Source organism: Rosa chinensis, chromosome 2 (genome assembly GCF_002994745.2).
Source record: "Rosa chinensis cultivar Old Blush chromosome 2, RchiOBHm-V2, whole genome shotgun sequence".
Classification (NCBI taxonomy): domain Eukaryota; kingdom Viridiplantae; phylum Streptophyta; class Magnoliopsida; order Rosales; family Rosaceae; genus Rosa; species Rosa chinensis.
This window is the reverse complement of record NC_037089.1, coordinates 36633183-36705271: the sequence shown is the minus strand read 5'-3', so window position 1 is coordinate 36705271 and position 72089 is coordinate 36633183. Positions and strand designations below refer to the sequence as shown.

At 37.5% G+C, this 72089-nt stretch overlaps 3 protein-coding genes and 1 pseudogene across 3 annotated transcripts; 3 read left to right on the top strand and 1 right to left on the bottom strand.

Moving 5' to 3' along the window:
• Positions 1-1074: 1074 nt before the first annotated feature.
• On the bottom strand, positions 1075-1886 carry LOC112184232 (annotated as a pseudogene).
• A 40297-nt stretch (positions 1887-42183) lies between these two features.
• LOC112189239 (DDT domain-containing protein DDB_G0282237) lies at positions 42184-48874 on the top strand. The gene is made up of 11 exons (XM_024328536.2): positions 42184-42304; positions 43301-43456; positions 43706-43878; positions 45473-45894; positions 45973-46024; positions 46189-46529; positions 46636-47072; positions 47341-47488; positions 47570-47731; positions 47818-47906; positions 48386-48874. Exons 2-11 carry the CDS (start codon positions 43344-43346, stop codon positions 48537-48539), a joined length of 2091 nt encoding a protein of 696 aa, XP_024184304.1. The 5' UTR covers positions 42184-42304; positions 43301-43343; the 3' UTR covers positions 48540-48874.
• A 1452-nt stretch (positions 48875-50326) lies between these two features.
• LOC112189208 (DNA replication complex GINS protein PSF1) lies at positions 50327-53792 on the top strand. The gene is made up of 7 exons (XM_024328485.2): positions 50327-50514; positions 50601-50690; positions 50780-50847; positions 51691-51804; positions 51912-52074; positions 53073-53225; positions 53300-53792. Exons 2-7 carry the CDS (start codon positions 50616-50618, stop codon positions 53324-53326), a joined length of 600 nt encoding a protein of 199 aa, XP_024184253.1. The 5' UTR covers positions 50327-50514; positions 50601-50615; the 3' UTR covers positions 53327-53792.
• Positions 53793-56412: 2620 nt separating this feature from the next.
• LOC112187166 (probable glycosyltransferase At3g07620) lies at positions 56413-60508 on the top strand. The gene is made up of 4 exons (XM_024325840.2): positions 56413-56832; positions 56923-57161; positions 57818-58166; positions 58782-60508. The coding sequence occupies exons 1-4, from the start codon at positions 56452-56454 to the stop codon at positions 59451-59453; spliced, it is 1641 nt and encodes a 546-aa protein (XP_024181608.1). The 5' UTR covers positions 56413-56451; the 3' UTR covers positions 59454-60508.
• Positions 60509-72089: the final 11581 nt, after the last annotated feature.

The window sequence follows — 72089 nt, the reverse complement described above, 5'->3', positions numbered from 1 at the left end:
ACTACGCATGAGAAAATCCAGAAAAAGTTTCAATCAGCAAAGCCAAGCAAACCAATCAAAGAAAAATTTAGTAGAAGCATTCAAACTTGAGAAATTGACACAAAATGGAAGTGGACAAAATGTTTTGGTGTAATATTATCGCCATTACAAGATCTGTCTGTGGACTTTAATGCCTTGAAGATGAAGAATGTGCTTACCAAGAATTGCACAGTGAACTAAGTTAAGGCTCTTTAAGCAACTTTTTAAAAGCAGAGGTCCATACATCATCCTAATTGAGTCATATGACATTCAACTTGAAAAATATAGCATACTTGCGGAAGCAGTACTGTGAACTTTGTTTTGCTAGAACTCCAATCAGTGGCTATAATTGCTAACCTGGGAAAAAAATCTTTCATACTAGATCCCCATTTCTTCAAGATGTACATAATTACCTTGACGTTCTGCTTCAATCTGAGTATATGAATTTCATCTAAATCAATAAGAGACTGTAGAGCTCTGTTACTTGTTGCATTTTTCTGTTACTTTCTGTGCAATATTGAGCTCCATTACATATACCTGTTAAGGCAAATACAGAGCTCCATGCATCACCATTTTTAATAAACCTGCAATTCCTCTTCAAAAATCTTTTGTTCATTAGCAGGGTAGCTATGAAATAATGGATGTCAATGTGCATTTAAGTATTAATTATTTGGATTCCTACTAGGGTTGCAACATTTTTCTTTTGTCCGTTAATTGGTGGTGAACATTAAGATGTCATGTCCCAATTCATGATAACAAGAATAAGCAATAGATAGGTCAATAACAGCCCAATGGAATCAAACTACTGTGGTTAAAGCTGAGAGAAGTATTTCTTCTATTAATACATGCAGCTTCTCTAGCTTTTGTTTCTATGGTAACTCTAAAATATTAACGGTACCGAAACCATTGCCACTAGCAGTATGCAGGAGGCAGAGAGGTAATGGCTCATGTTATTCATGATATGGACTTCTTCAGGCTTCACTGAACTAAAGATTCACATGAATACCCATTTCAATACAAGTAATTCAAACAGATTCATAGAAGTATTGCATAACTTTCTGTTTTCTGCTGCATGAAAAGCCCTAATTAGGATGGAGGCAGACCATATATACCTAAAGATCAAGCACAGGTGAACCCATCACAAACAAGCTGATTAATTGCATCTCTGAACTTATAATAGTCATCAACTTTGTTGTAGACTTGATGAGAACCTCGACCATACCCTGTTGTTGTTGCCACCTCTTCATGTTTTGGCATATGGTAATATATGTGTCCTTAACTTCAAAGCATCATCATCACTTGAAACCTCCAAACAAGCCGATATTCCCACCATGATCATGCTTGCACACATATCTGGCGGAGACCCAAGATTGGTTCCCCAAGCCTTTGCTAACATCTTACCCATCACAACAACAGCATCATGATTCCTCCTTTTGATTCCCTCAATTCCTCCTTCAAACCTATTTGTGAACTCCACAACTGAAGGAACCACTAAAGAAGGACTTTAATCCCTAGTCCCTATCCAACTACTTTCAATAGCCAACCCTTTACCACAGTCATGAGACACCATAGGATGATGCAATTCTAAATGTGTGACTGACTTCCTACAATATAAAAATGCAACCGAAGCAGGGCAGAAGAACCACTTGTGCAAATTACTAGTGTAAAAATCTGCCCCAATTTCTTGCATGTCAACATCTACACACCCAACCATCTATGAAAACTTGATCAATACCTTCTTCCCTGCAAAGTTTAACCAATTTCCTAACTGGAAGTACAACAGATGGCATGGATGTAACATGATCAATCATAGCTAATCTAATTCTTCTACCACTAGCCTTTTTGTAAGTACATTGGCCTATTACCATTCAACAAATGATTTCCCACTACGACAAGAAAACCGGAGCTTCAAGGAAGCAAAGAGAAAGATCACAAGATCGGATCTTGAAGACAAGATCAAGCCAAATCGAGTCACTGATCTTGAGTTTAATGTGTATTCATTCCATATTGGTTGGTACAACTCTAAATTGATATGCATATCGGTTGTATTGAGTCAATAATCTCTTATGCATTAAAATGGTTTTTAACATGCATATCAATTTGAGACCTTGTTAGGAAAGTGTCGATTGCACAATCAAAAACTGTTTTAAACCTTTCTATATTTATCTTAATCAATTATTAAGAAAAGATTTGATTGAGGGGGAGTTTTTCTCCCTTATAAAAAGGTTTCAAAACTAAAGTTTTTGTTAGGGTTTTTGACGGCTTAAATTGGTTTTCTTTGAACTTCTTGTGTTGTTCAAATCGTTTTCGAAAAACCCTCTTTAATTGTTTCATGTGTTACTTTGCTTAATCATTCATATTCACTCTCAAGATCAGTGATTCATTTGAGTGAAAGGAAGGTTGAAGATTGATTGCCTGGAATGTTGAATCTAGAGTTAGAATGGTTGTAAAACAAGTTAGCATTTGTTGCTAAGAGAAAGTGTTTGTTATGAACAACACTACTTGTATTCTGTAAACTCTAGTGTTTAATATTGGATTGATTTTTCGTGTTGGCTACGTTAAAAGCCACGCAGTGAAGTTTCCTCAGTGGAGAGGTTTACACTGCGTTAGCAAATCTTCGTGTCGTGTATCATACTTTCGTTGGTTAAACTCTTGAGATAAAATATTTTATCAACACTGGTTCCATCTAGTATTTACAATTGGCATCAGAGCGGGTTCTAGAACCTTCTAGAGATCCCAGGAAAGATGGAACATTCACGTGATAGGGCTGCTGGGGGATCTATAAATAGTCCTCCATGGTTCGAGGGTGGATGTGAAAAATATACTCAATGGAAGATTTACATGAAGTCATACCTCTATGCTCAAGATGAACACGTGTGGAACATCGTAGAAAATGGCTGGAGTGTACCTATGATAAAAGCAAAAGAAGAAGGCTCTTCCACTACCACTCCCAAACCAAGGAAGGACTGGACTGAGGAAGAAGTTCGTAACTTGCAAGCAGATTTCAAGGCTAAGAACAGCATCTTCACAGCCCTATCGGAGCGGGAAAAACTGAGGATAAGTCATTGTGAGACTGCCAAGCAGGCATGGGATCTCCTACAGATTACATACGAAGGAAATAAAAAGGTACGTGCACAGAAACTGCAAGCACTGATTTTTGAATTCGAAACCATGACTATGGCAGATGATGAAACCGTGGATGACTTCCATGGTAGAATTCTTAAGATTTCCGGTCAGTGTCGCAGTCTAGGAGCACCTTTTGATGAAGATAAAATAGTAAAAAAGATACTCAGGGCTCTGCCGGAAAAATTTCACTCAAAAGTTATGAGTATAGAGGACTCTTTTGATATAGATGATTATCCACTTGATGAGCTCATCGGAAATTTGAAAACCTATGAGATGAGGTTAAAACCTGAGAAGAAAAACAAGGGCGTAGCCTTCAAAGCTGTGAAAGAAATTGAAGAGGAAGAAGGATCACTAGACCTTGCTCTACTGACGAAGGAATTCAAAAAATTTCTCAAAAGCAAGAACTCCTCTAAAAACACGAATGCTCCCAGAAGGAATAACTACATTGGCAGTGGTAACAACAGTGACTACAATAGTAAGAATGGAAGAAACTTCAAAGGAAATCACTCAGGGAAACCAAAATCCTATGAATGTGGTGGTTTCGGTCACATTTCTACTGACTGTGGAAATAGGAAGCTTGGAAACAGCAACAACAAGTCTCTCCTTTCAACTTGGAGTGATGATGAATCTCAAGAAATTGAAAATGTGGCTCTTGTATCATCATTGTTGCCTGATTCTGAAAGTGATGAGTATTTCTCTGATGATGATGAAACAAATGTTCGCTGCAAACAACTCTACAAAGCTTCAAAGGCTACTCTGATTAGAAACTTGAGCTTGGAAAAAGAAGTAGATTTCCTGAGGACTGAAAAAGAAAAGGTGGAGCAACTATTCGAATCCTCACAATCTGCATGGAAGCTGGAGAAAAGCAAACTCGTGAGTGAATCAGCAGATCTACAAGGTGACCAAAAGATACTGACGTGGAAGACTGAAAAGAATGAGTATCTCAACAAGATCAAACTTCTAGAACTGGATGTTAAAGGACAAAGAGCCTTGAACTTGGAACTGTTAGCAAAAAATGAGTCTCTACAACATGAGTTAAAATTAACTCAAGAAAGATTCATGAAGTTTGATATCAGCTCCACTTCCATGTCCAAGTTACTTGGATCAGGAAAAGCTCCTCATGATACATGTGGGCTAGGATACACTGGAGAAGATTCCAAAAGCACCAAATTCGTACGAGCCTCAAAACCATCTGTAGAGCAGAAAGATGTCTCCCTTGATGATCATGTCAAAAGTGTAAGGGAAGGTAATTCCAACCAACATCATCAGGTAAAACTTGACCAAGAATCCCCCACTGGTCAACACAGGTACGCAAACCCTAGAACCTTTGTTCCTACTTGTCATCACTGTGGTAAGATTGGCCATATCAGACCTAGATGTAATGAACGGTTTTTAAACTTACAATTTTCTCAAGAAAAATGTACTGTTGAAACCTTACAGGTTGAGCTTAAAGAACAAAAGGAACTCATTAACAAATTAACTGAAATTGTTTCTCAAAAGAATCCTCAAACTGAAAGAAGAAAAGATGTCTGGACCAGAAAAATTAAAAGCAAAAATCATGAGTCCCCTGTTGGTGAAACTGATGATACATGTCTTTTTGTTTGTGCTAGCAAAATTCATCAACGCTCTCACATTGAGGCAACTTGTTTGGTAGCTTTAACTGCATTAGCTGACAAGCGACGAGATTTTTGGTATGTTGACAGTGGTTGTTCTAGACACATGACTGGAGACAAAACCTGGTTTACTTCGTTTGAGGATGAAAATACCACTGGATCAGTCACGTTTGGAGATGGGAGGAAAGCTAACATTCTAGCTCGAGGTACAGTAAACACTCCAGGTATACCTAACCTTAAAAATGTGTTATTTGTTGAAGGATTAACTGCAAATCTGATTAGCGTCAGCCATTTGGCTGATGACTATGAAGATGTGTGGTTTAACAAACAGAGATGTTTGGTCCTAAATCAGAAAGGTGAAGGTATCATGGGAGGTAAGAGATCTGTTGATAACTGTTATCATATTCAAGCGAATGAATCTTCTAGTTTGCAGTCATGTTTGTCTGTTAAATCCACAGAGGAAACCTTTGAACTTTGGCACAGAAAGATGGGACATATCAACTATCAGGACTTGCTGAAATTATCTTCCAAACAATGTGTCCGAGGCTTGCCAAATTTAAAAGGTAAAATTGACAAGATGTGTGGAGACTGCAAGGTTGGAAAGCAAACTAAGGCACCTCACAGAATGGTAAATTCTGCGACAACCTCACAAGTATTGGAGCTATTACACATGGATCTCATGGGACCAGCTCAATCTGAAAGTCTTGGAGGTAAGAGCTACATACTAGTAGTTGTAGATGATTTCTCAAGATACACCTGGGTAAACTTCTTGAAAGACAAAACTGAAACGTTTGAGTCCTTTAAGAACTTGAGTCAAAAATTAATCATTGAGAAACAATCATCTAATAACTGCTTAGTGAGAATAAGATCAGATAATGGAACTGAATTTAAAAATGCCTCTTTTTCTAACTACTGTCATGAGCTTGGTGTGTCACATGAGTTCTCAGCTCCAATAACCCCTCAACAAAATGGGATAGTGGAAAGGAAAAATAGGGTACTGCTAGACATGGCTCGAGTATTGCTACACGCTGCAGGTTTAAGCAAAAACTTTTGGGCTGAGGCGATCAGCACTGCTTGCTACACAATAAATAGAGTATTCCTTAGACCAGGTAATGATCAAACTGCTTACGAGCTGTGGAAAGGTAAGAAGCCAAATGTTGAACACTTTCATGTTTTTGGCAGTCCTTGCTACATTCTACGAGATAGAGAACACCTTGGTAAGTTTGATGCTAGAAGTGATGATGGTGTGTTCTTGGGGTATTCTCTGAACAATAGAGCGTATAGGGTTTACAATAAAAGAACTCGTGTTGTTATGGAATCCATTAATGTTTCTATTGATGATCAATGTGTGAAACAGGAAGTAACATTTGCAGATACCTCACCCTTCTCGGTCACACCTTCACAGAATACTGAAACATCATCTGAGGAAGAGGAAGAGGAAATCCATGACAACATTTTTGAACCAGCTCCCACCCAAAGAAGAGGGTTCAAGCAAGTTCAAAAAGACCATTCCACTCAAGATATCATCGGCAATCTAACAGATGGTCCGATGACAAGGAGAAAGGCTGCAGTTCAGGTAAGTCCCTCTGAGGTAAGTGAAGAGAATGTATTACTGTGTTTCATTACCGAAAATTTGGTAAGCATGAACATTATCTCTCATTTTGGTTTTGTGTCCATTATTGAACCAAAAAATATTAAGGCAGCCTTGTTGGATGATAACTGGATTAGCGCCATGCAGGATGAACTGAATCAGTTTACTAGGAATGATGTATGGTACTTAGTACCACGACCTAGTAAGTGCAATGTTATAGGAACTAAGTGGATTTTCAGAAATAAAAGTGATGAAAAAGGAAACGTGATTAGGAATAAAGCCAGACTAGTTGCTCAGGGATATTCACAGGTCGAAGGACTTGACTTTGACGAGACATTTGCTCCTGTAGCTAGGTTGGAATCTGTTAGATTACTCCTATCCATTGCTTGTCATCTCCGGTTCAAATTGTTTCAAATGGATGTCAAAACTGCCTTTCTGAATGGATTTCTTCAGGAGGAAGTTTATGTAGAACAGTCTCCCGGTTTCCAAGATCCACACAACTTAGATCATGTCTACCGGCTCAAGAAAGCCCTGTATGGGCTAAAGCAGGCTCCTCGAGCCTGGTATGAGAGGCTATCCACTCATCTTGTGGGAAAAGGGTATACTAGAGGATCCATAGATAAAACATTGTTTGTGAAACGAACAAAAAATGACATTATCATTGCCCAAGTGTATGTTGATGATATTGTATTTGGTTCCACTTCTAAATACCTTGTCAAAGAATTTCAATCTGTCATGGAAAGTGAATTTGAAATGAGCATGTGTGGTGAACTAACGGATTTTCTTGGACTGCAAGTAAAGCAGATAGACACAGGTTTGTTTCTCTCTCAATCAAAATACGCTGAGAACCTGATCAAGAAATTCGATCTTGCTTCCAAGAAGACAGTGACCAATCCCATGAGTACAACTACTAAGTTGAGCGAAGATCATGAAGGAAAATCAGTTGATCCGACTCTCTATCGAAGTATGATCGGGAGTTTGCTCTATCTCACTGCCAGCAGACCTGACATCTCTTACAGTGTGGGTGTGTGTGCTCGATTTCAAGCAAACCCCAAAGAATCTCACCTGGACGCTGTCAAAAGAATAATCCGCTATGTAGCAGGTACAGTTAATTGTGGCATTTTCTATACCTTCGACACTAATGTAGAAATTGCAGGATACTCTGATGCTGACTGGGGAGGAAATTTAAAGGATCGGAAAAGCACTTCAGGGGGATGCTTTTTCATTGGCAACAATCTGGTTGCCTGGCATAGCAAGAAACAAAACTGCATCTCCTTGTCTACTGCAGAAGCTGAATATGTTGCAGCTGGAAGTTGCTGCACACAAATACTTTGGATGAAGCAAATGCTTCATGATTATGGCATCTCTCAAGGTAAGTTGTCTATTTTCTGTGACAACACTAGTGCTATTAACATCACTAAGAATCCTGTTCAACATTCTCGAACAAAGCACATTGATCTCCGATATCATTTTATTAGGGATTTGGTTGAACAAAACATACTTGAGTTAAGCTTTGTGCCCACTGAAAATCAACTTGCTGATTTGTTCACTAAGCCTCTTGACACTGCTAGGTTTGAAATGTTGAGGAATGCCCTAGGGATATGTTCTAAGCATTAAGGCAAAATGATGACTGTCCACTATTGATTGAGAAAATTGTGATCCTAGTATCCCTTGACCACAGTCACTAGTGAAATGTACATATTTTCAGTCATGTATCTTTTGTTATCATGCCTTATTCTGGACAAATAAAATTGTGTACTCATGTTTAGTCACTGAATCAAGTAACCCTACTATGCACCTTCACCTATAGCCTATGTGGTGGCATGTTCCTTTTTGTTTCCTGTCAAATGAGATTCAGTGAAGTAGACGAACTGCTTAATTTGCTCACATAGCTAATTCCCTCTTCTCAAAGTAATCAGGTCCTAGTTGTGGTGAACTTTCTAGGATTTGTAAGAAACGAGAACGGATGATTGTATCCCATCTCTCAAAGTAATCAGGCCTTAGTTGTGGTGAACTTTCTAAGGTTTGCAAGAAACGAGTTGGTGAGTGATCTTTGCACGTAACATAAAATCATGCAGACAACTACTCGAGACTCTCTCCATGGAGCATCCTTGTTATGCTTAGTACCCTAAGAACATCTGTTCTGGGAGTTGCTGAGAAGAGTCTTGTTACATGGGTTCTAATTGTCACTAAATAAAGAAGGTCTTTGACTCCACTAAAACATGTGTTTGGGAACAATGATTCCTACTCCTTCTTAGGAGATTTCATGAGCTTAAGTTTAGTTCTCTTACTTCACTCCTTCTCTATGCCACTAAACTCATTTCTAAGCCCCACATCATGGTTATATTCACTTCTATCACAGGTTTACTCCTTAAGGTCTAACTATGAGTACCAATTCTTATTGTTGAGAGAATACATCATGCTTCGTACTCTGAACTATGTGCCTTCAACTACGTGATATGTGCTCTCTGTGATTAAACTACGCTATTTTTTCTCTCCTCGATATGACCTATGCATTCATTGCCTTGATACTTAGCAAAGGAAACGATCCTCTGATATACTTGCAGATTCCCTGAATATTTTTTTTTGGCTCTTCGTTTCCTTCTTTGATGGTAATCTGACTACACTTAATTTCCATAATGATTATGCCTAAGTTGAGGGGGAGAAGTTCTCTGCATGCGTATATCTAGGGAAAATAAATTGTCATAACTTCTCTCTTCAATTGAGACGCTATCCAAATCGGTGTGTTCCTTGGTCTTCCTTAAACCTAACTGTTCAATACATATAGCCTCTCTTGTCTCCCTCGGATTTTACTCTTGGTTGTCTCTGTGTGCAGGTTCTTTCACCAACTGCTCTCTCACCATGGTTCGCACACAGCAAACAACTCGCCTTGGAGGACATCGCCGCCTGCCTCCTCCAGAAGAAGGTCGTCAGGCCGCTGCCAGAGCCGGGATTCTCCATCCCGGCATGCACCGTGCACGCAGTCGGAGCCCTCCTCCTCGCCCATCTACTTCCAGTTTATCTCCTGCTGCTCCTCCTCCTGTCTCTCTGGAGAGTCTCTGTGACCAGATTATGGTGGCTGACTGGCGAATTGCTTGCCTCACGACTGACATGGACGACATGCATTCTCTTCTGGTTCGAACTCGTCATGCCCTGACCACTCTCACACAGGAGATCCGGAACATGCAGCGCCACCCTCCCGGGTTTGACGCTCCCGGTCCATCCCATGCCATGCAGGAGCCTGTCGCACCAGAGGAAAGCTCGGATTCCATGGATGAAGAGGAATTTCTGGACACCGTCACCAAGCTTTGTGAGGAATTTGACGTGCCCTCCCATTCAAAGGGGGAGAAGTAACTTGATTTTTCTTGCTTATTTCTGTTTCTGCATTTTTAATTTTTTATGGACAAAAGTTTTTTTTGGTGTAAGTGCATAAGCACAGATACTCTTGGGATGCTTGCTATTATTATTATTAAGTAATCGTATTTTGGCTACTTGGATCCGGAAAAGGATGGAAACTGATTCCTTAGTCCAAGTAGCACCCTTTGTTTTGTGATTAGTGTTTATCTGTGAAACCTAACATGCAGGACAAAAGATGGAAAAATCATGTGTTGAATGGGAATGCCCAAAGGGGGAGATTGTAAGTACATTGGCCTATTACCATTCAACAAATGATTTCCCACTACGACAAGAAAACCGGAGCTTCAAGGAAGCAAAGAGAAAGATCACAAGATCGGATCTTGAAGACAAGATCAAGCCAAATCGAGTCACTGATCTTGAGTTTAATGTGTATTCATTCCATATTGGTTGGTACAACTCTAAATTGATATGCATATCGGTTGTATTGAGTCAATAATCTCTTATGCATTAAAATGGTTTTTAACATGCATATCAATTAGAGACCTTGTTAGGAAAGTGTCGATTGCACAATCAAAAACTGTTTTAAACCTTTCTATATTTATCTTAATCAATTATTAAGAAAAGATTTGATTGAGGGGGAGTTTTTCTCCCTTATAAAAAGGTTTCAAAACTAAAGTTTTTGTTAGGGTTTTTGACGGCTTAAATTGGTTTTCTTTGAACTTCTTGTGTTGTTCAAATCGTTTTCGAAAAACCCTCTTTAATTGTTTCATGTGTTACTTTGCTTAATCATTCATATTCACTCTCAAGATCAGTGATTCATTTGAGTGAAAGGAAGGTTGAAGATTGATTGCCTGGAATGTTGAATCTAGAGTTAGAATGGTTGTAAAACAAGTTAGCATTTGTTGCTAAGAGAAAGTGTTTGTTATGAACAACACTACTTGTATTCTGTAAACTCTAGTGTTTAATATTGGATTGATTTTTCGTGTTGGCTACGTTAAAAGCCACGCAGTGAAGTTTCCTCAGTGGAGAGGTTTACACTGCGTTAGCAAATCTTCGTGTCGTGTATCATACTTTCGTTGGTTAAACTCTTGAGATAAAATATTTTATCAACACTGGTTCCATCTAGTATTTACACTTTTCCTTCACCAAAGCCTTCTCCAGGGCTGGCCCTGAGGGTTGCTGTCTGAGGCGGCCGTCTCAGGCCACCGGTTCCAGGGGGTCTCGAAGGATTCAGTTATGACATGTATATATGGTATATATCGTATTTTCACATTCTCATATATTGTATATATATCATTTTGCTTTCACATTCGCGTATTTGAATGTTACTCCAGCGGAAGTGCAGTTTGTCTGCACCTTAGCCAACCAGAGTTCGACTCCCAGCGGCCTCTTTTACTTCTTTTTTCCTTTTTAATTAGTTAAATCAATTTTGCCCAGTGGCCTAATTCACCTTTTCCCTTTCCTTCTCCATATAAAAAAGTGAGAGAATTTCACAAATTGTCACTCAACTATGACTCATTCGACACTTTGGTTACTGAAGTTTCAAATATATCACTTTGGTCACTCAACTATTACACTGTCAATCACTTAAGTCACCCAAAGAGTATTTTTTATAATTGTTTTTAATGAAAAAAATTAACAAAGTGACTGACAGTGTAATAGTTGAGTGACCAAAGTGATATATTTGAAACTTCAGTGACCAAAGTGTCGAATGAGTCATAGTTGAGTGACTATTTGTGAAATTTTCCCTAAAAAAGTAGAACTGATCCCCTTGCTTCTCCATATGAAAAGTGACCCAAATTAAACCCCATATAAAAAATTTATTTTAACTATTTTTGTATTTCAGAAATTCTTCAAGTATGAATAAAAGAAAAAATTCTAGTATACGTTGATGTATGCCATACATCAACTCTTTCAAATATTTTAGGCCGTTGGATATAATTAAAATATGAATATATCTAACGTTCTAGAATATTCAATAGTGGTGAATGAACTACATGTATCCTTACTCATATAGGGTTTTCTCCCTCTCCAAAAAACTCAGACTCGGCGCCTCAGTTTTGCAATTTTATTCTCGTCCGGTGGCGCTCAAGATCGGCGTTGGCTCGCCATGCCAGTATTGGGTGGCTGCCGGGCGGGTATTTGAAGGCTATGCCCGTAGTCTCATGAGTACGGTGCCTGTGGCTTGAGGTTTTGAGCAAAATGGGTTATGATGAAGTCTAGGTCAGCCGGATTTGTGCAGGTACGGTGGATGTTGGCAGCTTCCAGGATGCAGCGGTAGGCTTCCTCGGCATGGAATTTCCAGGATCTGTGGTGGCGTGGCTATGGCGGTTTCTGGCGGTTTGATGTAGCGACAGGGCTTTGGTGTTCTGGGACGACTGGGGCGGCGTGGCTATGGTGAATCTGTTTGGATCGTGGTGGCGGCGTGGCTGGGGGTATCTGCGGGTTCCGTGTGGGTGGTCATGGCGGTTGTGGATTGGGCGGCGTGGTCGACGGCTAGAGGTTGGAGATGGTGTGGCGGGCTTGGGTCATCCCTTTGCTGCTGGGCCTTGAGCCCCATGTTCTTGGGGCTACTCTCTTGGGCTCTAATTTTGGGTTGGGGTGTTTTTGCCCTAGGCCCTTCCTATGTTTTTAGTTTATCTATTTACAATAATTTCCTTGTATTAGGAAGCTATGCATTTCTATGCATTCTATGTACCTCTAGCGCCTGTGGAGTAGTACCAAAGGAGGATTCCACTATCTCTACGTTTTTGACTGTATAATGAGTAGGTCTATTTCTATGTACCACTGTGGGTACTACCACTATCTTCTTGTCTGCCTATGCCCTTAAATGACAGCGGAAGGGTATGTAACGACCTGTTCTGGCTTGTGATGAATATTACAATCATTGATCGATTGATTCAAAAAAAAAAATCAACTCTTTCAAATATTTTAGGCCATTGGATGTAATTAAAATATGAATATATCTAACGGTCTAGAATATTCAATAGTGGTGACCTGACCCGATATAAACTCTTTTTTTTTTTTTTCAAAATTCTGAATCACATATCTACAAGGAAATTTAAAAAAATAAATAAATAAATAAAACCTAAATTGAAAAAGAGGAGAAGACGAGGAAAAGATGAAGAAATTGTCCAGTTTTGTTCTTGTACAAAACGAGAAAACAAAACCCTTTCTGTTTCATATAAATTGGATGATGTGGTTCAAGGATTGTGTGATTTGAATTGGATGATTATGTGCAATATTGACTAGAATTGAATAGGCGCCGCAGGGAACAAAGTGAAGAGGAGAAAAGGAGAAGGAGGAAGAGCGTTCGTAAGTTTTTCAATTTTTTTTTGGTACTTCATCTTCAAATTGACTTTGAGGTTGAGCGTTGCACACAAAATTGACAGGAGTTGCATACCACACGAAATTGAGCTTTCCGTCACAGGTTCTCCCATCATTGAAGTTGAGAATTTGTGTTGTACACCACACGGATCAAACACGGATTGACGTGAGTTGTATTCTTGAAATCTCAAGTAATCTTCTCTTCCGTCCCATTAACGAATGGCTATAAAGTTTATCATTGTGACACTACCAGACAGGAATGGAACCAGAAAATTAAATTGAGGGGGGCTAAATCTTAGGTTGCCAAATTCTTCCTCAAGTTTTTTTTATTTCATGCTAAGCAGTTTTATGTCAGAAATATCAATCGAATTTGGTGACCTATATTTCTGACCTCAGGAGAGTATAAGCTCTGAAATTTTGTGGGATTGTATTTCTCTATGTCTAGTATTTTCCTCTAAAAGGATTTTTCATTTGGAATCATGAATCTTATGGAATATTGATTGGAATACTGGAGAGTCAGAACAGAAAAAATTACTGTAGATTGACTTTGGAAGGCTATAGTTCCTAAACCAGCTGTAATATGGAGCTTAAAATTTGGAGGAACTTAGACCTGCATATCTTACATATGCCTGAGAAACAGTTTTTAATTTTGTTCCCTTTAGCTTACACAATAGCCAACCAAGTACACCAATATCAGAGTCAGCTTACAGCAGAATCTGCATAATAGAATAGTGAATTTGCAGGCCTATAGTTTTCAACTGAGATTTAATTGGATTGTGAAATTTTATGGCAAGAAGAGAAAATGTGTCTAGTTTCTGTTCCAGGTGATTTCATCCTTTTCAATCTTCTGGATTTGGAGAAATAGCAGTTTGAGTGACTATAGGTCTGCAACAATTTGCAGAACAATTTATCAACTTTGACAAGCTACCATTTTCATTGAAGTGGAAATTGGGTGACCTACTTTATATGGATGGAAAGCTCTATGAGTGTACTTTCTAGTTTAAGTGGAATCACTCCATTCGGACTTTTTTTTTTTATCTCGGGTTGTGAGCATTTGAAAAAGGAATGGTCAATGCTGAAAATTTCTGATCTCCTTATTTCTTGTCTAGCTTGAAATTCTTTTCCAAAAAAACTGGGGTGGGCTGCCAGCACAACCCAGCCCCTCTCTAGTTCCATACTTGCTACCAGATTGCTTCTTCTCATCATTGTCAGTTTTGAGTGAACTTTGTGTTTTAGTGTCTGGCAGCAATAACCGTACTACTTATGGTTTTGGTCCAAGTCAAGTAAAAAATTCTGCTTTTGGGTTCTGCATAAAAAAAAAAAGAATAGCTAAGCACATGTTATTAATAATTTATGTATGACAATCTAGCATCTAGCTAACTCGATCATAAATAATGAGTATTATCTCTTTTAGTTCTGCTGCCTTCTTAGTTTTACTTGTAATGTTGGGTTAAGTTTGCCTTGTTCTGTTCTATAATCTCCAATGGCAAAAATGGTGAAGAATGATGAGTAGGATAATTAATCATGGTTTTACTTAATTTAGTCCCAGACACAGATATGAGTAGGCCATCAATCTTGTAGGTGCACCCAGATTCATGATTATTAGCATATTTTGGGTCTCTATCTAGGTGGAATTTTATAGAGTTTACTGGTTAATGGTTTTAAATATCGTAATATTCATTTGAGTTCCATTCTTATTTGTTGGCTTTCAAGGTGGAAATTGAGGCATCTTATCTGTTATTCTCAAGTGCATCTCATCCCACTTGAGTTGAACTAATGTAAACATTATTGAGAAAAAAAAAACTAGCTACAAATCCATTTATCGTCTTCCTTAAACTGGTCTACTATATACGTACATATTTTTCTCAGTACTGTAATTTGTTTGAATAAAGAATCCTACAGGTTTCAATTTGATATAGATAATCCATCTACAAATACCTTGAACTATATGTTGCATATTAGTTTGTTTAATTTTTTCTTCATTTCAGGCATAGATGGATCATATGAATGTCTAATGGAACTGACAGTAATGAAATGCAATACAAGGGAGTTTGGTATGATAAGCTACATAAGACCTTAAACTGCTATGGATGATGACAAACTCTAAGCCTTGTTTATCCTTCTTTGGATGCTGATGCTAATTTTTTTTAATATATATGCCTATTGTTACCATTTAATCTTTAGGGATTTTTCATTATAATGAGTCTAATGTCATGTGTGGTTGTCAATGTGTATAAGCATACAAGTAGAATGAGTCTATTCAAATTCTAACTTGCTTTCTTTGCACACAAAGTGGAGAAACTCTTGCAATAAATCTCTGCTACCATGTATAATCACTAGCTCCAAATACTTGGGCTATCAAGAAATGTGTCGCTGATGCGGCTGAAATAGCCTCACAATTTAACCCTGCAAAATGTAGTTGTCAGTATAGGATAAGCAGGGATCGTTCAGTCCGGGGATTGTAGGGTACACCTACACAAAAAGGTCAATTAACAAATAAAAGAATAAAATGGGGGTTTTTGAATTTGGTTCCTAATCTACTTAAAATAAAAACAAAACAAATAAACCTATATACAATGATCGACTTCCCTAACCTAGACCAATACCACTCGGAAATTACTAAGTGTAAAAACAGAAAATCCATTTCAACATGCTACAAAAATGTGCCCATCTTAAATGCCTAGATAAGAGCTCAAATGAAAAGCCTCAGCGGATCAATCCATTTATCTGATTCGTTCTAATGTAGGCATGGATCGGAAAAGTCCTTACCAAGCACTACTAATTTTCAAAAACACTCAGCGTGATTCTCTTAACTAGTAGTATTATCCAACCCTCGAATCAACTCACACGTGCAAATTAACCATTACACATAGAATTTAACACGTAATTTCCAGAATCATTTAATCATTAAAGCATGATTTTTACCACCCGTTAGAACTAATTGCTACTTGTTTAACTCAGCGCCTTAACAAATAACAATTACTCTTGGCAAATTAAGAAAACACACAAGAACTCTCACCGTTATTCTAGCATGCAAACTTATGAACCTAACTCTGAAAATTACCTAAACACGTAAAAGGGCACAATATTGTAACATGCATCATAAAAGAATTCTCGAAATTAACTCAATAATAAACTGAAAATCTCAAAAATATTAATAAAAATATTCTGAAAATTCCGTGTCTCCAATTACACAACTCGCAAATTGAAACAAACAAAACCGAAACAAAAATTATAAGTAGAGTCATAGTTACACTTTGAAGCTTTCCTCAGCGGCTTAGCAACAAGGTGATGAACTCGTCTCTGCTATGGTGGTGGAGCGTCCTTGACTCAGCGCCTAAGAGCTTCGTAGATTGATGGATGGATGGTGGTCACGGCCTTGTAGGAGATGGAGGTTTGAGGAGTGAATTGGGCAGTCTTGGAATGGTTTTTTTTTGCCAGGAAGAGATAGGCAATGAATTATCTTGGCTGGGAAGTGATGCAAATTATGTTCTGGATGTTGCCTATTTATAGGGGAGCATTGGTTGGCTTTCCCAACTGAAACGTCTCCTTTATGGCCTTAACTCCTCTCATAATGGGGCAATTCCTTTAATTTCCAACTGAAACGTCTTTCTCTTATTTATTTTTCAGCTGAAACATCTTTCTCTTTTATTCCTCAACTGAAAACGTCTTTCTCCTTTATTCCCCAACTGAAAACGTCTTTCTCCTTTATTTCCCTTCTTCATTGCTTGGTCAAATGTTTTAAATACTTTATTTTATGACTCCATCATTGTTGTTTCCAAGAGTTCCACCAGGCAACGTTTCCTACAACAAGCAGGAGAGTATCAGAATTTTCTAGAGAAAATAAAGGGGAATTAAAATGTAAAGACCGCAAAAATAGTTGACAGTTAGGAATCCTGATCCAGCTAGGATTTTTCATGAATTTTACTTTTTTTTCTGCCTATTTCACTCCGAACACTCAACAAGACTCTCAAAATGACTTACTGACTCAAAACACTAAACTTAAGGGAGAAACAAGGCTAAAATGGGGCACATATTCAATAATATCGTCACACTTTTTGGTCCTATCAGCCGCTGATACATATTGAGCTGATAAATACTTTGCTATGGACAATTTGACATATTATATAGTTTGCCACATAATATGTTAAATATAAACTCAAAGGTATGAATGCATGGAGTAGCCATAAACTATCACCCAAACATATATAGACGGTCCTGCATAAGGCACTTTTCCTCTAATAGACAAATACATTGCTTCTAAAAAACTGCTCAGGCTTGACAAAGCCATCCTCGAGTCTCAGTTTTGATGGTGCTTTGTTCTTTTTGTCTTATCTTAGATTCAAAGGTGCAGTTTGGGAGGACCCTATGAATCCCAGTCCCCTAGCTCATTACTAGTGTCCTAATTTATCTTCATTATCTTATCTACCATTACCGAGTCTTGACAAAGCCATCCTCGAGTCTGAAATCCTGTAGCCACCTAGCTTTCAGTTTCGGCATCCAGGGCTGCTCCTCCTTTGTAAACATGAAGTTGAAATACAGAATGCTTGACTACCTCAATAACAAGGGTGTCTCCAAATGAAATTTGGTTCTCTTTACAAACATTGCACCAACCTTCCATACGCAATCGACCCCTTGTTGTTTCGTTGACTTTATAGACCATGGCCTCCCTACTACCTATATTTGACTTGGGCATTCTTGCAAGCACCGTCTCTGCACTCCAAAGAACCAACAATCTAACAAAATAAGTTTCTGAAACTTTCTTTTCTCTGTTCTGTAAGTATTTCACTAATGATACAGCAACTCATATTAACATAAAGAGGGTCTTCGGAAGGTCTTCTCATCGACTCAACAAAATAGTAGAACAATTGGAGGAGTTTGAGTCAGCCACACCCACCCAATTTCTCAATGTTGCTTTTACAATCTCCAATTGCATAACTTGTGAAGAAAAGAAAAGAAAAAACAACAGAACAACTCAGTACAGCAACTAAAGTAAACTTACCCAGTTTCAACTTTCAAGTGTGAATGGCTGCAAAAGCTCCCACGGTAACGGAATCCTCGCCCCCTTGACTCCTCCACATGACTCACACCACTGCTGCTACCATTTTGCACAATTGTGATCAGTTGACCCATTTCTTCCACCACATCACCCTCAATCTCAATTTCACTCTCATTACCACTCCCATTCCAATTGCTGGCCTCCAAGAACCCAGCAATCTCTGACTCACTGTGGTTATCACCAGATTCGAATTGCTGTTCACACGAGCAATCCTGGCCGGCCCAAGAAGCTATGAACCTGCAAAAATTGATCTTAGACTGATAAGCTAGAATTTCAACTACGGACCAAGAAGGAAGAAGGAAGAAAAAGGAAAAGAAAGGCAGATAGAGAAGAACCGTCCTCACTTAGAAAAAAAAAAAAAAAACTTAATTAACCATATTCACTTTTGATTTTACGATAATAGAGGACAAAAGTAGTAATTAAGGTTGTAATTTTGATAACGCTTCGATATTTTACCAATAAAACAATAAATTGTGGTAAAAACTGGTAATCTAGTTGTAATAAGTGTTAGTACTTCACTATTACAAGTTTTCAGAACTACTTTACTAATAAAACAACGAATGTGTTGCTATAATGGTAAAACTTCATATATTTAAGTAAATTTGCGGTGAGTCCTTTATCGTGTAATAAAGTTATCTATTTTGTAACTACTGTCCTTTAAGAGTTATTTACTTATTTGACAATGTATTTTCCAGATTTTATGGCAATTAAGGTCCAAAGTAGTAACCAAAGTTGTATTTGTGGTAATTCTTCAATATTAGAAGTCTGAGAACCATTTGACAGATGAGACAACAAATTGTTGTAGAAGTAGTAATCAAGCTCTTATTTGTGGTAATTTTTTATATTACAAGTCTGAGAACCATTTTACTAATATGACAATGAATTGCTGTCAAAGTGGTAAAACTTTATGTATATATTGTAAATGAGGCGCGAGTCCTTAATTGTCTATTAAGGTTCTCTATTTTGTAACTAATACTTTTCTTGTGTAAATCTCATCATCCATGAGAGAATTACTCGTTTGACAATGCATTTTACTATAAATTACAACAATTGAGGTATAAAGCAGTAATTATGGTTGTTTTGATGATAATTACTTGAAATATGATTCCATTTACAAAACAAAATGATCACTTTACCAATGTTACAACAAATGTTTTGTTTATATGGTAAACAATCATATTAGACGTAAAACTTTTCAAGTCCTTATTTTTGTAATCTAGTTGTTCTTTTTGTAACTAGAATCCTTTGTTTTGTAAATTATATTATTGATTACACATTTTAGAACAAACGACCACATTGGACGTATTTAGTGATAATTATAGTTGTAATCAAAGTAATTGCTATATTTACGATATTCATTACAAGTTTTTGAACGATGTACGTATAAAACAGTAAATGAGTACTTAATATGGTATTTTTTTTTTTGAAGTACATATGTCAAATTATAAGTGGATAACAAACGACCACATTGGACATATTTAGTGATAATTATAGTTGTAATCAAAGTAATTGCTATATTTACGATATTCATTACAAGTTTTTGAACGATGTAAGTATAAAACAGTAAATGAGTACTTAATATGGTATTTTTTTTTTTAAGTACATATGTCAAATTATAAGTGGATAACATGTTGACCTATACAACAGGTTTCACCAACTAATTTAATTTAATATATATTTATTAAAAAGTTGATGTATGACAAACATAACACACCTTAGACTTCCCCATATATATATAACATATTTAAAATTTAAAAATATATTTTAGGGCTATAATTTAGCATTGACCAGTTGGAGACGGTTGATGTCACATTGATGAATAGTAAAGAAATCATGGTTAAAATTTAGCCCCAGGGCTATTTTTAGCCTTGTGGGTTGGAGATGGCCTAAATTGGTTAATCTTGAAAGCTTAGAGTAGCAAATTTGTTGAAAAGGTAGTGGAGCTAGAATTTGATCTCAAATATGGCACTCTCAATTTTATTTAGAAAAAAAAAAAAACTCGGAATTTAAACTATAAACTTTGGTTGTCATTTGGTTTCCTAATTATCGAATCGACCGAATACCAATTGATGCTTTAGGTTCGGTAAATCGACTTTTTTGTAATCAAAATCAATAAAATTGAAATAAAAAATTACCGAAAAAGTTGGTTTGGTTTTGGTAAATGTTGAATTAACGGAGTATCTAAATATTAGCTATATATCTTCTAGTTTTCAATACACACATGTATATTAAGAATTATAAGCATGAATACTTTTACAATAGTATTAACATTATTCTTGCTATTAGATTAATAGTATATGTATTAATGAACTTAGAAAAAATAGGTCATATATTGTTATGTAATCCAATAAAATGTCAATAGATATGTCACGTCCCAAATTTCGAATAAAGGAATTCGAATCCGAAACGCGATAAATTAACAAGCCTAAAAAGAACACTCAGAAAAATTTTCATTTAACTAAGCAACAAAAAAAACCGAGCTCACAAATGTCAATACCGACTCATTCTTTAGAGTCACTTATTACATGGCAAAGAGTTTACAAATTAAACTGAATAATAATTCAATAAGTGAACACACCCACCACACTCACTACACAGCGGAAAACTAAAACCAAAGTACACTTCTACATCAACGCTATGACAACAACAAGGCCTCAGCTTCGATGAAGGTTACTTGTTACTCTAACCTACACAATAACCCCTACACCATGGAATAGTGCACCGGGTTGAAACAACAAACTCAATAAGATTTTGCAAGCTCGTGTGAGTAAACCCTAATAACCACAAAACACCTTTTCGACTCAAGGACAACAAATCAACACAATGATTATTTCCAAAATCAAAATCCTTTTCTTTTTAAAGAAAACGCAAGTTACCACTGTGACAAACCAAATCATTTAAGATCTCAATAACAAACCAAGAATTCACTCACTCTTCTTTCCTCTCGACAAGAAGCATTTATCACTATAATGACATGATAAAACATATCTCAACTCATTACTAGTCTCATCCACAACTGCACTCACAAAAAATAAAACTAGTAATCCTTGCTAAGAAAATTAGTTCAGGAGATCACCAAAAAGCACACAATCCAAAATCATAGTAATCCTTGCATATAGTTTAGTTCAGGAGATTACATTAAAACCAAACAATTTAAACAAAATAAGAAATCAATAAGACAATCAAACAACTTACGCCTTGATTCCTTTCAAAACTCAACATCCTTTTCTCATAAGGACAAATCACGTCACCACAATGACAAAGTCATACTATTTGTTCACGCAACAAAATAAATATGAAAACATGTCCCTCCTTGGACTATTAGAAGAAAGGATACACTCGAAACTCTCTTTTAAAAACATGTACTCATGAGTTGCAATAAACAGACTAGAGCTCTAATTGATTCGTAACCTGTCACCCGGCCAAAGGCATGGTATCCGATATATTTGCCTCTGTCACTACTGTTATACTAGATCCGTAGACTGAAAACATTTAAAAAGTCTCACATGACTCAAAATGTTACGCTCAACTTAATCACCACTGTGACAATAGGTCCTCAGACCGAAAACATTTAAAAGGTCTCACATGACTCAAAATGTTACAATTAACTCAAGGTACTCTTCAACACAATAAAAATCAACAATTGCATGATATATTGCATTCCCAAAAAGAGTAAATGCATGCTTTAAACAATAACCCAAATAAAATCACAATTATTACACTTCTCACAATGCCACAGCATCAAGATATATATTTCATGTATATATATGTATATATATATATATAGATATATATACACGTAGTCATTCATTCAGGAATGCTACTAATACCAACTATATCCAAAATCGCAAGACTCGAGAAAAATTATTTTTATAATAAAACCTCATTTTAACTTACCTATTTTTTTTTTAACCAAGTAATCATTCATTCATCTTAAGCCAGAATGGCACGGATACATACCTTCTCTTGCCAACTCTAGGGCAAGTTTAAGACGTGGTATGCTAGCACCACTCATTAGACAACCAGTGCTCACTTATTAAGAGCGAGCCTATAAAACTATGACAATAAATATAGTACATTGACACACCCCAAAGTATAAAGAACAATATGACGAATAGCTGAGACAATCCTCCTGGATCCTAGATGCAAAAACCGTTAGAGTTATAGCTCAACACTTTGGTCTAAGAAGCCCAAGTCCAGAAAACATTTGTAATTGTTATGGACACCCAAAGCACATTGGACTTCAGCATGCCCATCGATTTGGGCCTCCAAAATGTTCTTTTCACCCCGCCATAGCCAACCCCTAACTCTTCTTTGGACACCCAAAGCATGCAAATTGAATTGGGCCACAGAAAAGATCTAGGCAACCTGTACTTGGAGTTGGGCTTCCCACCTGATTTGGGCACCCCATACCTGGGCTCCCCTCCCCTTCAACAACTCCGGCCACCACCAATACCGTCGTCGCCGCTTGTATCACGGCAGCTTGCACTCAAACCTCCACATGTGCACCTGCCACCATCGCCGCCGCATTATTTCTCGCCCTAGCCACAATACTAGTGCCGATCCAGATTGAGAGTTCTCTCCAAACAACCATCTCAGCAAGATGGAGTCGAAACCCTTGTGATGCCTTGCTCGGAGTATAGAGGAGTTACCTCTGCCATGCCTGAAACAAACCACCATAACTGGACAACCCTAGCTCCTGCAGCCAATCATGCTTTAGCCTTGCTCGACTAGGTCGAATCCTACCCGATGCATCAAGCCCTGCAAGTCGACGTCGGAAGGCCCCAACGCCCAAACATCGGAGGCCGATTCTCCTTTGAAAATCCCCATGAGAAGATCCGGGTTCATGGTTAAGCGATCCAGTCTAACAGAGTGGTTGATTTGGTTGAGTGTTTGCCGAAAACAAACGGCGTTGCAGGGCCGAAGAGAGACCACAGAGTGTGGAGAGGAAGGCTCCACTTAGGGGCGAGGCCGAAGTCGGCCGCCATGATAGAACCCCAAAACCGGGGTGATTAGGGTTTAGGGCCACCGTATGGTGTATTGTTCGTAAAATTGGCCGGCCGAGTTTGATTTCATTTTTTTTTTAATAATCGCCAAATGGTATGTGTAAAATTGGCCGAGTTTAACTTACCTACGAACCATAGTCGATCAAGTTTATATAATTTAAAATAAATATTTATTTTTGAAAACGATTTCACATTTTAACAAATAATTCAGAATAATAAGTAACTCCGTTCATAAATGAACCTCGTGAGATTTACTCACTTCTAAATCCAGCTGCGTCTTCACACACCCCACGAGATAAAGCTCAACTCATCATACTCCTCTCAACAACCTCGACACACCTAGTCACAATGAGTCACACTCAATACAACATAACGTATACAAGCATTTAAAATTCGAAACACTTGAACTAAAAACGAAAGACTATGTCAACAAGACGAAACTTCCTTTGAGACCTCCCAAGGTCTTCGTAACACTCTTAGGATCAATATGTCAAAACGATAAGTTGATCCAACAGTCGGATCCTCACGGATCAGAAATTGAGATGATTGAAATTATGGAAAAAACTTAACAGTTCAAATGATCTCCAAATGCTACACTCGTATCGACGAGTAGATAATAAAATGACAAACAACTGCCCCAAAGGAGGCCAGATGCGCCACCATTAGTGTCCACGTCTGGGCTCCACGCGCCGTCGGATCAACCTCCAAACCAGGTTAATCTAACAGGTCAAAATGAAGAGCTTGATGAGAGTAACAACTTTCAAAGCTGGAGCTAAGACCGAATTGGCCTAGATCAAGCTAGAATAAGCTTGAAAAATCTCAGCTGTTGAACTTCAACTTGTGATTCCGGCTACCACACTTCGAATCGGGTTTCAAGGCTGATATGGTTGTGATCTAAAGGAGGAGAGCTCCAAAACTTGATAAGTTTTAAGCCCCGCTGCGCCACTTTGCTTCACGAGCTTCGATCTGTCGTTTCCGACGAGAACTGGCTGAAACCGGACTGACAAGGGGAGAAAATCTCTCCAAAATCAGAAAGATGGAAATTATGGGAAAAATTTGGAAAAATCCAATTTATAGGAAAATTTCTGAAAAAGGAAACTTTTTCCGTCAGCCATAACTTTCTCATACGAATTCCGATTTCCGCATTCCACATATTCACGAATTACATTTATAAAATAGCTACTTTCATTACATTAACTTATTATATGAAATATAAAAAAATTACCACAAATATTAATAAGGATGTTTATGTATCTGGCCAATCGTATAGCTTTAATAGACATATTTTCCTAAGGAACTGTGGAGTGAACTTCATATTTTGCTTGCTTTGTCCACCACTTCAATACTAAGGACAAATGTATCTCCCTCATGCGATTGTGCTTCATTACATTAAATAAATGAGAAAATGGGATGTCTTCACATTCATAAAGTTTGCAAGAGCATATTACTCGAAGATCATTTTCCCGATGGTAGTAAGTAGTCGTGCACTCTTTCTCTTCATTATTGTTATAACCAAGGTTCTAAAAAACGCTAGGCGCTAATCGGGCGGAAGGCCGGGGACTAGAGCCTAGGCAGGGACTAGGCGATTTTTTTTTTAATTTTAATTTTATTTTTATAACATATGATTATATAAATAGCACATAGTATTAGACTGATATGTCAATAGAATCAACTTCTGGTACTCATTATCTGTCTATCACAGTATGAGAGGGTGTCCAGATAGTATCACTTCTGTTATCCAAATTCTGTTAATCAAACAGCAGCACAACATCATGGATTCATGGATGATACAACATACATAGCATTCATGAATGACAAACACAGTCACTGGGATAGACATTATCACAGTACATATTTCAACTTCAAATCTTCAAGTCGAAAACTGCAGATTGAAAAGTCGGGTTCGCATCCCGGGCAGTTCAAGTGTTTCATATATGCTTGTGTGATGTATGGAGGGTTACAGAAAATATGTACAGTGGACAAGTATGCTTTATGCAGATAGGATTCTATTAGTAAAATTTTGTTTTCTGGGCAGACAATTATCAGTTGAAATAAGTGTATCAACTCACAGAAGCATCAAACATATTTAGAATCAATATCAATATTCATTCAATCCAACATTCCAACCAAAAACAATATTCCATAATCATTATTCAAACCAAAAGTAACTAAGCAAGGCAGCAACTTACCCAAAAATTGAAGATTTCTGAATCGATTCAATCGAACCAAGAAGGCAAGAAGGCGACCAGTTGAAGGCGAGGCTGGCGAGCTCGATACTTGAAATGAAAACCCAGAAATTCATGAAAGAGTGAGAAACAAATCGATCTAAAACCCACAACAGATCGATTCAAAACCCAAAAATTGAACTTACCAATTCTGCACAGACGGAGAGATGAGTCTTGCGACCTTGCCGGAGAGAGGGAGAGAGGTCGTGCAGCCATGCCTGAGAGAGAGAGAGAGAGAGAGAGAGAGAGAGAGAGAGAGAGAGAGAGAGAGAGAGAGCAAAGACGGCGAGTCGATGACAGTGAGAGTGTGAGACAGAGGTTAGGTTTCGACTTTGATTTCATTAAAAAAAAAAAAAGGAAGCAGCGCCTAGTCGCACAGCGCCCAGCTCCCAGGATGACCCAACTAAGCGGCCGGCTTTCATCCCAGCGCCTAGCTCGACCGATTACCCTAAAATCTGAATGGTATGGAGGCGCCCAGGGCCTAGGCGGCTGCCTAAGCCGATTTTTAGAACCATGGTTATAACTAGATGTAATGAACACACAAAACGAATTCAGATGCATAATCCTTGAAGTAATCAATCCTCCAACCCGATCTACCTCCATACATATTAGTTAAACACATTATCCGTAGAGATGGTAGAGGCATGTTTCTCCAACTGTTGGAGTTGAGTAAAAAGTACATGAGTGGAGTTATTAGACCGAAAATCTTCTTTAGCTACTCTATTTCTAAGCGTTCCAATGATTTATCAAGTTGCGAAATGAGTTCAATCAATTTCACTCCACCACTACTGAAACTATCCTTCACATACATGTTCACGACGTCACATCGCTGAGTGCTACGCAAGCGAGAGAAAAAAAATATCCACTGAGAAATGCTTTTGCCCATTTCTGTCTTTTATCATACATCATGCTCACCCAACTTCTATTATGAATACCATATTTTTCCATCATAAGTCTCCATCGTTGCTCAAAACCAGAAGGAGTTATTTCATCAAACATGCAGCTTCTGAATTCTGCAATTATTTCAGGGTTGCGCAAGTTTTTCTAAGCATTTTTGGAAATATGCCATGTACATAAACGATGTGGACAATCTGGAACCACTAGTTCAATAGCCTTTCTCATTGCTTCTTCTCCCTCGGTCAAAATGGTGAGAGGTTTTTTGCCTTCCATAGACTCTAAGAACATTTGCAAGACCCATGTGTATGTCTCAACTGTTTCGTCCACCAATAATACAAAACCAAAAACTATAGTCAATAGATGGTTGTTTGATCCCACAAACAATATCAAGGGCTTCCAAAAGTGATTAGTCTTGTAGATGCTATCAAATACCAAAACATCTTCAAAGCAACAATAATCTAGCAATGAAGTTGAGTCTCTCCAACATAAGTTAGTCAACCTGTTATTCTCATCTATGCTATACTTGCTAAATAATTTCTTATCTTCAATTTATTTTCCTTCTAGATAGACAAGTGGCTTTTGCGCGAATCTCCTTCAAGTACAATTTCACGTTGACTGGAGTCCAATTTATTGTACAAGTCTTTAATTGTGAAAACAACATTCGCAAACCCTTCAGATATGTCAACTATGTATTGATATGCAAGAAAAGTCTTAATGGATACCCTCCGCATAGATGTGATTAACGCTAAATGAAAATCTAGGACAGATCGATGTGACCCGGGAAAATGAGACTCGTGTGGCTATGCAAGATCATGTGAATGATCTGTTTTGAAATCAACTACGACATACAAGTTCTTCTCCTTGAACAAACATGGGCAGTGACACCTTGTCAATTTCTTTGGCATACAGACCTTGTTATTGTTGTCTATATATTTCTCTCATCTTTCCCCCTCTGCGGATAAACCCATTTGCAGAGAGTGACTCTCCCAATCCTTGTTTCTTGTCATCTTTTCTAACATTAAATTCCACTGCTTTTGCATAAGCATTGTATAAAGGCTCTACTGCCTTAACAGTTACAAATTTCATGCCTATAAGGCCTTCTGGAGACAACTTATCATATCTAATACCATTATATTCTACCTGATTGATGTCACTTTCGGTTTCCAAACTATGCTCTTGCAAAATACTATCTGACATCTCATGTTGAGGTTCATTTGATGCATCTTGACTTGACATCTGAAACATATAGCATGAAAATGAATATAACCCCTATCTAGCTACTAGAATCTAATGCTTGATTCAAATCCACCTAAAGTGAGCATTTAAGCAATTAATCAACTAAGCTCAGACATATATGAATCTTCATTCCTCATATGAATCAAGATAAGGCATTTTAAACTTGGTATCTGGGCACTCAAGATAAGGCAAAAGGAAGAAGGGGAAAGTAGTGATGGAGAAGATGTTGTATATCAAATTTATACCTGATGTGCATATAATAGGTTGGTTAATGGATGTATATGTGGACATTTTTCTCAAATGCATGTTAATTAAGATAGATAAAAGTTGGAAAGCTGTAGACACGAAACTCTAAGCTAAATGGTTGCAGTCCTAACTAATCTCATATCAGTAGCTTGACGTACATGCATCCAAACGAGATGCCATCACAATTGATAATTTTTTTCCTTAAAACTTCATGTCATTTTTCATTCAATCGTTACTCAATCTCATAAAACTAATAGCCATAGCTGAATGAATGATAAAGGAGATCATTTTTAAAATGGGAAAAACTTGCCTTGTTCAGCTGAATTCTCAAACAAATTCGAAAGAGTGATCTGCGTTTGCTCACCCTTCAAAACCCTATGCTCCTTATGCACAATCTAATCACAAAAAAATCCAATCAGAAATCCACACAAAGGGTTCCAGATAATTTGCTGCAGATTTCTTACATTCATAGATGAGTTGCAAGAAACTCAAATCAAATTGACCAGTAATTTATAAAAGAACATCATGACAATTGAAAATCGATACACGGTGAATCCAAGATAATTGACTTCAAAAGCAGCTACAAACAGTAACATATATATTAAAAACATTGATTGGTTTACAAGTAAAACTTCAAAAATGATAGGGTGATAAGATATTGGATCAAATCACATGTGAAAGGCTAAATTAACAAGTGCAATGGTCTTGGCTTGTAGATAACTAGGGATTACATAAAAAGGAATTTGACAAATCCAAATGACCAGTGACTAGCTACAACAACCATTTTCATCTGATACTCTTTTAATAGTTACTCATACTCTGGTATTCAATTCAGAATGTGTTCAATTCTTCTCTTGTAGCACTGCAATATTCAACATAACTATGAGTTTCCATTCAAAGGGAACCAACAATAGCTCAAAGACACTATCACCGTGCATCTACAGATAACATTATAGCAACAAGCCAACAACAGAAAAGAAAACACCTAAATTTCCAGATTTCCAGCTTTACCAAATTTCCAAGTTTGCAGCTTTATGCCTTTACGAAATTTCTAGTTGATCTCAGTAAGACAAAAATAAATTGATTATCAGTAATCATAGAACTAATGAACAGTATCAATTGATAGGAGCATAAAATGCGACGTTAATAATGTTTAACTCCCTATATTTTGCTAAGTTATTTCCTTTATCTTGATCAATTTAACTTAGTTAGTGTTTTACAGGTGAAAATGGAGTCTCAAGGTCCAAAAATGGTTAAGGAAGGCACAAAGGACGCAGAAATGAGAAGAAATGAAGAAATAGAAGTTCTCCCAGTTTGACTAGGAAAAGGAATCCTAGTTGGAGTAGGAATCAGAAGCTGACTTGGATTCAAACTCTTAAGTCGCGGAAATTAGAAGTTCTACTTGGACAAGGAAACCCAATCCTACTCAGATAAGGAATCCTAGTGTGACAAGGAGTCCCTGTTGGATGAGGATTACTCAAGAAGGTTCCGGAAGAGTGTAGAAGAATCGCAGAAAAGAAGTTTGTATTCAACTAGGAAACCTACTTGCATATGGAGTTCTACTCATACTAGGAGACCTGTGGAAGCTAGGAGAAGTCTATGGAATGTCCATGAAGCATCTAGAAGTCTCAAGAAGGTCATATGCCGTGCACATGGAAGAGGAAGCAACAAGGGATTCGAATTACAAAGCAATTTGGAGTTTGGACTTCTTGTTGATTTGGATTGGAATTGCCGTGATAATCTTGAAGATTCTAGGGAGTTCTTGACGTTTCTACTTCAGAATAGGCGTGGAAGACATGTGATGCAAAGGAAAACCGAATTGGACTCAACTTGTGCATTAAAAGTCAAATCCATTACAGATTCGGAAATCTGCCTGTGCAGATCAGTCAACTTCAACGGAGTGTCAAAAATATCTCAGAGCTCAGAAAATTATGATCTTTATATGGTTGGAAAGCTACGGATGTCTAGTTTCTAGAGATTTTTACGGTTCATCAATAGCTATTTTCTAGAGGAAGTTATGGACTTTTAGTGGACTGAGGTCAATCCTGCCGGAAATCTGCTTTGTGAGAAAGAGGTCCTAAATCAACACGAACTAAGAGAAACCAAGTAGAAACGAATTGGGAGTGCCTTGAGACGTTCTACTATATATACCTTGTGTATTAGACGTTTCAAGGTCGACAATTTTCTCCACAAATTCGATTTCTCACTTGTTCTCTCTAGTTTTCAGGTTTTCGCAATCTTCAAGGAGCAAGACCGTAACCATCCACCTTCCTTGCCGTGATCATCACTTGTGCACCATCTTGGATCTGCTTTGGACCTTGGGACGTGATCAAGGGTTGTCCACACCATCATCTTCTCATGTATTTTTACGGTTTTGGCTTTCTTGTAGTTAGAATTTCTGCTTTGGAATTTCTGTTGTTTAAACCGAAACTATGATGTGACAATCTGATTTTTGGATGCAATTTTGATGGTCTTTTCAATGGTTGATGTGTTTATGTGTTCTTGATCTTGCTTGTTTGCCGAATTGATAGAATGATAATCTGAATTTTGTGCTTCATTACATGTTAACGATTCACTTGGTCTGACAAACATAATAGGATGACTTGCATGTAATTTGCTAGTAATTAGGTTTATGCTTTGTAAACTCTAATTCGAATAAGTAGTAAAGGCTTGCTTTGAGTCGAAATCAGATTATGCATGTGATGAATAGTTGTGACGCGCTTGGATTTGCATGTTCATCAATTCTTTCTTGAACTTAATGATTTGAAAACGAATTTTCAACGTATGTGTGTATTCGGGTTTTCAAAATAAATTGACTTAGTGCTTTGCTATTTCGATTCACATAAGAAAGAAATATTAAAGGGACATTGGTTGCTTTGATCTTTGTGTCTTGGTTGATGGCGTTCTTGGTAATTAACAAGATTAAGGGATGCATGAATATGTTGTTCTTGAATTGTTCTTGATGAATTGTTTTCCAAAAATTCTTCTTTTCCCACCTATGTAAATAAAACAATTTTCATTCTTTTAATGTTTTCTGAAAATTTATAGTTTAAATCTTTAAACTCCCCCTTGTTTCGTTTGTTATGTGTTTTTGTATATTTGTAATTAAATAAAATTAACTTAGATTTTTAGGTAGCATGTTAACCTAGATAAATAAAAATAATAAATAAAATGTTTTTAAAATTCGTGAATAGTGTCTTCGTGAATAGTAAATATGTGTTAGTGTTTTCTAGGAATTAATTTGGTGGTTTTTAGGAGTTTGTTATGTATTTGTTATGTGCTCCTATTTTTTAGGGATTACCTCCTAAATTTTAGGAAAAGTAGTTAGAGTTAGTTTTGACTTAGGAGTCCTAGTTTGACTTTGCTTCTAATTTGTTTCCTACTTATATTTGACTTCCTAATCCTTATATAACTAGTAATTCTTATTGTATGTGGATTTCTAATTTAACTATAACTTGTAAAATGTATTCTAGTAGAAGTAGGATTTCTAATCTGATTCTAACTTGTATTTGTATTTTCTTGTAAATTTCGACATGTTTATTTATACTTATAATTTTCGTGTGAATTTGTATATTCTTTTCTTTGATTTATTTCTCACATGTTAGCACCCTCAATCCCCGGCTTGAACGATCCCTGCTTATTCTATACTAACAACTACATTTTTCAGGGTTTAAATTGGCGATTGCTTTTGCACGTATCACCAATGATTGATGCAGTCATTTTGAAATCAAATTGATACACCGAGCAAGAACAGTAACGATTTCACATAACATTAGACTCTAACCATAATCTACAAATCGGAGCTAAACAAACAAGCAATTGTGTGAAGTGCGATCAATAAGAAGGAGGATTCAATTACATTACATTATATGCAAAATTACAAGAACCTAAGCAAATTTTCAAGGAAAATAATAGTCATCGATCTAGAAATGCACAAAGCAAACGGCGACCAGATTACAAATCGAACTGATTTTCTTGACTACCAAATCCGAAACCATAAACATTAAGAAACGATTAGTACAAAGAAGACTTACAAATTTCAACGGCGGCTACGAGAGAGAGAGAGAGAGAGAGAGAGAGAGAGAGAGAGAGCGTCATGGTGGCACAATGGAGCAGAGAAGCGCCGCACATGGAGGCTCGATCGTCAGAGGCACAGTGGCTAAGTGAGAGCGACGGTGACAGAGATTGAGATAGACGAACTGAAGCATACTTTTGTTCTTTTATTTATTTATTATTTGATATCCAGGGTACCTGCTAAATAGGTCAACTATTTTTAAATATCTATGACCATTGGATATATTACCGATCCAATGGTCACAAATATTCATAAAACACACAGTATGGGATACCTTCCAGTACTGTAGAATTTCCCCTAATTTATAGTGTAAACAAATACTTATTGTAAAGTTGAAAATACCAAAAACCAAAATACTGAATTTGGTAGAAATTATTGAATACCGACCATTATGGTTGGTAATTGGTAGCTTAATTTTGAAACCGAAATTTTTTTTTTAAAGTTGGTAACGCGTATAAACAGTTCGACGAATTGAGTGATAGCCCTAACATTATTAGTATGTGATGCCCCGGAAATTCGTTATTATTTTCTGAGGATTTTCCAAAATTTAATTAGTAGTTGTTGGACGATTTTGTGGTTCGTGGATGGAGCGGAAGTGTTTAGGACGAATAATTATTCGAAACGTTTTATTTTCAGGGGGTCAAAAGCTTGACTTTTTATTTGTTGGGTTTCTACTAAAACTTCCCTCACCAAAGTTGTAGAGTGCATTGATACGAGTTCGTTGATTTGTAGTACGTGTAAATCAGAGTTTGTACTAGAGAGTTATGGTCAACGGAAGTTTCTACTATTTTTGAAAATTTGCTATAAATAGAGTTATGGCCACTTTCCTTTTCTATCAATTTCCAGAATATTCTAGAAAAATCCATTCTATCTCTATGTCCGGCCGACCCGACCCTGACCTTGCATCCCGACCCGGCCGACTTTCCTTTTTCCGGCGACCTTTGGAGGTAAGACTGACCCAGATTGCTTCGTCTCCAGCTGCGATTCACACCATGCATGGAGGATCGACGCGGTGAAGCTAGGTGTCGATTGACCCAACTGGAACTCTCTCCCCCGGCGACGGCTGAGCATGAAATTGGTCGCGTTAGTCTCCTAATAGCGTCCTCTTTCGATCCTTAGTAGTGGTTTTGATATATTCTTTGTGTAACGCTACAACTCGAGGTGAATAGTAATTCTTGGTGATCGGCGGTGCTCTAGGCCTAGTTCGCTCAAGTCTCAGGTATTAAAGTTTATCCTCGTTGTTTGAACTCCATTTTGGACGGTTGGATTAAGGTGGTTTTGAGTTTGGCTAGCGGTGCATGAGGTGCTCGTGTAGCCGTCTGTGGCGGCACGTCCAGCCATGTTAAGGGCAGTCTCTTACTTCATTTGTCATCTAATCATCCATACAAGCATTTTCATATATGATTTGTAAATTTTGGTGATTGTATGAGCATGTTACGATTTTTAGCAATTTTGAATCGTTCGATTTTCTATCCATAAGGATTCGGCTGTTGGATCGACTTGTGGTTTTGACATATCAATTGTAGGATGGTTCGGAGACTTTGGTGGTATTTGATGAAGTTCTGCCTCGATTGGCGTCACTTACGGGTTTTAGTTCAAACTAGGTTTTCAAACTTTAATCTCTTTACGTTGCGTGTACTGAGATGAGACTGTATGTGATTATGTACTTGACAGAGTTATGTTGAACGGATTAGGCCTATTTGTGCTTACCTTGGTTAGTGTGTGAAGATGCAGCGGAATTCAGAGGTGAGTAAGTCCTCACAATATTTGTTTATGAATAAAGATAACATATTGTATTAGAGTTGTTAGTTTAACTGTGACTATAGTTTGTATTAGTGGCATTCCTTAGTGGATGACTACGTGTGTGTGTGTGTCTATATATATTTACGTGAAATTATATGTATTGGTGCATTCGTTGTGATATGAGCAATATATGTTGTATATATTGAGTTCATTAATGTTTGGAAATGGTGAAATTGAGTATTGAGTTGTGATTATAGAATTTCATTTGTTGAGATTGCAAACAATAATTGGAATTTAGTTCATTATTATTTGAGAATGGTGAAATTGTCTATTTAGTTGAGATTATAGAATTTCATTTGTTGAGATACCATGGGTCTAGTATGACTATCTTAAATTGTGATTTAAGTTATGGTAGCATGTGTAGGAATATTTGTGTAATGATCGGTGAAATCAATGTGATGATTGCCATGTAAGGCATGTGTAGGAATATCTACGTAATGATTGATGAAATCAGTGTGATGATTTTTGTGTGAAGAATGTGGGAATATCTGAGTGATGACCAGTGAAATATGTGTTATGACCAGTGTGATGATCGCTATATAAAGGGGGTTGAATTGTTATTAATTTAACAACGAGCAAGAGAGTTGTTGTGGTGATTCTCTGTGAATGAGGTACGTTTGTTATTAAGTTAAGTTAACAACTAATGAGATGGTAACTATGATGATCAGAGCTACCTACAGATGTGAGGGCATGGAGTTATGATGATTAGTATTGTTTGAATTGATTGTTTTAATGTAACCTCCTGCACTAAACTATACGCAGTGGTTACTATGAATTGATTTACCTTTGTTTGATTTGTGATTGCCTTGCCTTCTTCTTGGTTTTACTATTGGTTTGAATGATTTGAAGGCCATAGTGGTGATGAGTGTTCCCTGTAGTGAGGATTGAAAGGTGATTTGATTAATTTTCACCTTTGATGTCACGTTGATGACAAAGGCTTCCAGTGGGGAGGGAAAAAGTGTGATTTTGTGATTCACCGTTGTGCGTTTAAATGATTTTAAATATTACTTGAGGAGGTTTTGTTTGACTGAAATTTGTGTAATTGGATGGAAGGTTGAGAATCTGAGCATGTAGTTTTAGTCACGAGTTGACTTACGTAAGCATGTTATGGAAGGTTATAAAACTGATGGTTGTAGTTGTGAGTCATATGCTTATCGTTGTTTAGGTTGAGGTGACTTAAGAATGTGTTTCTGCTTTGTGGTTTTGAATTTACTCATACAACCTTTCATAAGCTTACCGGGTTTGTTGTGTGGCAACCTGGTCCTGAACTCATGCAATTATGATGCAACGTTTAACTTTTTTTTATTTTATCAATTTTCATTTGTAACTTCTTTATTCTTTGCCATAAGATGTGCGTGTCCATTTTCATTTTTTCTCAATCCAAATAAATTCAAGTCTAACTAGGGCTGGGCTCGGGTCGGGCCGGGCTCGAAAATTAGTGAGACCGAGACCGAACCCTAAACTGTCGGTTCGGGCCGGTTCGGGCTTTTTGTAAACTGAAAACCGATAGAAACCGAACCCATTCGGGCCGGTTCGGTTTTCGGGCTTTTCGGGCCCAAAATGATAGATCGGCCTGTTTTGGTACCTGGAAGACTGGAATGCATATCAACCTAAAATTTAATAACCCATCACTAAAACATAGCTTCACCAAGCTCAATTATACCTTGTAATTGTTCAATACTAATTAACAATCGTATGCCCAGATTCCCACTCCTAGCTTTTATATCACAAACAACTTGAATTCAATAATTGGCACAACCACTTAATATGCAACGTAAAAGGAGTTTTGACAATTTCTTTCTTTAATTCCCAACTATCAAACCATAACCACAGCTCTGCAACTAAATCTAAACAACACAAACCAAACTTACGGTATCATAACTTCAAAGTTCAAACCTTTCAAAGAAATCCCAGCTTGCCTTACCGAATTTTTTGACCAATTTTGTTTCTATACACAGCTGGGCTCTTGTGAGTCTTGTCTGAAGTAAGAAAACAGTGTTCTCCACCGCTTCACCACTCCTTCCTTTCAACACCGACAATTCTGTATTTTTTTTAATCCCATATACAAAAATCAATTCGGAAATGGCCAAAGAGAAGTAAAACCACCGTTGAAAACAATGGCAGCAGCACTGAACCCAGGAAAATCTGAACCCAAGAATTAATCATTATCACTAGTTTGAACAAAACAAAAAAACCCAGAAAGATCATCCTCCCCAGAAATTCGCTGCGAGGAGCGAAGTGTAGACGGCAGACCATCAAGGCTCAAGGAGAATCGACGGCGACGACGAACTTCTAAAGCTTCATTGGAGGAGGATTTCGATTTTCCGAGATCGAGACTGGAGCAGGAGAGAGAGAGAGATAGACAACTCAGAGAAGGGTGAGGGAGGGACTGAGAGAGTGAGAGGGAGATTTCAGATTTTCAGCTGGTAATCACTAATCTGAGTTTATCAATTTCTGAAATTTGGGGCTTAGACTGAGATGCCGAGATGGTATCGATACTATCGACAAGCAAAGAGAGGAGGCTGAGGTCGAGTTAGTCGGAGTGTAGCCTTTACTCCTTTAGGGTTGTTTATTTTATTTTATTTTAATATTTAACTTATTATTATAACACCCAATCATGGACTGACATGTGGCAACTGCTACAGTATTCGGGTCGGTTCGGGCTTTCGGGCCCTGAAAAATGAAACCCGAGACCGAACCGATTACATGAATTCGGATAGGGGTTTAGACCGAACCAAAAATTTCTATTCTAGAACCGAACCGAATCGGGCTTTTTTCCTCGGTTCGGGTCGGGTCCTCGGCCTTTCGGGTCCGGACGCCCACCCCTAAGTCTAACCATGAATTGGTGCAATTATGAAGCAGTATTTAACCTTTTTTTTAAAAAAAATTTCTTTTGCTACTTCTTTTCTTTGCTATGATAAGTGCATGTCTAATTTCATCTTTTGTTTCGGTCTTAAAAATTTCATGTTAGGCCCTGAACCAGTGCAATTACGAAGCAATATTTTACTATTCTTCATTTTTCTTTTGCTACTTCTTGTTTTTGCTATAATAGGTGCATGCCCTGTCACGCCTCGAATTAAGAAAAACAAATTCGAAACACGATGCTCAAAAAGTCGCCCAAAATACTTAGAATTTTTTTTCATTTAATCTAAGCAAAAGCAACATATCGAGCCCACAAATGCAAATATTGACTCGTCCTCTAGAGTCACATATTACATACACAAGAGTTTACACAATAGTTTGAACGTTAAAATAAAAGTATACATGCTCACATGGAGCATACTACAACACTAGAGTACACAAAATAGGTTTCTCAACTTACACTGCCACAACAACAACACCTCAGCCTCAACCCTGATTTACTTAACCTGCAGTGTTAACCCTTACACCATCGAATAGTGCACTAGGTTGCAACAACGAATCCGGTAAGCTTTTTAAGCTTATGTGATTAAACTCAATTAAAATCAACCACTCAACACATGCTTATAGAATCCAAACTCAAGATTTCTAAAGCACAAAAAAAAAATCACAACAAAATCACCATTTCACCACAAGGAAAACAACACACACCTCCATTCCTTTCAAAACTCAACCAAGGAAAACAACTCACGCTTTGATTTCTTTCAAAAACTCAACAAAGGAAAACAACTCACACCTTGATTCCTTTCAAAACTCAATAAAGGAAAAAACTCACACCTTGATTCTTTTCAAAACTCAACAATTTAAAATATGAAATTAAGTCTCTCAAGGACCACAAAAGAAAGACTACTCACGACACTCTCTTTTAAAACACGTATTGATGAGTCGCGAGTAACCTCGCACCATTACCCATATGAGATACCACAGCAGACAGACTAAATCTCTAACTGATCATAACATATCGCCCGGCCAAAGACTTGGTTCTTGATTCAGCACAATCGGTCACTATTATGACTCTTGGTGTTCACAGACCAAAGCATTCAAATAGATCACGCAAGACCCAAAATGTTACACAAATCATAATGAATGATAAACACACTCTCGGTCACCACTGTGACCCATTGGACAATGACCAAAATATTTAAATAGATCATGCAAGACCCAATAAAACGTCACACCACTAGAAGCATTTTTCCAAAGCAATTCAAGTCACCCTTTTCACAATATACTGTTTTTCCGAAAAGTCATGTTCACAAAACAAAATGAACACAATCACCAATATTGTTTTCCATCACACAATAAATCCATAAATATAAATATAAATATAAATTTAAATATATATATATATATACACACACACGTGGTCATCCACTCAGGAATGTCACTAATACTAACTATAGTTCACAGTTTAAGTAAATAAAACTGATAATAAAGAAATTTCGTTCATAATGAACCTCGTGAGATTTATTCACCTCAAAATCCCGCTGCGTCTTCACACAGTACGAGATAACTCACAGAACACATTTTGTCAAACATCTAAGGAAAAAACGATCTCAACTTAGTACACAAAATGCAAAGCGATCAAAATTCGAATCTTGCATTTGAACTAGAGCCTGAAAGTTTCGCCAATCAAGACAAAACTTCATCTGAGACAACCCAAGGTCTTCGGAACAGTACTTCTATGATTGATATGTCAAAACGACAAGTCGATCCAATGGTCTGATCCTCACAATTGAAAATCAAACAAATTGAAACTACGAAAAACCTAGCATGCTTCAATGATCGAGAATATGCTACAACCCCTATATCAAAATATGCATATCGACGAGTAGATGATAATGGAGCAAGAAGCAGCTCCAACCACGTTCGGATGCACCGCCGTATCAACTTTAAAACTAGCTCAATCGAATCGTCCAGAATGAAGATCAAGTGAAAGGGAACAACTGTTATACCTGGAGCAAATGCCAATTTGGCCTAGGTCGGCATACATCGCAGCTGAAAGTTAGAAACTTAATTCAAATCAGAAATTGGAGCTCCACACTTCAAATCGAGATGCAAGGCTGGTATGGTTGGAATCAAGAGAAGAAAAGTTTCAAAACGCGGGTAATTTCGAGCCAAACTGATATGCTCAAAGCAAGCATATAATTTAACCCTATAAGATGTCATCGTTAGTATAAGCAAGTAGGGATCGTTCTATTCCGGGGATTGAGGGTACACCTGTCATTGTAAGACAAATAAAGAATTAAAATAAAACAAAGTATATTATTTACAAAAATAAAATAAAGTATATACGAATTTACGAAATAAAAGGGGGATTTAGGTTTTAGGTTTCGAAAATTAAAAGAATTAAAACAAATAAAACTATACAAACACAAGTACAAGAATGGAACATAAGAAACAAAGATCAAAACCAATTCCATAATCAAATTCGATTCAACCCTACAATTGTTCTTCCAAGTCGTGAGAAAGAAGTTGATCATGTAAAACATTTGAAGCAAATGATTTTCCATTTTTTACTTTCCTTGCTAATTAATATAAGTGAAAGCACCTAGATCAATCCTATCAAACATGCAATCAAAGTCTAGAAAGCTAGCTAATCATAACATGTCAACGCAATACACATAGAGAAAGGCTATCAACTTAAGTGAACAACTTAGTATGAAAAAGTTCATCTAATTGCAATCCTTTTCAATTAAACTCAATTCTTGTACAAAACATTTACTACTTTTGATTCAAGTTTACAAAACTATTAGGTGAATCACAAACTTAAATCTAGCATCAATTACATGCATATATCCTAAGTTGGCCACCAAAGAACATAAACATATAAAAGTTTTCTTCTCTTTGCTTGAAGACGTAGAGACTTGAAACTAGAGGATGGAGAGAGAGCTTGACGTTATGGAGAGAATTTTCTGAATTATGGGGTGTGTGGAGTGTGGTGGTGGTGTCAAAACGTCTAGAGAGGAGGGTATATATAGGGAAAGGCAAGGCTTCATGAATTTAATTTCCAAAGAATTTTCTGGTTGCACCACACAGCTCCAACAAATAAATTAATGCCACGTCAGTTCTGCCATGTCATTCAACCAATCAAAAAGCTCCAAAATCAATCACTAATATATTGTTGCCAAATTTCCCATGATTTAATCTAATTTAATTCACAATTTTCGGCCAAATATCTAGGCATGAACCTAGACAATGTATCCGGACTCATTTTGGACATTTTCTCCCTTAAATCTCTCCATGGCTTTATCCTTAACATCCTCCCCTTGATTTTCTCTTGATTTTCATGACAAAATGCATATTTTATTCTCTAATTTCAGCCAACATATCTTGAGGGAATTAAGGAATGAATCTGGACTTGTTTTGAGCTTTTTCTTGTTGCACAATCCCTTGAAACTCTCCCAAGATTTTCTCAACGTAATCTCCTTGATTTTCACATTATCTCCATCATTTCCTATGCAAAAATCAGATTTAATCTCCCATAATATCTTCAAGCCATGTGGTCTCCTAATGCCTTCAGGTCTCCTCTCTTTTCGCCATGTGTTTTCATTTCAGTTTATTTCTTCTCCATTTATTCCAATGTACCTAGAAAATAAAAACTGAATCAAAATTTATTTGTTAAGGAAATAACTAAGTAAAATATGAGGAAATAACAATTAAAAAGTTGCATAAAAATGCTCCTATCACAAACCATCGCCAGAAACGACTGGAGCCACGTCAGACCACTGTCGTCGTGTTTCGAGCCTTGATCCGCGATGTACATCTCAAATCTGTGGAAACTAAGCCGGTAAGGAAGATGGCGAGGTGGCAACGAAGTTTTTTGGGTAGGTGGCGTCATCAGAGGACATTGGAATCGAAAAACACTGTCGGATCGGGTCACCCAGAAATTTGGGAGAGTTAGCGTTTTGGAAAATTCTGGAAAACTGACGGAAAAGGAAAGTGACATATATTTTTTTTGGAAACTTTCTATTTATAGTAATTTCTCAAAATAGTAAAAACTTCGGCTGGGCATAACTTTTTCATACGATCTCCAATTTTCGCTTGCCACATGTTCACAAACTCATATCGACGTGCTCTACGATTTTATAAAGGAGGTTTGTGGAGAAAACGAATAAAAAGTCAACTCTTGACCCCTCGAAAATAAAACGTATCAAGTAATTATTTGTCTGAAACACTTTCACCTCACCCACGAAACCACTAATCGTATAAGCCAACAACTTAATAATTTCTGAAAATCACACGAAAATTAATAAGAAAAATTCAAGGTATCACATGCCCATTTTCATTTTTTCGCCCCATTCCCCAGAACTTCAGGTTCAACATTGAACTTGTAGAGTTATATAGTAAACTGCAGATCATAAAAGTTCAATGATTCCCTTGTTGTTTTACTTACCCCTGTGGTATACTGTTGGTGCTGCTAACTAAGCACACAATCAATATGAAACAAACTAAGCCAATTAACATTTTGTTATAGGATGCTATTGCCACCCTATTAAACTCATGTTCACCCTACACTCTTTTCATCCTACTTCAAAAATTTTAAATTATAATTTACCTAGTTCCCACTTAAACTTCCCAAATTATCATTAGTTGTAAAATTTTCTTACAACTAAAAAAACAATTATCATCTTCTGTGTTCAGTAAGACTCTTCTGAAACTTAATGAAATGTTCGATAGTCCTTTACCGAATAGCCCATTAGAGTTTGGTAAAGATTTACCGAACGAATGTACAACGACAAAATCATTCAAGGTCTTTGACTACACCCACCAAATAATACAAAAGCATTCAGTAGACTTCTACCGAATATGTCATAATGTTCAGTAGAGTATTATTGAACAATACGCAAGTTATGATTCAAAAATTATGATGAATGCTAAATTAAGGTACATGTTAGCTCAGTGGTTAGAGCACTCACTACCTAAGATCGAGGTCATGGGTTTGAGGGGGTAGGAATGAAATCCTCTGATCCTCTTTTAAAAATGAGGGGAAAAAAAAAGGTACATGTTAGGGTTTAAACATGAATCATGAGATTGATAATGAAAGCTTGATAAGGGTATAAATGTTTCATAGGATGTAATAAGACACATTGTAGTTGTGGTGTATTTGTCTTTTGATAAATGGAGAATTCCACAAATGGTCACTCAACTATGACTCTTTCGACACTTTGGTCACTGAAGTTTCAAATATATCACTTTGGTCACTCAACTATTACATTGTCAATCACTTAAGTCACCCCTGTAAAATTTTCTCTTTGATAAATGAAGTAAAGCTGGTAAGGTAAACAAAATATTTAGTAGGGCGACAATAGTCAGTAACTTAAGTGATTGACAGTGTAATAGTTGAGTAACCAAAATGATATATTTGAAACTTCAGTGACAAAAGTGTCGAATGAGTCATAGTTGAGTGACCATTTGTATAATTTTCCCTTTAATAAATGAAGTAAAGCTGATAAGGTAAACAAAATATTTAGTAGGGCGACAATAGTCGTACCGTTTGTTATATTACAGATTTACAGGTTCGAAACATAGACAAATTGCAACGACTTAAAATTATAACTATATAGTAAAAAACTACTCCAGAGGCAAGGGGACATATTACAAAGGATGATGGATGATGTAAGTAGTAAAATAGTAAATTTCATATGTAAGTAGTAAAATAGTAAAAAAAGAAGAAGAAATTTATAAAGAAAGTTACAAAGTCCAAGAGGCAAGGGGACATATTACAAAGGAGAACCGCCTTCCTCCGTCTCTGGAGTCCTCGCATGTTTGGCTTCGCACGTTCCCCCCCAGTCGACACTTCTCCATTGTAAGATTCCAATGGAGTCCTCTCTTTCTCTCTCTCTCTCTCTCTCTCTCACCCACACAAACCCACCGCCACACTCACACCTCGCTTTGCTTTTCACGGATTCACTGTGCCTCTTTTCCCACGAGCTCTTTCCGTGTGGCGGGAACGCTCTTTTTCTACATTGTTTTTCGATTTCGTTGGTTTTGATCGTTTCTTGTTTGATTTCTCTGTTGTGCTTGTGGGTTAGGACCCAATGCCCCATTTCCTGATTGTTGTGGCAATGCGAGGTTCCTGTGGTTTTGGGGTGTTGGTGTTTTGTGTCCCCCGAAACGCTGGGTTCTGGAATCTAGGGTTTCTGGGGTTTGATTATTAACTGGGCCTGTTTGGTTTGTGGAGTTTTGTTTAATGAAATGGATGATGTACTGATTCTTGAGGAGTGTAATGGAATTGAGATTCTTGTAGCTTGTGTATTTTGCCATGGACTTTGTTTGATCAATGCTAATGAGATGTAGGCTTACCTGAAGCTGTTAGTGTTTTGTTTCATGTAATGGATGTGGTTTTTGGGCTTTTGTCGTATTATTGTGCTGTTCTGACGACTATGCTGGAATTGTATCGGTGAGATGTGAATCTGATTAAGATGAGTTGGATGGATTTTCCTGATTTGAAATGAAGTTTTGCATCTGTTAGGTGATTTGTGTAAGTGAATGTCGTGGGATTTTGGTATACTGCTTTGTTGGTTGATGATCTTTGTTATGCTTGGCTATATTATTTGAAAATTGAGGGAAGTAAGTGAAGTGGAATTTTGAGCCCTATGTTTATTTTCTTCAATGAAGTTGATTTTGGTTGCTAAATCAACCTGGTTACTGCACTGCATAAGGCTCTGCTAAATGGGCCTATTCTCGCTTCCAAGGCCTCTTACATTGTTTATGATCCTGTTTTTTCTTTTTCTTTTTCTTTTTTAAGCTCTTAATGCAGCTAGCTTTTCCTCTTTTAATGAACTCAAGTTTCCATATGCAGGATTGTCGTGGGCTTGCTATTGCATCTGCATTGAGTTATAAGGATGCCCCTATTGAAAAGAAAGCCTTTTCCCTTGGCTGAACTGCCTAATGACTTGGATCCAAATGAGCTCGTATACCAAGTTCGATATACAGGAGAGATATTTCGGGATTATGAGTATCCTTTCTATAGACTGTAAAATTGTACGACTTTTTTCAACTTTTTTTTTTCTTTCCATGTTTCTGCATTCTGTGTGTTTGCTAACACAAATAAAGCAGAATAAAGACAAATGATGTTGATCAAAGTTCTGTGTCTTTTAGGCACCTAAAAGATAGAATGGTGAGGGGGCAAGACAAATTTAACCTTTTACAGTTTTCATGCATGTTCAAATTACCATTTTTTCTTGTCCGACTTAACATGGATCAGTGAATATTTGAACCGGATAAATTTGTATCGCCAAAGAGTTTGGATGTGCAAGGTTTCTGGAAAGACTAACTTGACCTACGAAGAGGCTTTGCTATCAGAAGAACATGCTACAGAGAAGGTTCATCTGTTCCCAAAAGAGGTCATGGCGCCTGCGCTGCAGATTATTCAATACAGTAAGAACTAATTTTGTTGAGTATCATATACACTGACATAATATATGTTTTGCTTTTTCTTAATAGATGTTCGCACTCCATACTCCATAAGTTCATATTTAGACATTCTTCTTTAGTGGAGATTAGTAGTGTAGATCATCAGAAGATAGTTATCTTCCCCCCTTTGTGTGCTATTCCTGTGTGTAGATTAGTTTCTGTTAAAGGCACAGAAGGAATAGATTCTAACTTAAAGGACTCACTCAAGCATTCCACTGAACTCTTTAAATATCAAATCTGTTTTAGAATATCTTCATATGCTGTCATTAAAAGTAAATGCAGGCTGAAACCTTCCAATATTGTAATTGGGGCTGAAGTTGAAACCCGTGGAAAGAAATATCATAAGGCATCAGTTCTTTTTCTGCTTGCTGCCAATTTGTGGTTGGTAATGGGGGAAGGGTGATGTTTTGGGGGGAGAGATGGGTTGGGGAAACAGCTTTTTACCATTATCACATTATCATACCTTTTCCGTTGCTAGGAAGTCTGCTAATTCCTCTATTCTTCCAGTGAGTTGGGACTTTGGTTTTCTAAGGAACTTAAAAGATCCCAAAGTAGGAGAACTTATGTCTTTTAAAGGGTGTTCTACTGGTTTAATCTAGACTAGAAAAAAATCCGTGGTTGCTGGAGTCATCTGGGAGTTCATGATAGGAAAACTTTTCATTCAATACGTTTGCCATATGTGATATGGAAAGTTGTAGTTCCTTTTGAGGTAGAGCGTTAGCTTCGATTATTGCTCAGGGAAATTTGAATACCTATGATATGGTTCAGAGGAGTGAATCTGCTGTTCGTCCCCCCGATTGGTGTGTAACGTATGTAGATGGATCGAAGTGTGTAACTGTTTGCTTTTATGATATATGGTTACAGTATCCATGTGGAAAATGTTTCATTCTGGGTCATTTGGATGGAGAGAGTTAAGAGATTTTTGCGAACATGAAGGGGGAGTTGCTGGATCTTTGCTCCATTTTGTCATTTCTAAAGGATTGGTTTGGTTTCCTCAGAATCAGAATTTCTCCCTGTGTGCTTTCTTTAACATAGGAATACTTCAATAGTTTACCTGTTTTGAGTTTCACAGCTGTTGTTCGATGTTATTTTTGAGATGTAGGGTAGAGCATCACCTGTGCTACTTAGCCTAATCTTCTCATAGAATTTTTTTTTTATTAAAAGAAAATACTAAATATTAGTCCTGCTTATGCTGGATTACTTAAAGTATATGGCGGTTCATGCCCGATAATAATCTCTAATATCCTTAAAAATGTGTTGTTATTGTCTTGCCAGATTTTAGTGAATGATTTTTCCTTTACTGGAAATATGGATTCATGTTTCATTCATCAAATTCTTCTTCAATTGACCACAAATCTGATATGCAAATATTAGGATCTAGATTAAGAGGCTTAGTTTGTAGCCTATTATAGATGCTAGATGTACCTTGATTCAATTGTCAACTAAATTCAAAAACCATAGCTTTTGGTTTTCAGTTGTAAAGTTGCAAATTCCTATCAAGCTGCTACTGATTTGTGGTTGCAACACTACATAATTTGTTTAATTTTTGTCGTGACAGGTATGCTTCCATTGAAAGATCTTGCTGACATGATAGCTGCGAAGTTGAATGAGCGCTTATATGTGGGTGCAGAGTTGTATGCAAGAAAGGATGCTGGTACATATTCTTGTAAAATATCAAAGGTTCTTGAGGACGGTACTGGAACAATCAAATATGAGGTGGCCTGGCTGGACAGGAATAAAAAAGTTACGGGGACTTCCATCATAAATGGGGAATATCTGGTACAGAAGAAGCCTCAATTTAGTAGAAACTTTGTGAAATTGTTTATTCGGGAATCTACCTACCGAAATGCTCCTTGGGTGCTTCATGATAAACTTGCACAAAGCCATGGAATCTCCAAAAGTGTTCCACAGAACTTAAAAGGCAAAGTTTCCTTCAAGGATGGATTACTAGTTTGCAAGAAAAGAAAGGAAGTGGAGGAGGTAGTCGAAAAAATTTATTTTTCTGTTTGTTGAGAAATGTTGTCATTATTCCCGTGTCTTATATTTTATCATATGCAGGAAGCAAAAGATGAACCAGGAAATTGTAAAAGGAAAAAGTTAGATGGTTCAGGTACGTTAAAGTAACATTTTGGAAGTTAGACTGTAAACCTATAAATTGTTGCTTTTGGCGGATTACTGCATGGGTATTTGATATAAAAAGGTTTGCCCAGACGTATGTCTTGTAAATGTTGTCAATCTATCTAATAGTATTAATCTGTTGGCTTGAATTTGCAGAAAGAGATCAACTAGCAGAAGAATCTATCAAATATCCAATTGATGACCTCTTGGTTCAGCCACATCCAGATGATCCAGTTTTTACAGATCGCCCTTCTCCATCTAGGGACTTTAATGTTCCAATGGAATGTTTTGGTGACCTTTTAATGGTTTGGGATTTTGTTTCATCTTTTGGTAGGCTATTGCACTTATGGCCATTTTCTCTTGAAGATTTTGAAAAAGCTATCTGCCACAAGAAGGGCAATTTGACTCTTCTTGTTGAAACTCATGCGGTTCTTCTTCGGGTGCTCATAAAGGACAACGGTGAATATGTTTTAGCTGTACAAAAACGAAGACCAAAGGTTAAACACCCACTTGTTGTTTCTATATCCTGTTGTTTCACGCCCTGCTTGTGTTTTGGTGTTGATGGCCTGATAACATTTTCCCTTTTTTTTTTTTTTTTCCCAGATTACATTAATCACTTGGACGGACTATTTGTGTGATTTCTTAGAAATGGTGAACATTCCTGAATTACGTGATCACACAGCAACTATCAAGCGGGGTCACTATGGTCTTTTAGATGCTAATGCTAAATTGGCAATCTTCCGAGAATTGATTAATCAAGCACTTGAATCAAATATTGTTCGGGAGAAGTTGAATGAAATTGTTGAACAGAGGCAAGCACTTGGGGCCTCAAGGAGGGAGGAAGCATTGGAGGAAGCCAGAAAGAAACGAGAAAAGAAAGAGCGGTTGAATGCTGAGCCAGATGTTAATCGAGGAGTTGATCCGAAGAGTGTAGGAAGTGCTGCAGCAAATGGTAATCATATAAGGCAGAACGGAGAAATAGTAAAGAAAAGAAATGGTGAGATCCAGTCATATAGAGAAGATCATGTGTCGGATAAAAGGTCTTGATTTCTTTATTCTCTGTATATGTATATACATATATTTCTTAATGTAGAAATGTCCTCCTGGTCACCAAGTGACCTAGAATTCACAGTCGGTCACCAGACCTTGGATTTAATATCACAGGTTGAGATTAAATGAATACATTTTCATTGTTTTAATCTCGACCGTTAACACTAGATCCAAAGGTATGACCAGGAGACCACTACTCTTAGTTATTGATCTTTCTTTACTTTTAGGTTTAACAATATCTGTTTTAATTTCTAATAGTGAGAGCAAGCAATTGGACACCGCATCAAAACAGAATGTGGAAGGGAAAGCTCCAATAAACAATGGGAAGGATTTATCTGACAAGGACGCAAAGAAATTGCCAAGGGATGATGGAAAGGAAGTCAGGGGAAAGAGTAGCAAAGAACGGGTTTGGTCTATCTCCTTATTCAGCTCTTTTCTGTGTCTGTGTTTTCGTTTCATACATTTTATGAAAATCCTTGCTTAACAGAGAGAATATTATGAGAGGGAGATGGAGAAGCGATTTGTTCGCACCGACTCCTTGGGTAAAGACAGAAATCATAACAGATATTGGTGGTTCCAGCGAGATGGTAGAGTATTTGTTGAGAGTTCTGATTCCAAGCAGTGGGGATACTATAGTAGCAAGGAAGAGGTATCAAGTTGATTATCCTATCATAACTGCATTGCTTTTGTTTTAACAAATATATATGATATCTTTTCTTACTTGGATTTGAACAGCTTAATTTGTTGATGGAGTCACTGAATTGCAAGGGGGAGAGAGAAAGGGAACTCAAAAAGCAGCTGGAAAAATTTTACAGCCGAATAAGGTTAGTCAATTCAACTTTAGAATTGATTCTCTGAACACACACTTGGTTTAATTTTCTATCTCTATGGATACTTTTCGATTTAATTGCATAAGCTTGTGTATATATCCGCATGTTTATTTTGGATAGTTAAGGATGGTGGATCCTGATTTAAGATTTACTTACATAGAGTTACAATTGATGATGTAGCAAGTGATAATTGGTTCACAATTTTGTTATCACCTGGGGTCATGCTTTTAAGATATCTGAGTTAGGCTGAAGGAGACGTTACCTCTCAACTGTTAATTACAATGGGCTTGATAAGATATTGTTGAATGCTTGAACTTTTTGGCAGCATATAAAACGGATTGTTTCTAGAATTGATTAGTTCCACCCCTAAAATCTTTTTAATTTGAATCCTATCATTGCCTACTTTTATTATCAAATTGGTGCAATAATTTTAACTTTATTATTGCCTGCTCATGCCAAATGCGTTTTGACAGCCTGGTTCTCGAAAAGAGATCAAAGGAATTGGCTCAAAAGATTGCAATGGAGGATGAGTCTGTGGTTCGAAGGTCTACTCGTGTGCGTGCTCCGCCAAGCAAAAATCCTGCCAATGCTTTCCTTGAGTATGTTAACAAGTGGAAGGAGGAATAACTGGGCTTCAGTTTTGTGTTAAGAGGCCGAAGTTGCAATTAGTTTAGACTATTGGCTCCTGCACTTCGCTACATTTAACTTGGCATTAGACCAAATTAGAGTAGGATTTTTTCGATGGGCTCCAATACTTTCTTGATATATCTTTGGTGGGTATGGAATGTTTGGAGTCTGGGGCCAAGGAAGTGAGGACATAAAAGTAGGAGAAGAATAGGGAATGAGCAGGCATGTATTTGTGCTTTGCCATTCAATTCTTTGTAAATGATCTTGGTTCACATTGATTCTCATGAATTACTGAGACGTAACATAATATGACACTATCATCATTTTCCTTTTAATTTTTGAATGCGTCTGTCCTAAACAAGATGATTGCTAGTATTGCTACTGGCAAAGTGCAACTCTCATCCTTTATCACCTTGCTTGCTCCACTCTTTTTTTGGACACCTAGGTGACTCCTAGATGTTGTGGTGTTAGTGTCTCGAGTCTAATTGCTCTTCTACATACATTTGCATTGTTCTCTCACGGTGATGTTCAACAATAAGGCCTGCGCCGAAGCTCTAAATTTCGACCATAATGAATCAGTTATTAGATTAGTGTTGAACTCTAAATGGTTAGAGTGAATTTTACAGTGTTACATGTACTTAAAGATATTGGAGGAATGATCAACCGAGAGGAGGGATTCAAGCTTGGGACTTCCGCCACTATAGTTGACTAAGAACTCGTTGAAAAGGATTTTTTGATTTTGATTTTGATTTTTTGATTTTTTTTTTTATGAAAGGTGAGAGTAGCAAGTCATCTCAATTATATTAGCGAGTTAGTAACATGCTCACTTGGTCAGTAATCAATATTCAGATTAAGGTCTATGAGGGTATCCCTACAAAGTCAGATTAATCCCGCACCCCAGGTGCACGAACCCAAAGGCCCCTCAAGTTTGCAGGTCACAAATTGGGGGGAGTTAGGACCCGAACGCTAGATATGAGGATTCCATGTTAGGTCACTCAACCAACGTTACCACACCAGGTGGTTTGTTTGTTTGTTTTATTTTTTTATTTTTTTATTTTATCAAAAAAGAGAACTACATTCATAATGAACTTAATTACAATGAGATAGGGTACAAGATCCTACAAGGATGATTGAATCTTGCCCACTTAGACTTTAGACACAAAGTCTATACTGACACACTGAAGGAGCCATGGAGGCCCTGACTCTAAACAAAGAAAAGATTGACTAACTTTTAAAGTCTCGTTTGCTAAACGGTGAGCAACATTGTTGCCTTTCCGCTTGACAGAATGGCTACTACAAAACTCAAAAGACTCAAGTAAAAGTTTAACTTCATCTAGGAGGTGTCCTTGAAGACTTAAATCATCACACTCAACTTGTAAAGAATTAATAATAGACACATAGCATCACCTTCAATTTCCAGTCTTCCAAAATCCCACATGAGCAGCGAAACGAAGTCCATGAAGCAAAGCAAGAGCCTCAACTGACCAACCAATCTGGGGGAGTGCCATGGCCCCGTTTTAAGACTCCAAAATGGTCCCTGAACACGACCCCCAAACCACAAAAATACCATTACTTGGATCCAATGCACCATCGAAATTCATCTTCAAATTCCCCAACTGTGGTGGGCTCTCCAAACTACTGGTGTAGTTGCTGCGTCACTATTATCTTCTGGTCCCTTTTAAGACTTTTTTTCCCCATGCCCCACTGCAATAGTACTGATATGTAAAAACAAATCATGAAATTAAAGAAGGTTCCCTCCATGTTTTACACACGTCACTTAAAAAAAAAATTAAAAATTAAAATTGATTATAGGGTTTATATATAGCGCCAGTTTGCTCTTTTTAGCGGGTCAATTCAAAAATTCCAAGGTAAAAACCCGCGAAACCAAACACTTGTTTTTCTGGTGAATCTGAAATTCGGCCTCAAGACCCATTAATCATTTTTCCATAATCTGCTCTCAAGTCTCCGGCTTTTCGTGAGTCTTCCATAATACCTGATGGGTTTCAGTTTTATGCCGCACACAACCACAACCTGTTTGATGAAATGTCTCAATGAATGCAGGTTTGAGATTTGAACATGTACGGGAGAAAGGCCTCCCAATTGGTCAAAGAAATCGCAACCAGCGAAAAGGGCCAGCTCACCCCTTTCAGTGTAAGTCTTACATTGCCTCATTTCTCAGTTTCTTTCATCCCAGCTTTACTTGATATGATATGCTTTTGTTTTTGTTTTTGTTTTTGTAGAGTGACCTGTTTGATGAAGTGATTGAAGAATGTAAACAGCACTATCATGAGCTTGAATGCTTGATAAGGTTGCGCTATTCCTTATATTTGTCCCCATCTCATGGGTATTGATGTTGTTTACTACGGAATGAAATTGCTATTAATGGTTTTATCTCCCTATTTTTCGTTTTGATGTTGAATTTTAGTGGGCTGACTTGTTACTTCTGAGACTTCAGAATCGTGATTCTGTCTACGTTTAGAAACAAGTTTTGATTTTGCTAATACTACTAGTACTACCGTGGCATTATTTTACATCTATCTTTGCCGTTGTGGTAGCCTGGTAGGCCTCAGCCTCAGCGTAAATATTGACATATATTACCATTGAATAGTTTTGAAACTTGTTTACCATGGTTCAGGCATTTTTCCTATTGTTATGTTGGTGCTTTAATGAAGGGGACTATTCTGTTTTCTTTCCCTTTTTCCGTAGTTTAAGTGGTCTTGCAAATCATATAGGGTATTTCCAATATTCTATTGGTTGCAGTCAGAATCTCGTCAGTCAGTTAATCACTTCATTTATATTGTCCATGTAGAGATACATCTTCATAGAACACTGATTTTGTGGTTACTACATGTAATTCTGCCTTTGCCGCCTGCATGCTCGATTGAGTAGATTTTTCTCTTTAATCTTTGTTTCCTAACTTAATAAAGGACTCATGCCTGTTAAGACATATCAGACTATTATAGATTCTTTTCAAATGTCTACCCATTACCAGATCCTTGCAACTCAAACTCTTTACCTTTTTTTGAACTCCCATTTCACTTATTGCCTAAAACGGTCAATCTCTTGTTCTTTCTGTTTACATTTCTATCTGATATGATATATGTTCTAAGTTCTAACTTATATACTCAAGAAACTCATATGACTGCAACAGGAGAATGGAAGAACAAGGATTAAATGTCGAAACAGCTAAAAATGAGGACCACTATGGAGCACTCATCCACCACCTCTCTTTAGTTCGCAATAAACGCTGCTTAATGGCATATGTGTAATACTTTCTGTTCTGTTAATAAATGATTAAACTGCTAACTGGTTTATATGTTTTAGGTTTTCATATTCACTAGCTATTGTTGTATTGGTGTTATAACCATGCAGGTACAACCGAGCAGAAATTTTACGAACGCTGATGTGGAAGGTAGGGTCTGTAATTCCTGAAGAAATTAAAGAGAAACTCAGTTACTCAGAGAAAGAGTACATTACAAAACATTCAGCATCTCTGAAAAAATATATGTCAAGCGTGGAACTTGATTTGGAAGTGGTAATCTCTCTCTCTCTCTCTCTCTCTCTCTCTCTCTACACAAACTTTGACCTTGATAATGACCATGAGATAACATTATGTCTTTCTCATGATATTAACATATTCCTGTGGATTACACTTGACTTGATTTACTGGAGATGTTAATATGGTAATTACTTGAGCAGAATGCTTGGGGTGGTCTACTAATGAAGGTCCTGTAACTTTAACTGAGTGGTACATGAACACGCTATTGATGAAAATGATTTGAGAAAGCTGACTAGTTCTAAGTGAGAAAACTTATGTACTTTTTAGGTTAGACAATATATTCCTGAATGTGAAGGTTTTCAGTTTCCAGACTAGTTGGCTGTAACCAAGTTCACTGCATACCTGTCTGTGTTTATCATTATTATAATGATATGCCCAATGCCATTATCCTCATTTAATGGCAGTCATCAGCTTTTCTCTAGGTGTATCAAGTTGTCAAATTAATACACTTGTATAGTTAGTGGCGTCTCTTTTAACCTTTTGTGTGTGTAATGGAAATGGTGGAGAAAAGCGCTGGTTTAGGGGATTAAGCACATATGACAGGAAAAAGCAAGGAAATTTTTTGTCATTTAGATTAGTTGGTCCTATGATCCAAACATATGAAGCACAATATATTAGTAGCTGCAGAAACGAGACCAATATCACGTAGAAAGATCTTTGCTTCAACTGCTGAGGCCCATATAATCCATTGATTTAATGAAAATGTGTGTGCTGATATTAACTTCTAATATTGCCCAACCGAAGCTTTCGAAATGAACTCTCACCGCAAAAGTTGTGTTACAGTAGCCAGTATCTGCATGTCAAACAGACTAGACATCACATGGGTGTGGGTTGTGCAATATGCGTATTGTTTAGTAAATGTTATGGGGTATGCCTAACAAGTTGCGAATGAGGATTCTTATGCATGTACCTATTTATGAGGATATGACTCATAATTCTCTTAGATTATCATTTTGAGTTGTTGTGTCTGCCAGGATATGGTACCACCAAAAGATCCCTACATCAAGGTCAGAGTCCTCGATGACTTGGGTGGAGAGATACTACTCAGTGATGATAAGAAAGCAAATTTTACTCGCCACTCAATGCATTTTCTTAAACGAACTGATGCCGAGCAGCTCATCTCACAGGTATGTTCATGAACCGGATGCTTGAATACTCCACTTGGATTTACAGTTGTCTAACTACAATACTAAACTAATAGGGCAAGATGGAGGAGCTCAAAGACTAATTGGCACAACCTGCTAAGCCGTTGTTCCTTGAACTCTATATATAGTGTTGTTATATGATCATTGTACGCTTAGTGTTTCTTAATAATGTAGTTCTCTGGCTAGACAAGGTTCCCTGCAGAAAACATTATAGTGAAGTTGAAAGGTGTATATACTTCCCATATGAGGCCTGATGTGCTTAAGACGGTGTGAATTAACAGCAAGTTTGTTACGAGATCAATTGGGACACTTTTATGGTTGTGTCCTAGGTGATTCCCATTTGGTTCCTAACAACCTATTTGTTTCACATAGGCACCAGCTAGCTTTGCATTAAAGTTAAATTCCAGCCACTCAGAATTCCAGTTGGTAATTTCATATACAAATATTATGAGAAAGATACTCCCCTTGTATTACACATGTATAATAAGAATGGTCGTCACTTTAATAACCATGAATAAGTGATGACGATTATATTGGGTTCTGTTCCTTGTCTGTTTTGACTATGCCATTCGAAAAGCTGTGAATATAAGCACTGCTGAACCTCATTGACTTTGCCTAATTTTCAGAATTTGTAAAGCTACTTGTTAAGATATTATTAGGAATCTCTTGCATATAATAAGAATACGTTGCCCCTGGCTTTAGCTTAATCTTATGGTCTTGTAATAATTAATCAGGAAGGATTGCTCAAACAAGAATTGGTAGTGCTTGCCCTGGAGTGTGGCTTTAAGATGGACCATCTATGATCTCCAGACGTATTTTTTAACTTTGTTTGGTCCATAACCAGAAAACGGTACTGCTAATCAATTTCAGGTTGTTTAAAGACCGAAGAAGAGGAACATCGGGGATTCATGATTTCTGAGAGAAAGAAAAAAGAGAGAGATTAACAGAACTCATAGTTCTATTTAACAGTTTCTTATCCAAAAAAAAAAAAAACAGAACTCATAGTTTTCCATCAAGAAACTTGACCACAAAACTGAAGTCAATGAACAAAACCTAACCTAGTCTCTGCATTGTACATTTGTACGTAACAAGATTCCAAACTCTAAAGCCTCCAAGGGACTTCAATGTACGTTCCAATGGAATGAAGCGTGTTGGTGAAGATTTCAATGAAGTTGTTGCACTTGTGGCCATTGTTATCCTTAAAGATTTTGGAAAAGCTATCTGTCGCGTACACAGAAAGGCATTTTGATTCTTCTTGTCAAAACTCAGCGGGCGTGCTCTTCTTCGGTTGCTCATAAAGGGCAATGGTTTAGCTGTACAGAAACGAAGACCAAAGGTTAAACGCCTACTTGCAAATCCCACTATACAATGGACTGCTCCATTACATTCTTGATAATATCTTTGGTGGGCATGGAATCTTTGGAGTTGGGGACCAAGAAAAAGGGGGCGTGAAAGTAGGAGTGGAATAGGGATATAAGGATCAAGCATGTATTTCTGCTTTGAGATTTGATTTTTGATGGTCCGGCCATCTCGTTGTGATAGTGGTGTGTCATATCACAACTCACAAATAAGACTGCGTGTCCAAAAATTCCCAGCATAATATGGGCTAATATAGTCACCATTTGTCTGAAACTAAACGCATATAGCAGTAAATAGCCAAAATTTCAACATGGAAAGCAATTGCTTCCAAGTATTATACAGTTAGATTTGCTAAGCCGCCTCGGTTTAGCTAAAGGCACCCTACACCAAGGGAAACCTAGCTAGCTAGCTACCTTCCTTGTGCAGGAAGTTCCTCCTCATGAAGTCTCTCGATTCCTATTCAATGTATCCTACACAACAGCATCAGCGACGGAAGTTACATAATCAAAAACGTATGACCCTGATGAAATTTCAGAAACTTGTTGGCAGGAAGATGTTGATGTCAGTCCAATCGATGGTAATTAAAGGAAGATTCCAAGGAATCCAAGCCATGTGACCTTGTGAAGAAGCTAGATTGTTATGGAGAAGAAGGACCACCATGGTTGATGGATTTAACGGATGAAAAATGGTGTATATCAGAGATTTACCTCGTATAATGTGGTATACACTGAATTTTAAGAATTTTGTCCCACGTACTAAGTTTTAACCGACCAATCTTTTTAACGAGATATATATAGGGTTGTCAATAGTTTCGTCATGTCGGGTTGGGAACATGTTAATATATTAAAAGTGTCGGATATACAAACTCAAATCTGACTTAATCAATAAATGTATCAGAGAATTCAAATCTAACCCATTTATTAAATGAGTTATCTGACGTCTTGGGCAACTAATTTACTAGCTAAGATAGTGGTGCTGAGATAAATCCTAGTTGACCAATTTCAAACATAACTTTGCACTATATTTTTTTGTACGACTTACATTAGGAGAAAAAACACCATGCAAGCATAACAACACTTGAAATATCTTGAATTTGCATAACAACACTTGAAATGTCTTGAATTTTGACTTAAACTAATGAAATAAACGGGCTAAGTGGATTTTTTGCGAGTTGGTGGGTTAACGTACACTAATCCATGATTAATAGGTCTCTGTGCGGATTTGAACTGCAAATGATCATTTTTTAATCATATGTGTTTAATTTGTCTGATTTTGTGTAGAATTCGAATTGCGTAATCCAATTATATTAATTAGAATTTTTTTTTTTCCGACAAGAATTATATTAATTAGAATTGATGGACGCAGCTTCTTATACACACCCACCTACCCCACCTTCTATCCTAAGTTTCTTCCATAATATATACGCTCTTTATATTATCATTCTAGATATTCTTACAGAATCCTATGTTATAGGGAAATCTTTGTAAATCATCGACTTTTTTAATGCATCAAGATTTTGACACATTTCTTGAAATCCTAGCTAGCTAATCGATCGCGACATACCAAATTAAGATTAATCCTAACCGAATATAATATCAATTTTCCAATTCCAAAAATTTATGAGAAAGGAGCAAACTTACGTGTTCAATTTGAATGGAAAAATAAATGTGACAGAAGAAGTTATGAGAAAGGGGTGAACCACATGTTAAGAGCGCCAAAAACCCCATCTGGCCTTACACTAGAGGTCACTATCCCTAATCTCTATTGAACATTTAATAAATCTAAATATTTTTTCCGGTGCTAGGTTGCCATCAAGCTAGCTTTTACATAACTCCAAATCACAAATTGGATGATAATATGGGTTTGCTGCCTCATTCGATCACCAAATCAAAAGCTAGTACGTTTCATTTTGATAGTGGAGATGAGAGATAGAGATATGAGGGCTGCTCGTACTTACAGACCAGTTTTTTCATTATCCTGGTTTCTAGTAGTGTTACTGGTAATACCTTTGCTGGTGTTGCTGTCAATCTTTCTGATACAGCCTCTGAGTTCAAGCTCTTCATCATCAACTGCAACTTGGATAGTTGATAATTCTAGTACTTCTGGAAATTTTAGCTACTCTCTAGCTTTAACTGCAGCTCAAGAATGGCCTCAACCTCCAGCTGAAGCTCCACTTACTAGTTTTTTATATGGTAGTCCTGCTCCTGCTCCTGCCCCTCAAATATCAACTGTAAGATCTCTCTCTCTCTCTCTCTCTCTCTCTCTCTCTCTCTCTCTCTCTCTCTCTCTCAAATAACATCTTAATACATGTTTTACGCTAGGGGCTATACAAGTTGGTGGTTCTAGAAGAGTAAAATCATGGTGGAGCATGAAGCTAGATGAGCTAGAAGCAAGTTTGGGCAAAGCAAGGTCTTCCATAAGAGAAGCAGCTGGTACATCACTAGTACGACTTAGGAACAAGATCAATTCGACATCAAAAACAGTGCAACTAGTACATGACGACGACCCCGACTATGTTCCTCACGGCCGCATATATCGGAACGCCCACGCCTTTCATAGGTAACTCTATCCATAAAACTTTTCGGCACCAACTTTCATCTCAAGTACTAATTTTAGTTATTATTGGTTATCAACTGATGTATACACGATCGACTTTTTACTTTTGTTGGAAAATGAGGTTCAGAGTGAGACCGGCCGAACATGAAGACATCAACTAAGGACCAAACTATTTGGTTCTGAGCATTTTTTTGTTTTTTTGGGATCAAAAGAGCAGTTTTGCTCAGTTACAGTACTTTTGTGAAAAGTGTTTAATTTTCGAATATAAATACATCTGCTTTTGTTAGAAGCACCTATTAAGTACTTAAGTCTAAGTCTCCAATGTTTTTATTGTTCGGAAAGCATTTTCAACTATTTATGCAAAATACTACTAATGAAATGCATATTTGGGTTTCTAAAAATCATTATTGTCTATACCGATAAATGGTATTCCACGCTGACCGGCCATGTAATTTAGTGTATATCGATCATTCGTATCCCACTATGAATAAATATCATTATACCACTCTTGACTCTTTTAGGGTATGAAATTGCTAAAGAGAAGTTTAGGAATTTGCGTCAAACGACCTAGACTTTCTTCCCGGGTACGTAGCTTCATATATATGCAATCCAATTATGTACTTAAAATCTTAACTACTTCTTGTGTGAATATTAATTAGGAGCTACCTATTAATGGAGAAGCTGTTCAAGATATACGTATACGAAGAAGGAGAGGTCCCACTGTTTCATAGTGGTCCATGCAAGAGCATATATTCCTCAGAAGGAAGGTTCATTAATGAAATGGAGATGGGCAAATTGTACAGAACAAAAGACCCAGATGAAGCACACGTTTACTTCATTCCAGTAAGTGTGGCCAATCTGGTTCAGTACCTGTATGTCCCCGATTCAAAAGATCTAGATCCGATGAAGCGAGCCACCGTCGACTACGTTAAAGTCATTGCTGATAGGCATCCTTTCTGGAATAGAAGCCTTGGTGCTGATCATTTCATGCTTTCATGTCATGACTGGGTACGCAGCTCCTCCTCCTCTTCCTCTTCCTCTTCCTCATCTTCATCCTCGTTCCTTCATCTTCGTGTTCGATTCGGATTAGTTTCCTTGTTTTACTGTGTGTTTGTTTACGATCAAGTTGTGTGTGAAATATAGGACCAGTAGGTTTTGTGGTTTATGTGTGTTCTCTCCTTAGATACGACCAAAACTTGCAGAATCCGATGAAATTACTATTTGTACTCTCTATGGACCCTGGACCCAGTTTTTGTACTCTCTCGTTTGTTTCGTCTATTTTTCTAAGATATGACAATGATATATCTCTCGTTTACATCATGCCAATAGAATGTGTGAAACATTACAACTGCTATAAATTGCAATACCAATCAGTTTCTTTTGATTTCTAAAAATCATAAAACACATTTTCTTGTTAATTAAGCTAGCTTTATTGTCTTGTTGCGATTATTGGAAACAAAATAGATAGTTTATTCTTTCCATTATTGCTGTAGCCTCCTTTTCCATTGGAACTATTTGTTGTTGGTACGGTGGTTGCAATTTGTTGTTTCATTTCACATCTTTTAGTCCTTCCTCAACTTTCTGTAATACCTATTATCTAATTAATGGGTTGATTGTTATTAGGGGCCAATGACGTCATCCTTTGTTCCAAATTTGTTCCACAAATCCATTAGGGTTCTTTGCAATGCCAATACTTCCGAAGGATTTAATCCATCAAAAGATGTGTCGTTTCCCGAAATTAATCTTCTAACAGGTGAAATCTCAAGTCTAGGTGGTCAGCCTCCATCGACTCGAACTATCCTCGCCTTTTTCGCCGGTCATCTTCATGGCCACATTAGGTACCTCCTTTTAAACGAATGGAAAGGCAAAGACCAAGATGTCCAAGTCTATGAGACGCTCCCAAAGAAAGTGTCCTATGAAAAAAAGTTGAAAAGTAGCAAGTTTTGCTTGTGCCCAAGTGGGTATGAAGTGGCAAGTCCAAGAGTGGTGGAAGCAATCTATGCCGAGTGTGTTCCGGTGTTGATTTCAGATGCTTATGTCCCACCTTTCAGTGATGTTTTGAATTGGAAGTCATTTTCTGTTCAAATAGATGTGAAGAACATATCGGATATCAAGAACATATTGATGGGGATATCTCATAGGCAGTACCTAAGAATGCAAAGGAATGTGAAACAAGTGCAACGACATTTTGTGGTGAATGGACCTCCTAGGAGATATGATGTTTTCCACATGATTGTTCACTCTATTTGGCTTAGAAGGTTAAATATTCGCGTTCATGATTTTCGGAATCAGTAAAATATATATGGTTTGGGAAACATAGGGGATGTGCCTGCCTTGACTTGTTCGGCATCAATGGTGGCTATCAGCATGTGATGCGTTCAGTGTTGGGTGAAATCGTGTGGTGATATGCTTGGGGCTTTGCGACATGACATTTCGATGTTGCTGCAAGTAGTAGTAATAATGCCTTGGGGGTTTGTTGTAGAGGCTTGGCGGCTCGTTGAGGTCCGAGGATTCAATCATTGTTTAAGGTTTGGATATGATCACTCAGTCACCTAACATCTGGTGGGTTGCTACAAGAATGTTGGGTTGGCGAGTTGTGTTTCTCTCGATGGGTTTGGATGGCGTAAACGGGTCGAGTCGGTTATGGGTTAAAGCCTTTAACTTAAAGGTGTGGCAAGGAGGCTTGCCGGAATCTAGGTGTGTGGTGACAAGGGATATCAATCAGGATTGGAGGAGTTTGGAAAGACGATTGGCAAGTCCACATTTTTGGAGCCTGTGCTTAGGTGGTTGGTCGCATTCTCTAACGCTCAAGGTTTGAGGTGGTGGTTTTGTTCTTAGTCTATACGTATGAGTTTTACGACACATGCTCTCCAGTCTCCAACCTCATTCTGGAAAATAATTCTGGGAAGCCAGTGTCGTTGTCATGAAAAAGAGAAGCAGCATGTCACGACTTATTTCTTTGTTTCATTAGGTTTTTATGTGCTGGTTTTGGTTACTTTTAATAAGTCTTCTATTGAGCAGAGGGTTTGAGTATCTTGGAATAGTGGCTCTATCATTGGTATGGTGTCATTCTCAAAGACTAGTAGTTTTAATTTTGGTTTTTTCTTGTCATCAATATTGTAATGGGGAGCTGCCCCTACTAGTGTAGTGGTGGTTTTCATACACTATGCGAAAGAGCTTTACGCTCCTCTTGATGTGGGCTATAAGGATATATTAAGACTCTCGGGATACGTTAATCATTGGTATCAGTACGTCCTTTTCTCTAGTTAGAGAAGTTTGGATTGTACCGAGTCATCTCTACTGTTGTAATATATTGGATTAATAGAATTTCTTTCTCCTTAAAAAACAAACAATTAATAAAGGTATAAACAACTTGTATATATTATGAGGACACTTCTACTAAGGGATCCATTATTTTGGACATTTTAAAGGATCTCTTGTAGGACCTACTTTTCAATTACATATCAATATCTCGACCGTTCAATTTTTAGGTTTTTATGAGTAGATCACTTCTGCAAATTTTCAGCCAAATTGATGAACGTTAGGGTGTTCATTATCATGATATACCATTGTGAACATGAACAATTCAGGTTGGACATGTTCGATTTGTCCATTAATTTGATCTAGTTTGATACCTTAACGATTATCAATTTGGCTGAAATTTTGCAGATCACTCACTATAAGGGTCATGTATGTATGTATGTACACACACACACAGAAAAACCAAGTAGCAATACCATTTGTGGACACTGAATCTAAAAATTTAAAACATACGAAAAAAAATTCATTCTCTTCTTCATTACTCACAGTTATTAACTTACTAATTTTTTGACATGGATTGAAATAGACGAATTTGAAATTGAAAGAGAAAATTTTAAAATGGAAGTAAATTAGATTATGATTTTGTTATGAAACTTCAATATGTTTTATTTTTTTTGTTGGTATAAATTAAATGAGAGATTTTTTGTTAACATTTTTTTAATTGGATATGTCATATAAGGATATTTCTAAAATTAGAAAGTTTTATACTCGGTAAGAAACCCTAGCCTCCTAAAGGCAAAAAAGTTCGAAGTCTTCGTTCTCTGTGATAGTGCTAGTCCGGCGAGGCACGAAGGCTGGACTGGCCTGTGGCCTTCCTATAGTTTATGGTCCACTGCCGGACACGTGATGGATGCTAAGGCTTGGGACAGTTTTCTTAAGAGAGCGACTGCTCGAAGCATTAGCAGACGGTTCAGCGATTTTCTGGTTCATTATATTTAAAACACAATGGCCGGTTGTTCGGTTTCTGGGATGTTTGTGACGGATTGGGAGGCAGCCATATCTCGATCTGCTTTAATTCCAAGTGGTGATGCTGACTTCTGGTGGATGCATCGATCTAGTTTTTCAGGTGAACTCAAGCTGGTGTATTTAATTTTGGTTTTCTAGTTTGGGGATCATGGGTTGTTGGAGGCGCTTCATTGACGGCATCTGAGATCGGCAACAGCGTGGTTGTGGCGGTGCTGGTTTTGCAGCGGTGCTAGAACAGTTGCACGTGTGACTACTGTACGAAGGGATCGAGCCATGCCTGACTTTAGTCAGCTTGCTGGACTTTCAACCTATTGTTCTTTGGGCTGTTCTTTGACTTGGCGATTTGAGCTGGGTTTTTTTTTTTTACCCTAGACCCATAATAAGAATTAAATTTTCTTTCTATTAATTCTCTTTATTTTAGGGATTTAGGGATCTATACACTTTATGTGTCTCTAGTGCCTCTGGAGTAGTACTGAAGGAAGATTCACACTTTTATCTATGTATTTGATGTCTAATGAGTGGACCTATTTTTATGTACCACTGTGGGTACTTTCACAATTTCTTGATCTGTCTAGGTTGAAGACAGCAGAAGGATATGTAATGACCACTTTGGCATGTGTTGAATGAAATTGAAACCCGATTTGAGATTGTTCAAAAAAAAAAAAAAGGATATTTCTGGAAAAAAAAAGGTAAGATAAGTAAATTTAATACTGAAATTAAAATGTATGGTGTAATAAGCAAATAGGGTGAACAAAGAAAATAGTAAGGTATGATACGTAGTCTATAAATAAAATTTAAAATTCTTACTCACCAACTATACCTAACATCTTCCTATGGTTGTAGGCCTGTGATCCCAATATAAAAAAAAAGTCTTCTTTCAATGGCTCTGACTCTCTCCCGAGAGAAATATCGTCGTCTCCTCCCTTCGGCTAGCGACGAGGACAAAGCTTCTCGCTTGCTTCTCTCTTCTTATGGCAGCGGCGATAAATCTCTTCGTCTTCATCTATCTTCGGTTTGGGGAGGCGATTTAGCTGATGTTGGTGGGATTGGGATTGGAATCGTGATCGTTCAGATCTGGTTTGGTAGTCCTATTGATAGTGATGATGGATATGCTTTTGCTCCATCGATTGATGGTGGTGGTAGCGACCGACGCGGTGGCCAGATTGCTTCTGTTGGAGGTGGTAAGGCTTGATGGCGGGGTTGTGTGCCTCCGAATGACGAACCTAGGTGAGCTGATCATTTCGTTCTCTGCTCCATCTTCTCGTTGTATTCAGACGATGGGGGTGGTGCAGGGGGTTGCCACTGGTTCATGACGGCGGAGATGGTGGAGGTGGTACTTTGTCTGGAGGCAGCGACGGTCTCTGGTTGGAATCTGATCCCCTTGGGGTTGTGACCCACGGTGGTGGCGGCGGCAGCTTTCACGGCTGTGATGGAGTGCTTATGGTGCCCTTAGCAATTTCTCCCTACTGGGCCAGCTGGGATGACTGCTACTGCAAAATTGTTGGGGAGGCTAGGGTTTCTCCTAAACTGGCTTGCTGGGCTATAGGGTTTACCCAACTTAGGCTCTGAAGGTGGTTACTTTTGACAGGGTTTTGGGCCCATTTTGGGTCTCCTGATGCAAAGGATAATGTGGAAGGTGGTCTGCCATCTTCTACTGCTATTTTAATTTAATTTCTTTTTGGGTTGCAAAAATTAGTGCCTTAGTTGTTATTTATGCTTGGAGGATGGTATGCCATCCTCTGCTTCGAGGTTTCTGGTTTTTGTCAGAATAATGGTGCGTAGCCTTCCTAAAAGGTAGGTGTACTCGGGATTTTTTGGGATTTTATTCTTCTAGAATAGGGTGTCATGAGGTTCTAAGGAACGATTGCTTTCTGTCGACCCCATAGGGGTGTTTCATTTTTGTACTGCTTGCTGAATCTAATGAAAGGGCTGACCTATTTCTTTCAAAAAAAAAAAAATAGTAAGGTGGCAATAGCCGCACCCTAAATTATCTACTACTAATAGACTTGCAAGCTACACTATTATTATTGACATTTGCTCTTTTTGTTAATTGTATTCCAAATCAATTAATTATTTGTGGATTAAATACTGTTTAGTCTCTGAACTTTTACTGAAAAACACTTCAATCTCTATCCTTTTAATTTCACATGTTTAATCCTTGTTACTCTTCATCCAAAAGCTATGTTAAGTCGCTTCTTAGCCAAAATGTCTATTACACCCTGACTTTTTTTTTATAAAATTTATTCTTGGGTGATTCTAGTTGAACCTTAAAATTTGATATTTAGACCTCCTTTTTTTTTTTTTTTCAATTATCAATAAACTTTGTCAATTCATATGGAAAGACAACTAAAGACAGAGAGAGAAAGGGAAGAAAAAAAAAGGGTACTCTTCTTACCTCTGCCACTAATATAACATTCAATAAATAAATTATTTTTTCTTCTTCAGAATTTCCTTATATTACCTATATAATTTTATAATTTAACTAAAACAATTAAATAGAAATAATAATTTCTATACATGGCCCTATCATTTAATACAAAAGTAATTCAAAACAATTTGATTTGAAATTTCCTTAAAATTTAGAATATTTGGTGTAGATATTACTAATCAACTCATTTTAATTAGATTTAATCGGCATATGTTATTTATTTGAGAACTAAAGTCTTTTCTAGAACCATTCATATTGCAAAACAAACAAAAAAACTATGATATGGAATAGCAAAAAATCTTTGTAATTGTCTACTTCTTCGGCCTCTCCAAGAATCACTTTCTAGTTCCACCAATGAAAGTATATCAAATGTAGGCAGCTCCCTCACAAAATTCTTCATGGTTGAATTGATAGAGATTAAAAAAAAAAAAAGAACAGCAAATTGTTGAAAATACAATTTTGATTGTTTATATTTTGGTAAAATTAAAGAGGTGTGCTTAGCTTTTTAAGTGCTTTTTAAGTAATCAAAAAAGTGAATTGGAGGTTTAATAAGTAAGTCAGGTCCAAATATCAAATTTGGAGGTCAAACTAGAACCACCCTTTATTCTTTTCTCTCTGTTTTTTTTCTTTTTGTTTATCTCTTCTTCTTCTTATTGGTTCTATCCATTAGTTGTTGTAGTGTAAGTCTACCATGCTCAACTAAAACACCAATTGAAATATCCGATCCCTAAAATTCACCAAACCAAAAAATAAATCCCAAAACACAACAAAAGCAAGACATCAAAAATGAACTAACATCATCATCAAGCTCCTGAGCCATAAGCACCAGAAACTTTGCAAACCTAAGTCAATGTAGCATGTTATCATACACAGTAATGTACTGAACTTTAAGCCCAGCCTTTGGATAACCACAAATTCACAAAAAGCAATTAACTTTACTAAAATTAAACCAATTCGATCAATCTTGTAAAACTAAAAATGGATTGGAATTGGTTTACTCATTTCATTTCATAGTCCCTTTATATAGGGATATAATTACAACGGAAATATCGATTACATTAATGATACTAAATGCTGATGGATATGTAATTACGCTGATTGATGGTAGTCACTGATTCCTTGGTTCCCTCTCCGTCAGTTGCTTTGACGAAGGCACACGATATGTATTTCCTTTAACACTCCCCTTGTGCCAAGTCAAAGTCGAAATGGTGCATGAATTGTTACCTCACTAAAAACCTTGCCAAGTAACAATAAAAACCCTATGGGACAAAAATACACCTTGGTCGAAGGAAAAGAGCACAACGCACCTTTTATATTTGAGTATGACATGTGTGTTTTAGACTCCCCCTGACGTATACACCTCCCCCTGATACTTACATTAATCAGGGGAGCTTGGAAAGTCTTCGCATTCCTATGCTTTTCACATGTTTCTCAAATATGGCCTTAGGCAATGATTTGGTGAACAAATCTGCCACATTCTCCTCAGACCTTACTTGATTCACTTGAATCTTGAGGAGGGCCTGTTATTGCTGATTGTAGAAAAACTTTGGCGATATGTGTTTTGTATTATCACCCTTGATATATCCTATCTTCATCTGTTCGATGCAAACTGCATTATCTTCATAAATGCAAGTAGGCTCTTCAATGGTAGAACTCAAACCACTAGTCCCTCGAATATGTTGATGATAGCTCTTAACCATACACACTCACGGACCACCTCATGTAGAGTGATGATCTCTGAGTGGTTCGAGGAGGTAGCCGCAAGGGTTTGCTTGGTTGATCTCCAAGATATCGTCGTGCTCCCAATGGTAAATACATAACCAATTTGGGAAGGACCTTTATGTGGGTCAGAGAGATACCTAACATCAGCAAAAACCAACCAAAACATCGTTTGGCGTTTTGGTGTAGTGAATGGCACTTTCACCATCAATATTTCCTTCAGGGATTGCAGTTTCATCTGCGATCCCTCTTGTCTCTCTGTAGGGAAAGAACAGTCCCAAGTCAATGGTTCCTTTTAGGTATCGGAAAAATGTTCTTGATACAATTACAGTGACGCTGCGTTGGCGCTGAGCTAAATCTAGCTAACAAGTTCACTGAGAATGCAATGTCTGGTCGAGTAAATTGGGCTAAGTACAATAATGCGCCTATTGCACTTAGATAGGGAATTTCAGCTCCCAACACCTTTTCGTCATCTTCCTTTGGACGAAATGGATATTTCCTTACATCCAAACTTCGACCGATCATAGGAGTGCTAGCAGGATGTGCTTTGTCCATGTTATATCGCCTGACTTTTGGACATATGCAGACTGGTGGATTAGTATCCACAAACTCGGTGTTCTAGTTTAAGGCCTAGACAGAATCGAGTTTTCCCAAAATCCTTCATCTAAAATTCAGATTTCAAGTAGCTCGCGATTTCTCTTATTTCATCAAGAGTACCTGTTATGTTCATATCATCGACATATACTGCTACAATTACAAATCCGGAACTTGTTTTCTTTATGAATATGCAGGGGCATAATTCATCGTTCTTATATCCCTTCCCAATCAAGTAGTCACTTAGTCGGGTATACCACATCCGCCTGGATTGTTTTAATCTATAAAGTGAGCGTTTCAACCTAGTTGCAAACGCGCTCCGTGGTTTAGAGTCACTTGACTTGGGTAATGTAAGGCCATCAGGCACTTTCATATATATATATATATATATATATATATATATATCTGAATCTAGATCCCCATAGAGATATGGAGTAACCACATCCATGAGTTGCATTTCCAGTCCTTCTAAAACTACAAAGCTAACTAAGTAGCGGAACGTTATAACGTCCATTACGGGAGAGTATGTTTCCTCGTAGTCAATTCCAGGGCATTGTGAGAAACCTTGCGCCACAAGGCGAGCCTTGTACCTCAGGACTTCATTCTTCTCATTACGCTTTCTGACAAAGACTCATTTATGTCCTACAGGCTTTACACTTGGTGGGGTTAGCACTACCGGACCAAATACCTGTCTCTTTGTCAGAGAATCTAATTCTGCATGGATTGTTTCTTTCCATTTAGGCCAATATGCTCTTTGTTGACATTTTGCAATAGAGCGTGGTTCGATATCATCGTGCTATATGATTCCTTGAGCAACAGTATATATCATCAATGTGTATGGAAAATCTTTCTATCAACTCATACACACTCTCATAATCCTTTGAGATTTCTTTGTTCTCTAGAATCATTTTAAACATCGGAGCGTCCTCCAGTATTGATTCATGGACATAACTATAATTAGAGACAATCTCATGAGAGGTATTCTATATATTGATGATTGGTTTGTGCCTTACTCACCCTCTTCTTCCTTGGGTGAGTGTCAATCGAACCAAGTGGCCTCCCCCTCTTCCTTGGGGAGCCACGGCCTCAACCACACCTCCACTAAGTGCGGTTGCAGTGCCTCTATCTGAGGCACCGTGCCCCTTGTTGGGGACTTCTAACCTTGCAGGCACATTTGCAGCTAGTATATGTGATCTCGTCACTTTTATGATATCAGTAAACACATCAGGCATCGAATCTGCTACGTTCTGAAGATCGATTATTCTTTTCACTTCACTTTCACTTTGTGAAGTGCGGGGATCAAAATGAGACAGAGTGGGAACAAACCACACATTCCCTTGGAAAATCCTTTTTCCTATCTCCCCCTAACGACGGGAAGACTGTCTCATCAAAGTGACAATCCGCAAATCTAGCGGTAAAGAGATCGCCTGTCAAGGGTTCCAAATAGCGGATAATCGTTGGAGATTCGTATCCAACATAAATACTTAATCGTCTCTGAGGACCCATTTTAGTGCGCTGTGGGGGCGCAATAAGCACATATACTGAGAAACCAAATATACATAAGTGTGAAATGTCAGGTTCGTATCCAGTTACCAACTGGTACGCAGAAAATGGTTGGCTAGCAGTGGGTCTGAAACGAATGAGTAAAGCTGTGTGCAATATTGCATAACCCCATGCATATATAGGCAGGTTGGTGTGCATAACCAATGCCCTAGCGACCATATGTAGCCTTTTGTTTGTGGCTTCTGCGAGACCATTTTGTGTATGCACATGGGGTACAAGATGCTCTACATTGATCCCAATAGACATGCAATAATCATCAAATTCTTTTGATGTAAACTCTCCAGCATTATCAAGCCTTATAGACTTGATAGGGTGATCAGGGTGGTGAGCCCTTAGGCGTATAATCTGTGCTAGGAGTTTTGCAAATGCAACATTTCTTGTGGACAATAAAACGATATGTGACCAGCGTGTCGAGGCATCCACCAGAACTAGGCCTGGGAATTCAAAGCCGAGAAACCGATACCAATCCCGTCTGACCCGCGCTAAAACCGATCGGCTCGGTATTGAAAGGCAGTTCTCCGGCATCCCGATCCGAACCGTACCGAAAACTATGTAAACGGGTCGGCACCGGTATGGGTGTAATACATACCGAATTGTCCAAGCCGAGCCGAAAGCAGATCATGACCTCCGGAGCTCCGCTGCCCGTGGCTGTTCTGTCTCGGATTGAGTCGCTGGGATTCGTGGTGAGCCATGGGTACGGTTTGATCGAGATGGCAGGGGTGGTGGTGTCGTGCGCGTGGACATGGTGGAGCTGCCATGATTGGTCTGAGACCAATTATTGAGGCCCATGGGTTGATTCTTCTTCTTCTTCTGCTGCTCCTTCTTCTTCATTTTCTTCTTATTCTTCAACTAATAATTATTAATTCCCACATCTCTGTCCCAATCCACGTTTGCACCTACAGCAGACCCACCTTCTTCCTTGCTCCACCTTCTTCCTTCTACCTTTCCTTCACCTTCTTCCAATCCACCCTGCACCACCAAACCAGGAACCCAGTTCACGAAGTGAGTTTAACGATAAAAATGTGGAAGATCCAGATCGTGAAAATGAAAATGTGGAAACCGATTTGGACCGAAACTGTACCGAATCAATCAGTTTCGGAACCAATCGGTATCCTCGATAAAATTCTGGCATCCCGAACCGATCTGAGCCGACTATAAAGTTGGTATCAGTCTCGGTATAGCTTCAATCCCGAGCCGAGCCAAACCGATCCCAGGCCTAACCAGAACCATAAAATACTTGAATGGTCCGCATTCTAGATGGATAGGTCCACAGATATCTCCTTGTATTTTTTGTAAAAATGGAATGTTTTGTTTTGTATCTTTAGCATAGGAAGGTCTCGACCCTGTTTTTGCTAAAGAGCATGCTTTGCAAAACAAGTGATGTGCCTTCGAAATAGTCAATGAGGCATAATGGGAGGGAGGTAGTGCTTCTGGACTACAGAAGGCAATGACTGCATTTGAGCAATACTAGAACCGACACCTTGTAGTGTGGTGGATTTTTCTCCCATTTTCACTCAAAAGAAGGGATGTCCATGTGAGTTCTTTAAAAGTACGGATCATCATCTCACGACCTCGGTGCCATAGGCGGTCATGCAAAAGCCTGTCAGTGTCCCACATTTCATTGTTGGTGACAATATAGGATTCAATGATCCGAATTGTAGTGAGGTACAGTCCACTAGATTGACTCATAAGTTTCTCTAAGATACGTTTCCTTCCACAGTCATTAGATGTAATATCAAGGTATTCAGTTCCATTCTCACGGTGTGTTTTTACATGATAACCATTGGTACAAATAGCTTTGAAACTTTAACAAGGTTCGATTAGCTCTTGGTGCATATAGTGCGTCTGTGACTTTAAATGTTGTGCCATTAGGCAGTTCCTCACCATTTTATTAGTTGTGATAATTCAATCATCGTAGTCACAGAGGAATTATAGGCTATTAGTTCAATGAATAATTGCCTATTTCTTAATATTGTGTGGGTAGTCCCACTATCATCTAAGTACTCAAGTTCTCCTCCATTCATTCCTACAAATAAATGGGAGGTATTTAGAAAATATAACTCATATTCTTTAGAGTATTTCTATTTGCGTAGAATGATATTCTTTTCATTCTAACAATTTTTTTTTTCTAGATGTATTGCTTTACATCTTTATAGTGCTATTTTGAACCATGTAAATATGTGTATAGAAAATAAATTTGAATAAATTCAGTGCTTCAGAATAAAATTTGAAATTTATTAATAAGCCAACGATAAGCAAATCAAGGTCTTTGTTCAGAAATCTAATTCATCAAACCATTCTTTAAGACCAAATAATAGTCTAATTAAAAATGAGGCATTATGCCTTCACAACTATCTTTGGAAAATAAAATGAATAAAGCAGATCAGTCAAGATTGAGAGCATCCATTGACTTAGCAAGTTCCTTTTTGCCATTGAAGTATGCAATTGTAAGGTTAAAATTTAGGTCATGACCTTCTTCTTCCATATAGTGAGCCTTTTGTTCTTTAGACTCTCTATACCTCTTGTAATTGGCTGCTACTCGGTTGTTTTCTTGGCAGTTCTTGTACCAATGCCCAATGAATCCACACTTATAGCATGGTTCATTGTCAACTCTTTCCTTTTGCATCTTGTTTCCATGATCCCCATGTACGTTTGCATGATCCCCATGTCCCTTTCCACGTGGTGCATGGTTGCCACGTGGGTAGGGATCAGCACGTCTAAACCCCTTTGCATTGGAGTTCTTTTCACCTTTCATTTTTCCATAATGAGCCTCGGGAATTTTCTTTGTCCCAATGGGCCTGACATTGTTGTTCAAGAGAATCTCATTATGTCTCGCAGCCACTTGCAGTAGGCTTATCAACTTATTGAAGGTTGTGATTCTTTTGTTATCATACTCCAACTGATACTGGTTCGCTAGTATAAAAGCTGAATTAGGAAAGGTGGTAAGAGTCTTATAGATCATATCATCTTCTGTGATTTCCCTTCCACAAAAATTGAGACGTGCTTTTAAGCACAACATGTCCTTGTTGAAGTCATTGACCTTATAGTCAAGCAAGCGAATTCCATTCCACTGAATAGCTAGTTCTACTAGTAAAGTGTCATGAATGTTCCCAAAACGTCCTTTAAGGGCATCCCACAATTCTTTGGGTGTCTTTAACTGAAGGTACTCCCAGCGTAGGCTAGGATCAATATGTCGCCTCAGAAACATTAAGGCATCTGCTTTCACCTTATTAGATAGTTCATCATCTTTGGGGTCAGTAATGGTGGCAGTGTAGTCTTTTGCCACAAAGGCAGTTTCCATATCGGAAACCCAACGATGGTACTCAAGTCATTCTGAGTCCAAAATGTCAAACTCAGGTCGAGTTGGATAAGCTATCTACATAAAATAAGAGGGAAGATATAAATTACGCAGTCATAAAAACATCCACGTGAATTATTTTCCAAAAATATGAATTAGATTTCAAGACCAAGATTCGTAATGGTCACATTTTTTCGATGCTATGTGACAATACTTTATCACAGTAAGTGTGTATTTATAATGCGCATGAACTTTCATTATCACGGCAAAACGCAATTCTTTTTGTATAGCATTCTAAACAAGTAATAATCATAGCACATAATAAATATTAAAAACATAGCATATATTAAAATAAATTACATGGCATGCTCAAATTTCACAAATGTATACCAAAATATATGTTACACATAATGATAGCAAAAATATATCATGCGTAAAATAAAATATAAATAATAGCATAATATAAAGACATGCTTAGGAATAATTATATAAACCTAAATAAAAATCACAAAACATGCTCAAAATTTAATAAATAATATATAACATAAAGTATAAACAATAAAATATATAATCATGCTTAAAGATAAGGATTAAATACTTGTTACTCCTCAAACTTTTCCCTGAAAAACAGTTTAGTCCCTCGCCTTTCAAATTAAACTGGATAGTCCTTATTCTTTCTAATTCTCACACAACATGTCCAAAATAGGTCTAAAATGACTATTCTACCCCCAAGATCCTTTTTTTATTTTTTTCTCTCTCTTTTTCTAATTTTTCTCTCTTTTTTTATTTATTTTTTCTGCTTTTCTCTGTCTCTCTGTCTCTCTCTCTTCTCCTTCTTTCTTTGTTCTTCATTCTTCGTTCTTCTCTGCTATTTTTTTTCCCCTTCTAACTCTACTCCATATTCCAATTTAATTTAATCTAGAGCCAATTCTCCCCACAAAATTCTTCCACCTCTCCAAATTCACACTCCCAAATCCAAGAGTAACCCCATACCCAAATTCACCTCCAGCCCCCTCCCCCTTTCTTTTCTCTTCTCCTTGGA

What these genes read in the sequence shown, in the direction of transcription:
- LOC112189239 (XM_024328536.2), top strand. Translation starts at nt 43,344, where the DNA reads ATGCCCCTATTGAAAAGAAAGCCTTTTCCCTTGGCTGAACTGCCTAAT. An exon ending in TACAAAAACGAAGACCAAAG is followed by an intron (nt 46,530 to 46,635) that starts GTTAAACACCCA and finishes TTTTTTTCCCAG; the next exon opens with ATTACATTAATCACTTGGAC. An exon ending in GATCATGTGTCGGATAAAAG is followed by an intron (nt 47,073 to 47,340) that starts GTCTTGATTTCT and finishes AATTTCTAATAG; the next exon opens with TGAGAGCAAGCAATTGGACA.
- LOC112189208 (XM_024328485.2), top strand. Translation starts at nt 50,616, where the DNA reads ATGTACGGGAGAAAGGCCTCCCAATTGGTCAAAGAAATCGCAACCAGC. An exon ending in GCCAGCTCACCCCTTTCAGT is followed by an intron (nt 50,691 to 50,779) that starts GTAAGTCTTACA and finishes TTGTTTTTGTAG; the next exon opens with AGTGACCTGTTTGATGAAGT. An exon ending in CGCTGCTTAATGGCATATGT is followed by an intron (nt 51,805 to 51,911) that starts GTAATACTTTCT and finishes ATAACCATGCAG; the next exon opens with GTACAACCGAGCAGAAATTT.
- LOC112187166 (XM_024325840.2), top strand. Translation starts at nt 56,452, where the DNA reads ATGATAATATGGGTTTGCTGCCTCATTCGATCACCAAATCAAAAGCTA. An exon ending in AACGCCCACGCCTTTCATAG is followed by an intron (nt 57,162 to 57,817) that starts GTAACTCTATCC and finishes AATATTAATTAG; the next exon opens with GAGCTACCTATTAATGGAGA. An exon ending in TGCTTTCATGTCATGACTGG is followed by an intron (nt 58,167 to 58,781) that starts GTACGCAGCTCC and finishes GATTGTTATTAG; the next exon opens with GGGCCAATGACGTCATCCTT.